Here is a 58,518-nt window from a genome sequence, read left to right on the forward strand (position 1 = left end):
GGAAATATGAAATTGAACGAAAGTGCCCCACCAAGCAACATTGAGGCATAACCTTGAACTTCAAAAACAGTGTACAAAGCAGTCCCAGGTACTGCAGGATTCTTTGTTGCGGTGGAAGTCCTGGGCGCAAAGTTGTAGTAGTCTTTTGAACAATCTGATATATAACACAAACTCACGAAGATACAACTTGAAAGAAAATGAATTTCTCACAAGACCCAAGTTCAAATCAAGAAATTCTTAAATCCATAAAGAAAACAGACGGAATGCCATATGGGCAAAGTAAGAATTTAAATTTGAACTGAATTAAATTACTCCTAAAGCATTCACAATTCACATAGCCAGTGAAACTTAAAGCTATCCCTGGATATTGAGAATAATAACTTTCAATGTACGAAGAACTACTTCTAGTGTTATATAGAATGTGGGTAATTGAGATTGGATGACAAAATGTTGCTTTGGTATGATGCTTTGGAACTATATTTCGTACTCTTCCGAACACACACAGATACACCCGGGATGGTGGGTGATAATAAAAGATAACGATTAACCATAAATCATATGAATTGGGTAATGGGCATTTCCCGAAAACGATTTACGGTTCAGGTTCTAACGAAACAACAACCAATTTCAGGAAATAAAGCTTACCTTTTTTATGTCTTTATCGATTGTCGGAGTAGCAGATGAAGTAGTAGTCGAGGTGGACTCAATACTACTTCTTTTGCTTGGATCTTGGTCTCCTCCGCGTTCTTCAACCGTCTCAAGGCCATCTGACATTGCCCCGATTTTGAGTTTTCTTCTGTAACACTTTATAGTGCCGGACTCTTTTATCGGAAAGATGGCGGGAATTTTGGTTGAGACTAACGCGTGCATTTTCAATCTAGTTTTTCCTTTCGTAAAATCCTTCAGAAATGATTTGCCATTGGAAGCCGGTGCCGGCGAGGCGGCCACACATCCACAGACAAAGTCACAGAGAGAGAAGCTGGGAGGATATGATAAAAGTGAGGTCGGATATAAGGAGATTTTTTGTTGAATTATTTGAAATTATAATTGATACATTACTCTAGCTAAATCTCACTACTGTTGCATCTTTCCAACCTACCTTGTCTTGTGATTGTGTTGAATCAGTCCCAGTCGAAGCCTCTCCATTCCTATCTATAAATGCTATTTTAGGTTTGAATCAACCCATTAGGTCCAGGTGATCCCATTGATTGATTTACAGACCATTCCGATTAGAAATTAGAGGGTTGCTATTGAAAGGAGAAGGATGGGGCGGGATTGCAGGGGAGGGGGATCAAGGGAGTGATTGGTTCGGTCGGGAGAAGAAGAAGAAGGAGAGAGAAGGATGTTGGGGCATGTTGGGTTATTCATTTAACTTTTTTTACTCATGTGGGGGGATTGGTAAATCTTTTTAAATCAAGTAACTTATGAATGTAAAACATAATTTACTACAACTGATTTTGTAAATTTTTTTTTAATCTAGTAGATCTAGGAAATTCTCCCGAAAAAAAATTGATTATTAGTAGACTAACTAAATGGTCTAGTGATAAAATAGGGCCAAGCCCAGCTTGCCCTGAGCTCGACAGGATTGGGCCTGAGCTAAAATATTTCAACTCAACTTAGGGTCAGGCCAGGCTTGGGCTGAGCTTTGGGGCCTTGGGTTTTCAAAAATCCGGTCCAACAGAAGTCACCACAATCCACTTGATGCATTCGGATGCCAATCTTGAAAGCGCCTTCAACAAATGCAATTTGCCTAACATGTCTTCTTTTTTTTTTTTTTTTGGTAGGATTTGCCTAACGTGTCGAACAGAATAATAATGGTGGATTTGGATCCTCTGCGGCCTGAGTTTGTGCGACCATCATGCTGCATGCATCTTCCAGGTAATCACCTCAGCACAGATGTTCATCCAATGGTTGAGCATCCAACTCCTCAAAAATGCTGCTTACAAGCCATGGGCTTAAACTCTTTGAGTCTTAGAAATTAGACCCCACAGGAAAATTATCCACCCAGGTTCCCTGCCCGGTAAAAAGAGGCAAGATAGACCCACCCGGGTAGTGTATTAGGGCAGGGGATAAGGTGGTCATTACCATCCTTTAGGAGAGGAACCGTATGAACTGTACCGGACAGGAACCAGTGAGGATAAAGATCCGGTAACCCACATGCTTTCATCTTTTTGTACCCTACCAATGATTTCCATTTCAACTTTCAAATTACAGGGATTTGAGCTTTGAATAGAGAATTAAACAATTGAGCCACTGGTTCTTTCCCATTGTACATTAATCAAAAGAAAGTATTCATGTCTATTGATTTTCCCTTTTCAGGTTTCACTTCTTTTCCGTGCGACTCTTTTTTCTTTCATCTCTCCTTCCCCCAAATTTAAAAAAAAAATAAAAAATGTTCTATTCTGTATCAAAATTCAAAGACTATATCAGATTCCCATTTCGAATCATCTTCTTAACTTCACGTTTCTCATGGATCTACTACCAATGGCTATATATTGAAGATCAATTAAGCTCTCCCATTGAATCTCAGGTTTAAAAAGAAAGGAAAATAGCAGGACTCTCTGTATTGAGTATTGACACTAATCTTTATAGCTCATAGAACGAAATCAAACCCGGCTGGTTGCTTAAAAGACAAATCAAACCTAAAAAGAATTCACAAGAGAAAAATAAAATTACAGAAAACAATAAATCATGTATTTGGATCTTCACCTCTTTGTTCTGCAACTTCGAGCAACCAGGACACCATATGGTGGACCAGACATCTCAACCTGGCATCTCCCATAAAGCCAATAAGATATATGGGTCAAACCCAGATTGAGTCTCACCCTAAATGTTCCCCTTATATTATACCGAATCCGATTATTCTGCAACTGATTTCTGAGCTCTAATGCCAGATTTGGGGGTAAATAAGCTTCACTTGTTAACATATGAACCGAATCCAACCTCACCTCTCCAGGTCTCAAAGAGAATGCTTGAAGGGCTTGAGTTGCAATAAGCCTGTCGAAGAAATAGAGTTCGATTTCCAAGTACTGAAACCTCACATCAATCTTTCGATTTGGGTTGGAGAAGTTAGCGAGAAATATGAAATCACCGTTAACATAATCTGGGGAATCCAAGTAAACACTATTGAGGGTCGCACTGGTAGTTTCAAGTAATGGGTACCTGGGTTTGTAAGCGAGGTAGATGATCAAGGTGGAAATTCCGGCAATGATGAGAAGAAGACTGAAGATGAGACAAATGATAGCGTAACACCAGACGAAGGGGTTAGTCCGGCGAGGTTTCCGGAGTAGGGTGGCATTCCTTGGTTTGACGGCGGTGAAGTCTGTCACCGGAGACTGTTGATTCAAGTTCAAGGATTGCTTTGATACGACAATTTGGTTGAGAGGTGAGGGATTGTAGCGCTTTTGAGGTGGTAGTGGAAGCGGTGGAAGTGGTGGTGGTGGAAGTAGTGCTAGAGGTTTTGAGGGAAGCATCTTTGGGTTTGGGGATTGGGGAGGGGTTTTGGTTTTCAGAGGAAACCCTTGAAAGCAAAGAAAATGGAAAATTTGACAGAGCAGTGAGCACTGAGAACTGAAGAGGGTTGCTTTGCTAAAATAAAACAAGCTTATTAAAGAACCAATTAGATTTATGGTGAGGAAAAAAGAAGCTTTTGGTGGGAAAAGTCATGAATCATGAAATGGGTTAGTCTCAGTGGATTTTATCAAAAAAAAGGTTAGTCTCAGTGGATGGGAGTATGGGACCAATGTGGAATTTTTATTTTTTGGGGATTCGACAAAAGGTGGTGGTGCCATGGTGGAGATTATGGAGAACAGTAGATCTGAAATTGGAGAACAAACTATGAAAGATGAGGTGAGCCAACGGGTCCGACTGGTCGGTTTTGGTCGGCTCTAATTACTCTTCACAATTTTGAGGTGATATTTTTCCGTTTTATATTTTATCTATTGTTTTTAGTTAATTAGATTTTGTAGGCTAAGCATGAACAAACGTTTTTATTTGATCGATTGATTACTGATTCATAATTGGGTTAATTGAGTTAATCAGCTTATAAACAAACTAATTGAGTTATTAATGGGCTATAAATGTCTAATTAACGTTCAAGCAATGATGTTAATCGGTCTGGATTAGATGCCCATCGTGTACAATTAAATACCTGTCAATTGCAATCAAGCTCTACCAATGTGGAATTTGGCTCTTCTCCAACTATGACGGGAGCTGGAGGATCCAATTCAGCCAAAAGAAAGGTGTTTGGGTCATTTCACAGACATACCTTTTCCTATGAAATATCCAAACCCCCCTATTTTGGCTGGGCTAGATCCTCCAGCTCCTGCCATGGTTGGAGTAAAGCCAGGTCCGCCGATATGGGCTAGCATTCTAACGTTGAAGAGGATCCGAATCCAAAAAGATACACGAGGGTTAAACACAAGAGGCCTAAGACCTGCTGGTAGGGTGGGCTTTTTACATTCCCCACTTCTAATAACTACGCCAGGTAGCCGTTTTCTTTAGGCATGGACTCCCAGTTTAATAATTGTTATCCACCACTAGTCCACAACCTTAAGAAGATAACTGCACTAAAAGTATAAAAAGAGCTCCTGGTCTTCGTACTCTCTTTAGTTTTTTTGGTAAAATGCTCTTCGTACTTCGAGAATGGTAGATGGATACTTTAATTCGAATCCTCAGATTCTACATTTTAATATGGTTTGCTTACAAAAGAGCATGATTATTATCGGAGGGGAATATGCAGTTATAGGAGAGGATCCGGTACCTATTGGTAGGCAAATAATGCAGAATCAGATCCCACCATAAATCTTCTGATCTGTTTTCATCCTCATCACAGTAACATGATAGAGGCAGTTTCCCTTCACCCACATGGAAAGAGGTTTTTTTTTTTTTGTGGTAAAGAAAGAGGTATCGTGAAGATATTTAGGCAGCATTTGGTATGCATTCTTGGAATGTATTTCAAATCAATTTTACATTATCAAATGATAAAAATAATTGTTTTTATTACCTGAGAATGTGAAATCAACCTATAATGCATTCCAAAAATGCATACCAATACAGCCTTAATGTATTGAGATGAAGGTATGGGTATTTTCAAAATTTTATCTTATTTTGTTCCTACATGACAAATTAAGTGATCTCTCCATCTGGTTTTGTGAAGGTGAATGATGGTGCTGCTCTTCCAATCGACAGTCAGATGGTAGTATCGGAATTATTATCCGTAATCATTTGGGGGACCAACTATATGCGTCCTCTGAGAGGGTAATCTTTTCTTCCATCAGCATTGGAGAAGCATTAGCAATTAGAGAGGGTTACTTCAAGTAGTGGTTGTGGGTCTCTCTCATCTTCTAGTTGAATCGGACAACTTGAAGGTTACATCTTCAAGTAGGGGTGTCAATCGGTCGGGTCTAGTCAGGCTTCACCAATTTTACAGGCTGCACCATGTCCGATTGTTTAGGCATTCAGGCTTGCCTTAGACGGACATGGTACGGTTTGATTTTGGTCGATCGGTGTTCGGTCTTTAATCAGGGCAGCCTTATTCGAGGTAAACGTGTTACACCCGCACCCCGGATCATAATTAATTATTATTTCTTCCCCGTGACGTGTGGTTATCACTGCCACGTATGCTGGTGAGCTGTTCTCGCTGGTGGTCAAACCCAGCTACAAAATTATTGACCACAGTGCGGGTTTACCTGTGGAGGAAACTATTCGGGGTCACGGGGGACAAACCATGACAAGGAAATAGTAAGTTCTAGCCCTTAAGGTTATTTATTTACCCTTTCTCTTGATGCCCTCGAAGTACGGGTCAAGATTTGGACAGCCCGGGCTATTTTAGTTGAGTTGGGAATATTCCATTTGTGGGTTCCACTTATTTAAGGGAGCGTGTGATGGGCTTATAATCCCATGGTGGATGGACCCATCCCCAAGTGGGTTCTTTTCTATTTGAAACCTGTGGGCAGGCCCATTTAGTTAAGAGGCCCATTTGACTCTATTTGACCCATTTAACTTAGAGTACCCATTTAACTTGGGTGACCCATTTAACTTAAACTACCCATTTAGCCTAATGACCTATTTATCTTGGATCCACCCATTTAACTCTTGACCCATTTAACTTAAACTATCCATTTAGCTATTTGACCCATTTAACTTAGAGGATCCAAGGTCCATTTTCTTTAAATAAGACAAAAGGGGGGGGAGAAGCATTCATTTCATTTCTTCTCCCATCTAACCTAAATCGTGGAGGAGAGAAAGAGGAGAGAAAGGAGAAAGAAGAAAGAAGAAAGAAGGAAGGAGAGAAGGAGAAAGAAGGGTGGAGAAACTTGGTTGGAGGTTGGAAGAGCACTTCTTGGAGCCTCAACATGGAGCCTTCTATATTGGGGGTAGGTAAGTCATTCAAACCCACATCTCTTCATCTATTTTGATTTTTGAGGTTTGGGAAATGGGAGAAATTCAACCTAGGGTTCTCTTGGAACCCAAGGAATCGATGGAACCTCTAAACCTAGACTATGGTGGAGTTATTTCACTCCATTACAAGCCCTAAGCCTAAGTAATCTCTTTCCATTTAAGAAATTTAAGGTTTCTACCATATTATGTCCTAATTTAGGTTCTCTTTGTTTTCTCTTAAATCCATGGGATTACATGGACCTAATGAGGTCTTAGAACCCTAATGGACCTAGGAGGAAGTTTTTTTGAAGCCTCCCTACCTTTAAACCCCTTGGAAAATGAATCCCTAGTGAGAAACCCTTCAATTTTCGGTTCTGCGGTATGTGGTTTTACACTCGGATTCGTTTTAAACCACATCTGCATCCGACCTTGACTAAAACTATCCTAAGCCCCTGGTTAGCTAGGATTTACATGTGGTTTCGCACTGCAAGAAACCACCCCGAAATTACCTCCCGAAAAGGCCCCTGTGAAGCTCGGATTTACACTCGGATTCGGCCAAACCACATCTCGCATCCGACCTTGACTAAAAGCGTCCCGGGCCCCTGGTTTTCTAGGATTTACACTCGGATTGTTTTCAAACCACATCTGCATCCGACCTTGACTAAAAGCGTCCGGGCCCCGGGTTTCCTAGGATTTACATGTGTTGCGGAATTTGGGCATGAAACCACTCCTGCAACCACTCTACTTCTGAAACCTTATACTTAAATGATTTATGGGAGACCTTTTGGGGATCCGTCCCTTTACTTAATTAACCATATTTTCACTCTTTATTTAGGTTTAAAGTTTTCATCTTGTGACGTGTTACTTGATTTCGGCGACAACTCATAACATCGGGGCATAACACATATTGTGAGTGGGTTTGGTTGTTTGGGCTTGATATTATTATTGCATTGTATATTATGTCATCATTATAAATTATTAAGCATGCTTGCGCATATTGCATATTTTTATATATGAATGTTATGATGTTGATTGGTAATGTTGTACCTTGATGGGTCTCGGTGCCGGTGGGTATCGTGTTGGAACCCCGAACACTATATACATTTATGAAAAAATTATGTTGAATGTCATGTTGAATGTATGCGCCGCCGTGCTGGTAACGGAGCACTAAACCGGATGAAAAGTTGATGCGCCCGGATTACCTCTCGGGACGATAGGACTTGCATGTAGTGTGGCTAGGATTTTACACCCTTATGCTACGACCCTTACCAACAAGGGGTTTAGGTGTTGGGTAATCGACATCGGATTCGTGGAGGTGGGAGAGGCCGATCATGGTAGTATTGGTTATCGGGGTCCGCCACTGAGTGGTCTTGGAGGCTTCGATCGGCGTAGGTCCCAGGTGACAATTGAGGTTTCATTGTGGCGATAAGTTAAGTGACCCACAATGTCTCCCGAGTTGTCACAGTAGCATATGCCATTGACTTAGTTGTGATGTTAGGTGGAAAATTTACTTAACATATGCATGCATCATTGGACTATGTGAATTGTGTGTTTGTGCATCCCCATCCCCTCACTGGCTCAGTGGAGAGCTAACCCCCTCGTGTACACAATTTTTAGATTATGATGCAGGTACGGAGGAGCCGGAAGCTGTGTTAGAGGAACATGGCAACGGGTGTCCTTGTGACGATTGCGCCTACGGGCCGTGAGAATTCTAGGGACTTGTTCCCCTTTTGTTTATTTTAGGGCGTAGGCCCATGTATAAACATTTACTGTTATACCCTTGTTGATCATTATTAGATGGTAATGAAAAATGGATTAACTACAGTATTTATCATCTAGGCTTTGATCATCTTGTAATTATTGATTTTATACGCTTCCGCAAAACTACTGATCATTTGGAATGTAATATTTCCCTTTCCGCACTCTGATATTATATTGTTTTAATATTAGTTATGACTGTGCGTTGGGACACTGTGTCAGTGATCCTGGCAGCTTAGTAGGATGACAAACGTCGTCCTAGTCACCCCTTATAATGTATTTTATCCCTTGTTGGGATGGGGGCGTGACAAAACGGGCCTAAATCGGGTCCAAAACGGGATAATGAGCCGTTTAACTCTAAACGATCTCTAAATGGTGTGGGTTTACTAATTGATATGCAACCAGAATTTTAAGTTCAAACCATCACACCGTTGGGCAGTCACGGTACACTTCAACTAAAAGTCAAATAAAGTTTATCCCAACTAAAATAGTAACACAATACTGAATAGAAGTATATCTAATAAAGTAAGTAGAGGGAAAAAAAATAGCAGCACAACACCGAATAGAAGGTACATCTAACTAAGTAAGTAAAGGAAAAAATTTGCAGCACAACACCGAAAGTAAGATCTAAAAATTAAAAAATAAGTCTCATTTCACCTATGTTAGTGTATCTAATCAATAAATGTCAAAGACCAACAAAGAGACAAACAAAAACAGAAAATTTGGAGGGAAGGGGAGGGGAAGTTTATAAGTTAAAAGGGTCGGGCTATAACCAGTCGGTCTAGGTTGAGCTTGGAATCGATCGGTCCAATCGGGCACCCAACAGGCTAGGACCCCACACCGAGACCTCCAGATTATTAAGCGTGTCGGGCTTAGTAATCGAGCTGGGCTGGGCTGGGCTTTAACCGTGCGGGCTCGGTCAGGCCTACCGGGCCGGGTCTGGAATTGACACCCCTATCTTCGAGTGTTCCTCAACCTCTTCAATTAGGCTCCATCATTCAAGACATTTCCTAGCTTTCAGCTTTTTTCTACAGTCGTACCTTTCATCCTTTGCTTGGAAGGCCCTGTCTTTGACATGTAAGAGAGTTTGGTCGACCTCTCTTTCTCTCAAAAAAAAAAGGTTGATTCAATCCAGAATATTAAACCATCTCAATTGCTTTAACCATTTATTATCAATACTTTTTTATTTTGGGTACAGGTCTTCCATATGGTCCATTTTGGAAGCTAAACTAAATGATCCTAAAATTTGCAACATGACATATTAGATTGGGCCCAAATTTATGGATCCGTAAATCATATATCTCTTGCTAACATGTCAAGTTTCAGTCAAATCCAAGTTTGGCATGTGATTAAAAAAAAAGTTTGAAAAACCTAAACTATGGGAGAATGCTTTCGGAGTACATACACATATATTACATGCATGCCAATTACAAGCGTATATTCGATTCAATTAGGCTCTGAAGAAACTTTGTTATGGAAACACTATGAAGGAACTTGACAAGTGGCAAATCCGGACTAGATTAATTTCTCTCTATCTAGTGATGCAAATTGCCACATTATCTGTCCATGTGGCTAAAAATGCTGGATCATTAAGGAAGCCCTTCCAAACTAGGGAGGTGACTTTCCTTTTTGTTAGTATGGAGACATCATGGTTTGAGGTATTGGTATCGGGTTGCCAGATACAACTGATACTATAGGGTTTTAAAGGTGATCAATACCACATCGATGAAATGGTATAAACAAGGGGTAAAATAGTCAAAAATATCGTTTTAAGTAAAATCAAAAGTAAACTTGTCCAATATTACTGATCTGTACCGATACTGTATCGATATCATATTGGTTTTGAAAGTCCTGAAACCTGATCTAATATTGTGCACTATAACCGCGGGAGACATTGAGCTTTCTCCATTATCGAAGGTCAATGTACTTACATAATTGTTACACTAACATATAACACAATATGAGTAGGTGTACATACCCACGGACCAGGGTATTGACTTGACTTTACTAGTTCCATACCCAACCCTAGGAATGCAACCAGACCGGGCTGAGCTGAGTTTCCCTACCCCTTACTTAGTAAATTAGCGTATTATACGCGTATTATTCGTGGTTACTAGTTTATGATAGATGTAAATTTAATCAGAGGCTACAATTGGTATTTACACGGGCTAATTAGCCTAATTACGCTATTAACATGCTTTAGCTAAATGGTTCCAAATTTGGGAACTATATATTCCTTTCAACAATATATAATAATAATAATATATTCTTAAGAATATAAATAATCAAATATCAATTTCCTTGAAGAAACAAATACTTAAAAAGGAAATATCAATTCCTAAGCATACAAATAAATACAAATTTCCTTATCAAAAAAATAAAAAAAAAATAAAAATTCTATCCTTCCATATCTTCTTTTTTTTTGTTGGTAGGATATCCTTCCGTATCACCAACACCAAATAAATGCCTTTAAACGGTATCTATCTGTTCTAGTTTCAATCGATTCCTAATTGGTCTTTCGATTTTAGAATCATTGGAAAACCCATCACAGAACCATCTCATCTTATTTATTAATCGGTTTGAAAATAAGAATCAGAACCGTTCCATAAATGAGATGGTCTAATTTCAAATTTTAAGTTAGCATTTCGGTTATAGTTAGTCATCAGGAACAACCGCCCTGTCGAACCGTATATGAGGCCCCGAAGGAGTGGACTTTAACAAAAAAAAAATGGAATAGGTTTATATCTATATTGCACAGCTGTCCATCTGAACTCAAGCGCTCACCCGTCCACTGAGAGTCTATAGTCTTTGTACCAATAGGTACGAGAGACACGCTCACAAATAACGGATTGGTTTTGATACGGTTCCCAGTTCCAATCCAAAATTGACACACTTATTAGGGGCATCAGCATGGATAAACCTTTTGTTTCATGGGAGTAGGATGGAAATTTTGTATGTTTTGTGCACAGGCAAATGTAAGGGTGTCAAAATCAAATTGAAACCGTTTACTGAAATCCGGTTGAACCGTTTTAATAAAAACTATGAAATAGTTTAAGAAATGGTTCGATTATGGTTTTAAAATTAAGATCTTTTAATTAAACGGTTTAAATCGGTCTAGACCATATAATCGTAATAGACCGTTTAATACTCTTAGATGTACATAAATTAAGGGTGTCAAAACCAAACCGAAATCGAACCAAACCGTTTAAACCAAAATCGGCAGTCCGTTTAGTTAAATGGTCTGGTATGGTTTTAGAAATGACATCATTTATTTAATCGGTTTGGTTCGATTTAGACCGATTAATTCAATGATTTCAAACCGTATAATTCAATTAAAACCGATTATAACCAAACCGTCTAACTGTTTAAAAACCTACCAACTTTTTTTTTATTTTATAAACAAAAAATCAAAACCTAGTGAGTAGCAACTACTAAGTAGTCACGTTTCTTCATTAATGATTTTCTTTCTCAAAAAATAAATAAATAATAACTTAGTAAGTAATAAGTAATAACTAGTATTAGTAAATAGAGTAGTAAATGTGTATAGAACCGTCTAACCGAAATCGTGTAAAATCATATAGAACCATTTAATCGAAACCATTTAAAAACCGTTTAACCAAAATCGTTTACTAAACGGTTCAGGTATTGATTATGAGCCCGTTTAATTAAATGGTCTGGTTACAGTTTCTACCCCCAAGCAATCAAAACGAATTGAACCGAACCGTTTAATCAAAACCGGACCGTTTAACCCCCTTAACATAAATATACCAAACTGAAACTGAACCAAATGGTTTAAACTGAAACCGTTTAGTAAATGATTCGATTATGATTTCAAAATTGAGACCATTTAATTAAACTGTTTAACTAAAATCAGACCGTTTAATACGCTTAGGCATTGTGGCTATGTTTGGATATAAAAAAATTTAAACCGGACCGTTTCCTTAGATTTTTTTTCCCTGATATTAAGAAAAAATAAAAAATAGACCTTGAGAAGGGAGAGAGATACATATAGCATTGAAATTTTTTTTTGGGTGAAAAATACACCATTGAATTTGACGGGCTACATAACGGTTTCCTATACATAGAGAGCAGAGATGTCATTTCAATGTGAAGTGAAGACGAGAACCTTTTCGGCTTTTCCCAAACCGATATATTTGAGAACTGGCCGAAACCTTTATTATGGTAGCGTGAATACAAACTATTATGTCGGGAAATATTAAACGTTATAGGGGAGAGTGGGAGACAGTAGGGAATGTTTCGAATGTTGGCGGGGAACATAGAATCTGTGACATTGCTTTTTTCAAAAACAGGAAATGGGCATTAATTCTTGTTTAATTAAGGAATAAATGATTTAAATTTAAAAAGCGCAATATTCCGTCATCAATTTCTCGGATAAATAGGGGAACCGAGCAGGAACTACCGAAGTTAAAAAGACTTAAAGCAGAAAGAACGAAAACGTTAGTGGCGAAGGTGGGAAAGAGGGCATCGATGGCTGAAGAAATAGGATGGTTAAAACACTATGCTTCCTGTCATCAAATCCTCTTAATCGGAGAAGGAGATTTCTCCTTTGCATTGTGCTTGGCTCAGTCATTTGGTTCTGCCTCTAACATCGTTGCCACCTCCCTTGATTCTTATGGTTTGTATTCTCTTCTCTTTTTGCTGGTTATTCCATCTTTGTCTTAGTATTTGTTCTTCTCTGTTTTTGAAAGTTAGAACTACTGTATTACTATTGTTTGTCAGTAGTCAATACTTTATTCCTAGGGTTTACTCATTGCCAATACTTATTGTGTGTTTTTTGTTTTTTTCTTCTTCTTCTTCCTTTCTATCTGAATCTGAATGTTTAACGTGTTTTTATTAATATTTGTTTTGAGGTGTGAAACGTTTATGGGTTCTTGGAAAAATAGAATATCTTAAAACAACATGTTTTTGGTCGTTTACTCTTTTCCTGAGTTTTCTCTTCAAACAGATTCTGTAATCAGAAAGTACAAGAAAGCAAAATCGAATTTGCAAAAGTTAGAGGAACTGGGAGCAGACCTTCTGCACAAAGTAGATGCAACCAAGATGAAACTTCACACAGACCTGAAAATGCGGAAATTTGATCGGATTATCTTTAACTTCCTCATGCAGGCTTTCATGGAAAAGAAGATCATCTCCATATAATCAAGTAAGGAAGCTTCATTTATAACTCTCATTTGTTCATTCCATAATTAATTTTAAACTTGATAATGAACTAAGTGATTTATACAGGATGCACAAGCGTTTGATCCTTGGATTTTTCAAGAATGCAAGGATTATGCTGCGGCCCTATGGTGAGATTCATGTCAATCACAAAACTACTGGTCCATTTTCCCGTTGGAATCTTAAAGAACTTGCTAGCTCGCATTTGTTAGAATTGATTGAGTGTGATGAGTTCAAGATAGATGATTATCCTGGTTATAACAGTAAGAGAGGAGATGGACCAAGATGTGATGAACCTTTCCCTTTAGGGAAATGCAGTACCTTCAAGTTCATCATCTCCCACAATAGGAAGAAAGAAACTTTGGGTGTGATGGATCTAGGTGGTTATAATAGGAGGAGAGAAACTTTGCCCCAAATTCAAGAGATGCCGCTTCAGAATCCTCATTGTGGGAGAAGAGAAACTTTGGGTGTGATGGACCTGGGTGATTATAATAGGAGGAGAGAAACTTTGCCCCCAATTCAAGGGATGCTGCTTCAGAATCCTCATTGTGGGAGAAGAGAAGCTTTGGGTGTGATGGACCTTCGTGGTTATAATAGGAGACAAACTTTGCCCCAAATTCAAGGGATGCCGCTTCAGAATCCTCATTGTGGGAGAAGAGAAACTTTGAGTGTGATGGACCTTCGTGGTTATAATAGGAGGAGAGAAACTTTGCCCCAACTTCAAGGGATGCCGCTTCAAAATCCTCATTGTGGGAGAAGAGAAACTTTGGGTGTGATGGACCTAGGTGGTTATAATAGGAGGAGAGAAACTTTGCCCCAAATTCAAGAGATTCCGCTTCACAATCCTCGTTATGCTTTGCATTTGCATCCGGTTAGCTATCCTCGAACATATTTCATTTCTAATATGCAAGAGATCCCGCATTGTATTGGTGGACCATTGACACGGTTTCAAGAATCGAGAATTGGATCGATAGATCGACTGATTCGGACTGGAATTGACTGTGACCGATCCCCATTCTGGCCGATTCGATATGACCGATTCATGGACCAAACTCCTAGAATCGTCGAGTTCAGATTTGAGGGCTGATTCTAAAGTTTTTCGGGACTGATTCCGGCGGACAGATCCGATCTCCGATGTTTTTTGGACCTTGACCATTGATGATCATGATGCAAAATGAATTCGAGAGAATATTTGATGGGTTTTTTGGGTAAGGCTAATGCCATGTTCCAGAATTAATTATGATTTTGCACAAGTGGGAAGGTTTTGAGAGTTAACATGTCTGGTCTGGATCACCAAGTAGGACTGTGAATGGTTTCTTACCATATCTTTTGAAGTATACTTCATTTGAGTAAGTTGGCCCTGACCTCTACGGGCCAAAATGTGATTTCTTGTTTCTTTTTGAGGCGTAGTAATTTATGTGATTAATGCTTTTTCTGATATATGTATATGGAAGCAGTTTAGCAGTCTTAACAATGGTGTATAGAATGTGTGATTGAGTTCTTTTCCTATACTGTATATTGCTCCCTCCAGCGTTCTCTTTTCAGCATTTTAATATTGTGATGAATCTCTGAAGAATTAACTGAGCAAAAATGAACTTAAAGAAGAAATGATGACTTCTCTGCAACATTGATCAAATTGTGGATATGGATTAAGGGTGTCAAAACCTAGCCCGCACCTGCAACAGTGATCAAAACTGATAGAAAAAAAATATAGTTAAACCAAAATGTCTATTATGTTGATCTAATATAGATTTTAGCCAAATAAGGGATTTATATCATTTCTGGGTCAAATAAATCCAAGTCATATTTGGATCCAGAAAAGGACTATTGTGAAGACTAAAATCATAAAACAGAGCATTTGAAGCTGGTGAAGTGGAAAATATCTGCCCCTGTGTGTGTTCATCATCTTCACTACGCCCATTCGCCCAATCTCCAAAGACCGATTCCTGAGAGGCGCAATGTCCAGCTCCGACACAGTAGCAGTAGCACTCGCTGCAGCGGGATAACTAGTTCTGCATTTTTCTGTGGTTTGCCTTTTGAGCAGAAAAGTGGGAGAGAGGAATTGTGAAAGCTGAATCCAACATTTTCAGCAACTCTCAAATATTCATTTTTTCTTTTTAACATTGTTGAATCAATTCTAAGACTTTAGGTGCCAGCCTTTTTTTTTTGGGGAATTATCAGTGGCAGTGTGACACCCCATGAGGTTTGCCAATATTTTAAGGTTCCTACACAAAGTATGGAACTTATCAGCAGCTCCTCAAAAAAAAAAAAAAAAAAAAATTACACAGACATCCCTTACCGTTAGTCAAGGGTTGTTAAATAGTGATGTCAGCAGGTTAAATTTTTAAAAGACAATTCTGCCCTTATAAGTGTATGAACTAACTATTCTACCCTTTCAAATAAAACAACCAAACACATTCCTTCTTCTTCCTCCCACCCCTCTCCCCCACGCCTGCCCCTCTTTTGTACCTTACCGTCCCCCAACTCCACCTCCACCATGTCCTCCCGCCCCTTTCTTCCCCAGCGGCCACACCCACCCCCTGTTTCAAGGTTTTCTTTTAAGGCTGCAGGTCTACTGAAGACCCGCAAATGGAGGAGAAAAGGGGCAGCGGCCACTTCTCATCTTCATCAACCTCCAGCCACAACCTGCAACTATTTGCAGGTTGCAAATTTTTTTTTGAAGTGTCAAAGATCCTCAGCCATGGCAGGCAGTCGCCAATGTAGTCTAGTAGCCACCAGCCAGAGGAGTCATGCGTGGGATCATGTGCAAGCTGCCACGGCCAAGGCTGGCCAGCAGTTGCAAGGACACAGGGGCAAGAGGTCCAGTGGAGTGCAGGGCGCTGCTGGTGCTGCATGGACAAGCTTAGCCAATCCACACACGAAAGGGGTTTCTATTTAGGGTCATGTTGCACAGGTCAGCGCAGGGTGTTGTCTCGGAGCATGGACATGAGAGGGCCACACAATGCATCGGACAGTGAAATCTCCCTCTGGTGGTCTTTAACACATTGGTTCATACCTTTGCTTTTTAAAATGTTATATGCATTATCTGGTGTTAATTCTGACTTTCTCCTAATTCTTAATGGCATTATCTGTTTGGGATCATCTGCTGAATTACTGGTATAAAACTGAAGTTGGGATCTCTTAAGGTTAGATCTTTGGAAATTGACCAAATCTACTTGGTAAGAATTCATCTTTGCTACTGATGGCCTATTGCCATGCATATCAATAATTTGTGTAGCTTATATATTGATCTTATCAAAGTAGCTAGAATCTGCTGATGGATGAAATGCCACAGAATTCAAGATCTCAAAGTGATAAACAAAATATCAGATGCTTTTGTTTTGAGTGGTTCTTTTTATCCAGTCAATGCCATGTGATAGGTTTTGACTCAGAATCCTTGGTTTGATGTCTATTTGGACATGCCAATGCCATTACAATTTTATTACTATTCTTTAGGCTTGGAAAGAATGTTATAGTTTTCAAGTCCATTTCTGATAGAAACAGTGTATTCAAGTATGTACAAATACATATATTGTTGCTACCTGGTAGACCAAGAACTGTGAGAGAGAGAGAGAGAGAAAAGAATTGCAGCGGTCAAAGAGGAGGTAGCAAGGAACACGTTAGGTGGGTCCCAACAAGAGTGAGAAGAGGTGAAGGTGATGAGCATGATCTTGAGGGAATTTCTACTGCCAGCCAAGCCTCGTAGGCTCCTCGTTCAGGTTGGGTGATCATACCTTCAAGATTTGAAGAACCATTTTAACATTTGAAATTAACCCTGGTAACTCCACCCAAAGACTCTAACCTGGGTAAGAGTCAAACCCTCACCCCTAACCAGAGTTACTGAATCGAGTCTGTTCGACTCCTCCACAACACTGAAGACAAGAGCTCTCAAGCTCTGGTTTAATGCAGCTCTCCTCCACTTATCTTCCTCCCTAACGCAGCTCTCATTAACGCAACTCAAAGCTGTCTTCCTCCCTGTATCGTGAAACTTTGTTTGGCGTTGGTCTAGGAACCCTAACTATAGAAGCTCTGTTCGGGCTGAAGAGGAATCCATTTCAGGATGTGTAATAGAAATTTATCTAATATGGAATAGAGCAACTTTTTTTTTTTTTGGTAGAATGGAATAGAGCAACTTGAGGGAGTAAAAGGAGAGTAAATTCTATGGTTTTTTCAAGACCATTTTTTTCCCACGATCTTCTACAGTGGGACATACAGACCTTAAGGGTGTCAATCAGTTTGGTTTCGGTCATTCAATTCGATTTTGGTTTGGTTCCATGCCTTATGGGTGTGACATGAAACCGAATTTTATACTACATTAAAGGGGGGAAATTATTGAAACCCCTATATTAGGGATCTGATCACACCCATAAGAGACTTGAATTAAGGAAGCACTAAAACCCAATTTGCCAGTAGCCGTAAACATTCAAGAATATTTCAAACACTATATCCAGTGAGTCAAACATATATGATGAGGCCAAATCATGTGTTATTTCTTATTTTTTTTATTATTTATTATTTTCTTTTTCTTTTTCGAAGTGAAGAGGGATTAAGGCAATTGTTGCTTCACATGTGAGAAAAAAACAAAAGGATTAATATTGAAGACACCAAACAAAAACTCTAAGATTTTGTAGTTGTAGACGAAACTTAGGGTTTTAAAATAGTATATGACAAAAATAAAATGAGACTAGATCGATAAGTTTCATTTAACTCTGGCAAAACACAAAATCAATAAAAAATGATCTGACTCGGTCTGGTCTGAATATGTCTTAAAACTCGGTGAATCTTTATGATTCCTGACCAAGTTTCACCAGTTTTTCCAACCATTTTTTGGCAAGAGATCCCACGTAAACATGATCTTACAGCAGTGCCTCCCTAGTCACTCCTCGTCTTATTGGGTAAAATAGGAATTACAGAAGTAAGAAGTAAGGAGCAAAAAGATGAAAATGTTAAAACATTACTCTTCCTATCATCAAATCCTCTTAGTTGGAGAAGGAGATTTCTCTTTCGCATTGTGTCTGGCTCAGACCTCTAACATCTTAGCCACCTCTCTGAAAGCAATGTGATTTCTTGTTTCAATTCTTTTTGAGGCATATATAGTAATTTTATGTAACAAATGTTAATTTTATGATAAATATATGGAAGAAATTTATCAGTCTTAACAATGGTGTATACAATGTGTGATGGAGCTCCCTCCTTAAAGCACTATAATGAATCTCTGAAGAATTTACTAAGTAAAATGAACTTTAAGGAAGAAATACAAACTTCTCTTCTCCAACATTAAATGCAGGTTTGTCTATGCTGAGTTATTTTGGTTACAAAAATCTAGACATAGTTACATCGAAGATGGATCATGCTATGATCACTAGGCAACATACTAGCTAGGTTTCATCGTATTGAATGAGTATATTTTTTCATGAAAATAGGTATAAATTAGAAAATACCCATGAGATTGCAATGGGAGTTTTGCTAACAATCTTAGGGAGGCCGGGAGGTTTATATATACTACTTCGATCCCACTTAGAGATGAGGAGAAGGTCATCTTGGCTTCACACCATCTTGGATTTACTCCAAGAATTGCATAGAACTCATTTTCCAATTGAAATGGTTTTATGATTTTTAAAAAAACGATTAAACTTGCTGATTTTGTCGTGACTCAGTAAAAATACTGAATCTTATTTGACTAGGACTATTTATGACCCAGTCTCGTTATTTCTTACCTTGGCCTAGTCTACATGACTCTTGACCAGATTTTTTCAAAATTTTGACTCGACTCAGGTGACTCGCCCCAATCAAAACCCGATTTTCCAACTATGCTCTAAACAGTTATTTCCTAAAATATTTACCCAATATAACTACAAAATGATAACAATATATACAACAACAAAATAAGATTGTTTGTTCCCCAAAAAACAGTACAACAAAATAATAAAAATGACCAACACATAATACCGGTCATCTAGCCGTAATGAAGTGAAATGTGGCTGCATATGTCTGTGTCTCCTCTGAGAAGTCCTAAATCTTCAGTGATCTTCTCATCAATGAGGCTCTGAAAAATTACCAAGAGCTTCCTGGTTTCAGATGTTATCCCAACTCGATATCCCTAATTTACGAAATGTATAAGGCATGCCCCTTGGAACGTCAAACATTGAATAAATCTGCATATCAACCAAAAGGTCTGATCGCTCTCTCTCGTCTCTAAAAGGAATATGGTTTTTTGATTTCCGGGGGGGGGAGGATCTTTTCATTTCTTCATCGATTAAGCATTTGTCCTTTTATTCTTTTCGGCACCAAGTGCAAATTGTTGCTGTGCTTGAGATCAAGTGTTGCTAAGGGTGTCAATTGGGTACGGAACCGGATATTTGGTTTGGATTCGGTTCAGTTCCAAGCAGTGGCAGTGGAATCCAGATCCGGACCAAGTCTGAGAATGGTTCTAGAATTGAATACTCTATCCGTTCCTGGACGGTTTCAGTTCAAATCTGGTTACAATCCGGTTCTTGTATTCGGTTCTTATCTGGTTATTACATCCGATTACTACATCCAATTTAAATTCGGTTATGCCATTCGGTTCTCGTTTGGTTCTCATATTCACAAGACAAATCAATGTATGTTTGTTTCTCCATAAGAAACTTGTAAGAAACCACTCAATTGACACTTTTAGTCTGCTGCAGATCCTTCGTTTGCAGTTTGCTTACCCCAGGGAATATGAATCGATAAAGACTAAAGAGAAAGAAGTGAGAATTGAAGGGTTAAGTTAACCACGTAACTGACAATTAGAGTCTTTTAAACCTAATAAAATATTAGGGTTTTATGTTAATTTTTAAGGCGGGTATTTGGTCCGGATTCGAATAAGTCCACTGAATACGTGGGTAGATCCAGATCCTATCCAAACCAAATTATAAAGACATTTTTAGATCCAAGACTTAACCATATTAAATTCTGTTCGGTACTTGGTTACTGGTTACTCATTGACACCCTTACTTGCTATATTTGTCTCCATCATGAGGTCAATGAAGCATTTTTTTTCATCCATGAGATCAATAGAACTTCCGAAAATATATATTCATTCTTTCTTTTGGGGGTTGTGGAAGAAGGAAGGAGTGATTCAATCTCTATAACTATTAAAAACAAAAACTCTAATTATTCATTATTTTTTATGTTAGTTCTTATCTCTTTACTTCGTAATTATTCAAAAACCGATTCTACCCAACCGAAGCTGGGCTGAACCAACCGTTTGACACCCCTACTAGGCCTTTAGAGCTTGCATGCGTGTGTTGACCAATGGGAGCACATACGCAAGCATCACCATGGGTGTGATTTCCGCCTTTCTATGAGGCCAAGAGCCACCTCCTTTTAATTGCCGTTGTTTTATTTCCAAAAGTTATTTAATGCAAGGGTAAGAAAGTATTTTTAAAAGCTGAAAATCATTTTAATGTATGGGAAAAGGTTCTCGGAGCCTAAGACGTAAAAAGAAGTATTAAAATAACTATGTGAGAAAGTATAGAGTATCCTATTTGCTCATTGTCTTTCTTAATGTATTTTTTTATATGAAATAATAGTAATTCTAGTCATTAGAGAAAAAAAAAAAGTATATTATACTAACTGACAAAAAGATTAGATTAAAATTTCTGCAACTTAAGAGGTGTTTATTTTTTTTTCGAATAAAAACTTAAGGATTTTTAAATTTTAGGAAAAAAAACTTTGTCGGGGAGTGTGGCCTATGCCAACACTCCCATGAGTTTACCTCTATGCTCCCATATGAAATGACAGCTTTTCTTCCTTATTGGGAGAAGAGAGGTAGACATGAAAGTGTTGGCGTAGGCCACACTACCAGATTAAAAACTCCTTCCCTAAATTTAAATAATAAACAAATAATAATAATGACCCTAGACCCAAGGTGTTACATTTTCGATCGTGAAAACTTTTGAGGGAGATATTTACCAAAAAAAAAAAAGAATTTTTTTGAGGTAGATCATTTTACGAGGGGCGAAATTTTGCTGCTATATTTGTAACAGGAACAAGGTTGGCGGCAGCCAAGGAAATGGGATCTTAAAGGGTATTGTAGAAAATATTAAAACCTAAGAGGATATTTATGAACCTGAAGGAAAATGAATTATTCCATTTCCTTGGCTGCTAGCCTTGTAGTAGAAACATTCCTACTACTCAAGTGTAACAGCAAAATTTTTTCCATGCTACAGATTACATCCAACGTCTGGAACACGTATCCCAAACGCTGCCCTGTCCAGATCCGGGTCGAAAATAGACGCACTGAGAAAGCTTTTTGTAAGAATCATGCACAGATTCCATCCCATAAATCACAGACGCGCTTTCTCCCCATTAAATGCCGCTAGGCCCGCTACACTACATACGAAGCGTTTCCTACTTTCCTCAGGTCAAGTGTACAAATCAATTTCACTTTTTTTTTTTTTTTTTTTTGGGTATTAAATTTCACTTTACTTTCTAAATTCCTTTTACTTGCAGCATACGTAACCATAATCGAACACTACTGTTGCCTCTCCTAGTACCCTCAATTGAGCTCCTCCATGCTCTGTAGTCTGTAACTCCGTTGTCTCTTTTTCTCGTTTATTGGATTCTTCACGGAAAAAGGAGGAACTACCGAAGTAAGTTCTAAGGAGCCAAAAAAGGTAGAAACATCAATGGCGGAGGTGGTCGAGGGAGCATCATCAGTGGCGGAAGAAATATGTAGCAGTAGTAGATGGTTGAAATACTACTCCTCCTTTCATCAAATCCTCTTAGTCGGAGACGGAGACTTCTCTTTCGCATTGTGTTTGGCTCAGTCATTCGGTTCTGCTTCTAACATCGTCGCTACGTCTCTCGACTCTTATGGTACTCTTCTCTCTCTCGATTGCTGATTCCTATTTCACGATCCGTCACTGTTTTTATAATCAAAATCAATTTGGATTAATGGGGTAAATGGGTTTTCTTTCTGGTTAATAAATTCGTCGTTGGTTTCTTAGATGACTTTGTACAGGTTTTGAAACTATGGATCGTATCTGCTCCTCCTCTGTTCAATACTAAGATCAAAACTATGAAACTTTTGCATCCTTATCTTGGAAAAATTCGAAAAAGCCCTCCAATTAAACTCCAAAGCTTTAAAAAGAAATATTCTTTTGCATTCTCTTTATTATTAATATTTCTCTGTAGTTCTTGATTTTGTTTTTCCTTGGAATAATCAAAATGACTTACTCAATTACCAGATTCTGTGATCCTCAAGTACAAGAAAGCAAAATTGAATTTGGAAAACTTAAAGAAACTGAGAGCAGCCCTTCTGCACAAAGTAGATGCTACCAAAATGAAACTTCACACTGACCTGAAAATTCGGAAATTTGATCGGATAATCTTTAACTTCCCTCACGCTGGCTTCCATGGGAAGGAAGATCAAGTCCGTATGATCAAGTAAGCATCATTCATAACTATAATTATCTCATTCAATAATTCACGAAATTCCAAATTTTTTGTTTGGTTGCTAGGAATTATTTACCATTCCCTTCAGTTTAACTATCCAATTTCCTTATTGTGGTCTCTTATTCTTATATTTCTGTACATTGCAAGGTACTAAAACTCGGGTCTCGGTATCAACTTGGCCCTTGGAAAAATCGAGTCTAGTCGAGATCTCGCCGAGTTGGTGCATTTTTTTTTTTCCGACTCGAAGCCTCAACTCGGTGGGTTTTAGACCTAATTTGGGTCTGAAACTTGATGTTCAACATATTTTAGGCCATTTAAACACAATGACACTATCAGATTTTGCAAAAACAAAGTCCAAATATGAGTTTCAATTCGGACCATAGGTTGGTAGGCGATGACGTACTAAAATACCCTACTCTACACATAATTTAGTAATAGAAAGCAAGCAAAACATTCAATTAATAGCTAAACAACTTAAATAAGAATTAGAAATGTTAAAGTGATACATCAAACTATTTAACAGTGTTACAACTATCATCACATAAAATGACTTTGGATCAATTATTCAGTCCCCGACTCCCCGCTAGTGTCACATGGTCTTCCCATGACATAGTGTTGCTGTAATATTGCATAGTACTCCACAGCAAGCATATAAGAATTCTGTCGAGTTAGGTAAGTAAATACATAGTAGATGGCTCATTTTCATTGGTCAACCCGAGATCTCGACCCGAGATCCGAGATCTCGTCGAGATATGTCGAGTTAGGTAAGTAAATACATAGTAAATGAGTCATTTCCATGGGCCAACCCGAGATCTCGACCCAAGATCCGAGATCTCGCCGAGATCTTGTATTATTTTGTATTGTATCCCATCTCGTCTCGGTTTCTCAAAAAATCGAGAAACTGGCCCAGATCTCGAACTATGGTACATTGTATTATGACCATGTGTTATTGCATTATTTTTCCATTTTCATGCCATGTCACAATAATATCATTTTTTGTTCATATGGTATATAAACTAATATGTTTCCATGTTTGGTATATTTCTGAACAAGCTCAACTGACTTGGATTCTTTAGAAAATATGCTTGTTTGTGCATAGAGGTTCATTCTTGCACTTTCATGCACTTTGCTCGAAATTTCTTTTATTCAGTTGTAAATGCTTTTCTTGAATTTTTGAGGCCTCAGTTTCATATATTGTTCATGGAATCATATTGTTAAAATGGGGACTAAATGTATGCGTGTATGCTTCATTGACATTCTGAAATTTTTTTTTTCACCAAGAGAAAAAAAAAAAAAAAACATTCTGAATTTTTTTTGATTACTTGAATGCTTACGTATAAGCAGGCGCAGGGGAAACATATTGATTCATGCGTAGAACAACTAGTAACATATTAATGTCAAACTGTAAGTCCTAACTAAGAAATAGTCACTAGTTTTCATGATAAAAAATGGATGAATTATAAATGAGATTCTTCTTAAAAGTTGTCGCTGAGGTTGAAAATTAGTGTTGTCAACGGGCTGGGCCGAGTTGGCCCTAAGCCCTAGCCTAACCCTAGGAGCTTTAACCTAAACCCAAGCTCAGCCCGATCCTCCCAAGGCCAAGCATACCTTCAACCCAGCCCGACCTTGGCAGGGTATTTCCAAGCCCGGCCTGGCCGTGATTGACCCTGATTGATACCCCTAGATTTGTTGTTAGGGTGCTTCTCCTTGTACTGCTTCCTGAACCCTTCCCTTGATTTCCAAACAGGGGAAAAAAGAAGACAAAATCGAAGCGGATAGGAGAAAAAGGAACCAAAACAATACTAAAATTAACTCTAATAATAAAAAGTATTGACAGCAATGTAAAAAAAATCAGATCTATTAAAGAACAAACAGAGACTTTTTACATGAACAAACAAATATATATTTATTGGCAGTTCTATTATTCTCATAAATAAATGGTTCATTGATCTCATGATAGAGACCAATGTAGCAACACTTGATCTCAACCACAGCAGCAGTTTGCAGTTGGTAACAGAAAGAATAAAAGGCAACTAGTGAATAGTTGGAAAAATGAAAAGTGCCCCCAGAAATAAAAAAGATGCCTTCGTATGAGTGATCACGACTTTTGGTTGATATGTAGCTTTATTCGATGTTTGAAGTTCCAGGGGGATTGTCTCTCTTTTGGTCAATAGATAAGTTTTTCTTCTTTCATTAACGGGATTTATTTTAATAGTTTGATTAGAGTCATATCTTGAGTTAGTTTATGTTACCTTATTGGTTAAGGATTGGGTTAGGTCATGCATTTTTAGTATTTGTTTCTGTTTTTGAGTCTTCTATGTAAGTTTGTAAGGGGCTACAGCCTTTTATACGAATTTGATTAATGAGATTTTGGCTTGAGCCTCTTAGACGACCCCATTAGGTTGGGATAAGGCTGATTTTGTTGTTGTTTGTTGGCTTGAACCTATTCTTTAATTCTATGAGACTCAGATATGGTGGGATACCATTAATGGCTGGTGGAATTCCAGTCAAGGCTAGCTGGGATGCTTAGTCATATCTTCTTCTTCTTCCTTTTTATACTTTGTTTTTCTGTCTATTTCAGCCTAGTTTGATTTTTTAATTAAATCTGATTTCGTAACCTGTTCAGCCCCAACTTTTGGGACATTAAAGAGCATCCCCTAGGTGACCATCAACGTTTGTTTGTTGGGTATCAGATCAATATCTTGTTTGCTATCTGAAATCACCCAAAACCTACGAATTTTCGATTCCAGAATTTTGGTTTTCAAACTTACTTTTAATCCATCTTTTGGATCGTTAGGGCTTTGCTTTAAATTACTAAGATTGAGGTCTGACCAAATTTCAGTTCAATCTGTTGGTTGGATTGAATTTAATTTGAGTTTTACAGTTCCTGAGGTCTCTGCCCGTGAGATCGTTGTTTCTCAAATTACTCCCAAACCACTCATCGGATTATCCTCATCTTTAAAGGGGTTCTTATCCTTCCTATCAACTATTGTTTCCTAGAGTTTGGTGTTATTTTGAAGGATTTGTGTTTTCAGTCAATTTTCAGGATTCTATCTGAGTGGTTTTTTTAACTTGGGATCCTATCTGTGAGGGTTTGAGTGTTCTTCCACCCCCACCCCCACCCCCCACTAAGAAGGCTTTATAATGGAATCTAAACAATTTCAAAAAGTATGAAACCTAAATACAACTTTTTATTAGTTTGATGTGAACTATAAAATCATGTCTTAACATTTATTATTTCTCTTAGCCATGTATGATCGATCTTTTGGTGTATCAATTGATTTACTGGCTACAAAAGGAAATTATTGAAAATGAAAAATTGAAGATTGAGGATGGTTTATTTGATAGTTGAGGATGGAGAAATTGTTTTTATGATTGTGAATAGATTAGAGAACATATTTAAACCATTAGGAACTAATTTACAAAAAAAAAGGTTTAAAATTTGGTAAAAGAGGCTGGTTGTTCATACTAATGAAATGAACTTAGTGCTTTATACAGGATGCACAGGAATTTGTTGCAAGGATTTTTCAGGAATGCAAAGGGTATGCTTCGGCCCTTTGGTGAGATTCATGTAAACCACAAGACTAGTGGCCCATTTTGCCATTGGAATCTTGAAGAACTTGCTAGCAAGAACTCGCTAGAATTGATTGAGTGTGCTGAGTTCAAGATAAATGATTACCCTGGTTATAACAATAAGAAAGGAGATGGACCAAGATGTGATGAACCCTTCCCTTTAGGGAAATGCAATACCTTTAAGTTCATCATCTCCCGCAGCAATAGGAGTAGAGAAACTATGGGTGTGATGGGGGGCTTAGGTGGTAATTATAATAGCAGTGGGGGATTGCCCCAAATTCAAGAAATGCCGCTTCAAATTCCTTATAATCGCAGTGGGTTGTCTCAAATTCAAGAGATGCCCCTTCAAATAGCTCATACTTTGCAATCACAGCCAGTTGGTTGTCCTCGAACAGAATTCATGTTTAATATGCAAGAGATCTCCGGTTGTGTTGGTGCACCATTGATGATCGGAATGCGAAATGAATTTGAGAGAATATTTGATGGCTATTTTGTAGAGGCTAATGCAATGTTCGGAAGAACTGATTATGATTATGCACAAGTAGCGCAGCAAAAGATAAGGGAAGGTTTTGTGAGATACATGTCTGGAGCACCAGGTAAGACTGTGAATGGTTTCATACCCTATATTGAAGCACTTCACCATTCGAGTAAGTGGAGATTGGACTGGCTGCAAAGATTGCTACTAAACAGTCATCCCTAACCCCTTTGGGCTAGAGATGGATCAAAACATGGTTTCTTGTTTCTTTTTGTGGCGTATTTATATATATATATAGGATGTATGGAGTTCTTTTACGGTACTGTATGTTTCTCCCAGTTCCATGCTCCTTGCAGACTTTTAATACTACAACGAATCTCTGGAATTTTATGGAGTAAATGAACTTAAAGAAGAAATGCCAATCCCTATTGTATATTTCTTTAGTCTCTCTCAAATAATGTTAAATAAAGTGGTATAACTCAATGGTATATGAAGACACATCTAAAGTTTCAGATAACCTATGTGAGGGACCTCTATAACTCCCAACATCTCAACGCTAAAACTAATCCTTCGTAGGAGGATTGACGGTATCTTAATTGTTTGCGTTATTTGTTATTATAATGAGATGGTTTCCTATTAATACTTGAGAATTGCAAGTCTTATCTGTTGAACACACAGTACAGATGGCAGTGTCTGTGTGTTGGTTGTCATTGTTGTCAACACAGTGCATGTGTTGTTGTTGTTGTTGTCAAGACAATACATTGTGGTGCAGACAGTGATTGGATAGAGTCACAACATCCCCAGTAGTTCTTATAGTGTTCATAGTGGTAGTGACATCATTACAGGGGTTTGGCAGTGTATACAAAAGTCTCATGGTGTTTTGGAGTCATCTAAGGGCATTTTTGTCATTTTTAAGCATAGACAACATTATATGGGTATTTTTATAATTTTATAGAGTACTGATGGCCTAAAGAGATGAAAGTCAGCACAGAAGAGTGTTTTGGTGATTATGTCAGTCACAGAGGTCAATGGAGTGTTGATTCAACTCAAAGGGGCATTTTTATCATTTAATGGTGATGTGACATGTCGACAGTGATGCAGTAGCATCTGTGTTTATGTGGCAACATATGACACTTTACCTCAGCTTTTAACAGTTCTTGTAAGCCTTAAACAGCTTTGGGTGAAGGTTAGATGCATTAAGAATGTTGATTTTATAGGTATCCACATTGATAGCATGTTTATTGGTATTTTTTTAGGTGTAACGGTAGAATTGGGCGGAACAATCTATATGAATATTTACAGAAATTTTAAAGAGCTTGAGTCTTGAATCTTAAGCTAATTTTACAACAATCGATAGCAAGAGGAAGAGAGAGAAGAAAGAGAGAAGGGAGACAACAAATAGAAAGAGTTTTCTACTCCTATTCTGAAGACATTTTTGAGTTTTTTTTTAGGCAGTGACGTTGGTGATTGAACCCTTGCTGCTTGCCACGCTATTGAAGAAATGCTCAAGAATTGAGGCAGAATTAAAAACTGAATTGAGAAAAAATGTTGGGCTTTACGCTGCTTAATTAGATGGGAATTGAAGGGACAAAATGAAGTCAAAACACAAACATTAATATTGGGTTTGGACGATTTTTTTTTGTTAAGTTTGGTGACAAAACAAAGACTATTTATACATTTTTCCCCTCATCTACAGTTGGGCCAGTGAGTCGATCAAGGGCTTGCTCTGTTGGTTCGCTGCTCCTTTGGAGAAACAGCGTCGGGAGCTTGATCAGTGGTTCAAGTCTCCTCAGCGACACCTAGTCCACATTTAATTGCTTTCCAAGAAGTGGAGCCTGTTGGTACCATATTTGACCCCGACCCCCTTGTGGGTCCCCTCTTTGCCTCCTTGTAGGGCCATGATGGCCATTCGGCCCTTGAATTGCACCAAAAAAAAAAAAAAAAAAGAGTTGGGCCACTGATACACCATTTAGATACTAAGCTAGGAATATTTTTCTGATCCGGATTGCCAACTTGACAAGTTGGAAAACGGAGTCAACCGACTTGGTTTTAAAACAATACAGATGGTGGGTTAGATGAAGCTAGAATTTTGTAGCCAGGCAGAGATCCCTGTCTACACGCCAAATTTCAGCTCAAGTGGATCTAGAGCTTTGAAAAATCTAAGACAACAAGAGGGTGCATGCCAATTCATGGACAATTGAAAAATACAAGGAAAGATGTCACCAATACATGGGAGTGTATATGATTCAAGTTGATCGAGTCTAAAATTTGACGTGTAACTAATTCTAATATTTCCTAGATATTCAGCTATCAGAATTGCCACATCACCCTCCAATATTACACACTTTGGTATAGCAGACCATAGATTACAATCTGGGTGGGTAAACCAGAAAACCTTTGTTCTCGACACCAAGTGTCACTTTCCTTCTACCACTTCGTATTATGTGGATTTCTAGTTATCACAATTGAACAATATAGAACCGAATATGATTCAAAGAACACATTTGTGGCACTCCATTTTAGCATTAGAAATAAAATAGAACTATGTTCCTTCTATAAAATAAGCACATAAATAATTGACAAAAATTACACTTCACTACGCCTAGTAGTACATGGGTGAATCCATGTGATGAAAGCCAAGTGTAGAGATACGGTCCCCAAAATCCAATGGGCGCATCCCTTAAGTCTAAGGAAATAGAATGGGATCGTACCACGTGGTCATACGCGTTGTAAAAGAGTTTTCTTATGAGATGGGTCACTCTGATGCTACAAGAGGGTCCATTAAGCTAAAGAAGGGAAAATCGTCACTTGGGTGAAGGGCTTAGGACCCAAAAATATCTCTCCTTTTTTAAGAGGAGAGAAAACTATGACTCGATGGCATCAAACAAATGGCAATATACACTCATAAATTGATAAATAATTACCTAAATTCCTACTTCCAAATTTCTAAAGAACTATAAACAAAACTAAAAATAAATGTAGCTAGTATTCATATTCCAGTCCAAATTCACAGAAAAAATAGTACTACTAGAAGGCGCTCTGGCAGGGGTAAGGTGAATATTGCGCATGGTGCTTTGTCTGGGCCGCATAGGCCGCTACGAGCAGGGCACCATAGAAGATCACAATCCAATTTTCATTAGACTTCAACGGTAATATATATATAAGGTACAAGAAGAAGAAATATAGAAAATAAAAAAGAAGAAGGAAATCCATCCATATCGCATGTGATATATGGTTTCCATATAGAGAGGAATGATATGAGTGGGAATTACAAAGATCTCCAAAGATATTTCAAACTGTTGCTCCCTTTTGGGGGGGGGGGGGGGGAGAGAGAGAGAGAGAGAGAGAGAGGTGTTTTTGTGGTCATAGTGAGGACGATTGGTGGATGTATTAAAGCCTATGCGGAGAGTAATAACTCTCTACGTATAGGAAGGTGTCGTGGACTACCAACTCACGCCGAGTGTCCCAGGAGCCAAATCAAGAAAAAAAAAAAAAGGGGGGCAAAAAATCACTAATTGATCATGTAGCTCCTACACTAGTGGGGGAGGGGGGGGGGGTTGACAATGAGAGCACATAGTGCATCAAACATAAATGGGAATTTATTTCATGGGGGTGTGTTGGTAGTTTTACCACTCTCCTATGTTTAGTCACAAAGACTACACGTCCAGGCAGTGAATCTGGAACCTAGCTAACCCCTTCATCCCCAAATGCCTCATCTAGGGTCATGACATTTTGTCTCCTCTTCGAAGCTATTCCTTTCTTGTACTTGTATGTCTTCTCTTTACTAGGAATGATTCTCTTCATAGAGTGGCATATTATTTTGAATAATCCATACTATTGAGAGACATAGTTTTGCATTGGCAGCCGTCTCACTAGCTTTTGCCCCTGTAGTATAACATTTTTTTCTTGCAACAAGGGAAAATCTTATTGATTCATACACTACTTGAAAAAAAGATTGGGTAAACTTTTTTTGTTTTTGGGTGGAGAAAATTGTGTAACTTTTAATAATTACAAAATGAAGAGTTAATTTTAAAAAACTTTAAAATTTATTTTGTACTCTACATTAAATTGCTTAAGAGAATAAGACCATGATTTTACCTATCGGTTTAGTAATAGCTGTATCGGCCAATCCATATCGATATTGGCCAACACCAATACTGATACTTGGTTAATACCGTTCATCGATACGATATTGACATGGTACAAATTGAGTGTATAATTGTCCAAATTTGGCTTAGATATCAGGTATCTTTGAGAGCAAAATAGATTGATACGATAAATACTAATACACCATATTTTACCTACCCAACCCATGCTTGACACGTGGAACGACTTGGATTACAAGTAAGTGGCCCACAGCCAGAAAAGGTGAGACCATAAACGAAACGGTTATACTGGTCTAGACACGTGGGTAAGATCAGTTGAGAACTACCAAGTGGGTGAAGGCTGATAACCGTAATTCACGTGCGAGAAAATCCAGGATCCCGATATCTGAGGAGAGGATCCCTCTTCTTGGAAGGGTTTCCTAATCCGAGCACAGTGGGACCACCTTACCAGGAAGGTAAACCTTCTGGCGAATCCAAGGGGGATCAGGAAGAGGGGGATGAGAAGAAACTTTTATTAATAAGGGTCTATGCACCCATGTAACTTAATTCTTTGATCAATAGAGAAATCAAGAAACACTAAAGAGTAGTCTTTGTTCTCCCTAATTCCTTCTAGCCCAGACTAGCTTGACAGTTGCAGTGTTTAAAGATCTTTCTTCAAGCATCATTTTTTGTGCAATAGATACCAATACCCATTGTATTCGATACGATACCGATATCAATGCTGAACCAACCAATATCTAATACCTAAAACCATGAATAGACAAGAGATAATCAAAAGAAGATTACAACTTTCTTTTTTTAGGTTGAGCTCGATATTTTTAGATATCTGAACTGCCAAGTGTTGAAATCTCCCCCCCGAACGACAGCTCTGCTCAGTTTTGGGAATTGGAGAGGATAAAATTCTCCATTGTAAAGTGAAATGGAAGTTACACTACCCATGCATCTACGTTGGTTAAGCTGCTCACCCAACACCTACACCTGTTCGTTGCGTTCATCTTTGATTAACACATTTCATTAATGGCGTTTAAGATTTGCAAACGTGTAAAGAAAGAAGAAGCTGTTCAAGTTGTAGAAAGAAAACACATATCGCCCGTTCCACCTGTCAAGAAGGTTCTCTGCCACGTACTGCTGCGACAACGGCAAAGCTTTCGCTGCTAGTCTCTACTCACTACTCCAAGACTGACCAGGTTCTTCTTTCTCCCAACCTCGTTCTTTCTTTAATCCTCTCTCCTCTGAATCTCTGATAAATCCTTCTTTCCATCAATCTTTCTATCCTCCTCACCTCACTCGCCATGACCGATTTCCATTCGAAAATCGCTCTTCCTAGTACCACCTCCGGCGATGGGTATCAGGAGAACTTGAACCAACTGCATATCCAAACCCTCTCTTTCCCACTGAATCCCCAACTTCAAAAGTTACCACATCTCTCCGATTACCTGCAAAACCTTCCAAATTTTACAAACCCTTTGGATCACAACCACTTCTATCACTCATTCAACGAATTCTATATTTCTCCCTCCGATGTTGTTCTCCGTCAAATTCTCTTCAATATCTCCAACACCTCCCCTGTATCCTCCGCCTCCTGCACTCTCCTTCCCCTCGCCTACCGCCACGCAGGCCCTCGTAAGCAAATCTTCTTCAATCCTTCCACAGTCCGAGCGGCAATCGTCACCTGCGGTGGACTTTGCCCTGGAATGAATACCGTCGTCAGGGAGCTGGTGATGGGATTGTGGGAACTTTACGGTGTGCGTCAGATCTTTGGTGTCATGGCCGGCTACAGAGGATTCTATTCCATGGAACCCATAAAACTTGATCCCAAGCTCGTGCACGGCTGGCATATGAAGGGTGGTACAGTTCTTGAGACCTTCAGAGGTGGTTTTGATCTCTACAAGATTGTTAATGCCATTGAATCTCACGGATTTAATCAGGTTCTTTTGTTGATCTTCAATTCTATAAAATTAGCTAACATCCTCTGTATTTGATTCTTTCCCCCTCCCCCACTCCCTTTCCCTTCCCTTGGTGGTTAACATGAAAAACCCCTATTTGACATTCACCAAATAGACCTTAGGTATACAGATTTTGAGGGTTTGGTGTTCTTGGATTTTTGCTGAACTCTTTTCAAGCCTCAATTGGTAAGCTGACCCCAGCTATTTTCAAGCTAAGGGAGAAATGAAAATTGGGAATGGAGGAGTCTTTCAACAAGATCTGAAAGTCTTCAACTTTTCACCTTTTTTCACCATTGCCCAACATGGATGGGTCAATAGAAAAAGGACTGTTAGTGGGCCTTCAATTGCTCAAGCCTAGCTAGTCTCCTTAAAGATACCATTTAGGTTGGGGTGATTGATGCCTCAAAGATGAGAAATCAACATCTGTAACATGTTTAGTCCTCATAAAGTACTAGAATAACATTAAGTGGATGGTCAATTTGGGTTGATAACTAGATGTGAGTAAGGGTGTCAAATGGGAAGGTTCCTTACTGTTCTGGACCCAATGGGATCAATCCCAGAACTGTCCTGTTTACTAAATGGTCTAAAATCTAGGATCCACTTCCGTTTAATAATGGGATTATCCGTTTCAATTTTTTAACGGTTCTAAGCACTCAAACAATCAAATATCTACAAAATTCTTAAGTAAACAAATAAATTTCCCAAGCATACAATTAATTAGATATATTCCTAATCAAACATCATATCTTAAGAATACAAACATTTAACTCTCCTTGGTTTATTTCCAAAAAAAAAAAAAAAAAACTCTCCTTAGTTTTTCTGTTTTTTTATTTTTTTAATTACAATCTTTTATATAATAAGTATAAACCATTCCTAAATAAGTAATTTAGGCACGTTAAACAGGTCCAAGTGGTTCTGGTTTTAGCTGGTTCCTTATTGGGTTTTCGGTTCTAGATCCATTGGGAAATCCGTTGCAGAACTTTCTTGTCCTTATTTAATAATCGGCTCCAAAACCAGCTCCCAGAACCATCCCATTTAGTAATGGGATGGGTCGGTTCTGTGTTTTAGCGGTATGATTCTGAGATGGTCCTTGGTTCGGACCAAATTGACACCCTTAGATATGAGTGTAAAACTGGAGTGCTATATTTTGAAGGTAACCCATCCATAGTGTCTTTGTTGATAGCTTTTTCAATTGTTCAGGGCTAAAAGAGGCAGAAAATTTCAGTTGTCTATTTTGTAAAAATGTAATGACTAGCTGTGATACGTGGAAGAAACTTCAACAGATCAGCTGTGGGATAATTTTGATGAGTTGATGGTCTCTACTTGGGGTGAAAGAGGTCTTGAAGGTTAGCATCCTCCCGTATAATTCTTTAATGGGAAAAAGTTCCCCACAATGCCAGAGTACCATGTCCTCTCACTTGGATTTTTTTTAATTGTTTTCTCTCTCCTACCTTGACGATGTTGCGTCTCATGTGGATAATACCATTCTCAACACTACCGTTGGTGTAGTATGGGAGATTCCCCCACAGCCCACGCTGGTGTAGGAACCCTCTCCCTTATGTAACAGTGTGAGAAGATACATTTTCTGTAGCATATGGTTGGAAGGTCATCAAAAGACAGGCATTGAATGTTGTATTGGTGGTGATAGAGTCTAAAGAAGAAGATTGACAGCCATGTAAACTGTTCAAGTCTACTGTTAAGAGTACTGAGCACTTCTTCCATCTGGTATTTCACCAAAAACAAAAACTGCTTCTGGTCATTGATGGTGGTTGTGAGACCAACATAATTGAGAGGGAGGTGGTAGACAATAAACTTTGATTGCCTAGGCTGACACCACCCCAAGCCCTTTCTTGTGAGTGGGCTCAACAGTCCAAGTTAGAAGTATGATAAATGCATTTTCCTTTCGTCAAGGTGAGCAAAGAAATTGGTGAAGTTGCAATCTACTTCTTGGAAATGATATACGGGACAATGGCAAAGTTGCTAGTTTTTTGTGGTTATGGCTTCTGAAACATTAGTTCCCAGCAGTTGTGTTAATAGAATCTTGTGCTTTGGTAACAACTAACCACTATTGCTTTTAACTGTTTTTCTCTGAACTTGAATGCTTATTGACCTAGTTAAACAATTTGGCACAGTAGTAGATAAAAGTAAGCTGTTGCTGATTTGCTACTCTGTTCAAAAACTTTTTATTATGACAGGTCTACATAATTGGTGGAGATGGCACGATGCGAGGTGCTGTGGCAATCTTCAATGAGATACGTCGCCGGAAATTAAATGTAGCAGTTGCCGGAATCCCCAAGACCGTCGACAATGATGTTGGAATCATAGACAGATCATTTGGGTTTCAAACAGCTGTGGAGAAGGCTCAACAAGCAATTCATGCAGCCAGCTCATGTGGAAGTAGAGAGTGCTGTTAATGGTATTGGCTTAGTGAAGTTAATGGGAAGAAGCACAGGTCACATTGTCCTCCATGCTACATTAAGTAGCCGTGATGTGGATTGTTGTTTAATTCCAGAAACTGATTTTTACTTAGAAGAGAAAGGAGGGCTTTTTGAATTCCTTGAACAGAGGATGAAAGAGAATGGGCATGCTGTGTTAGTAGTAGCTGAAGGAGCCGGGCAAGATTTGATACCAAGAACAGCTACACAGAGGGAAGAGAAAGATGAGTCTGGCAATCCAGTGTTCTTGGATGTTGGGGTGTGGTTGAAGTCTGAGTTGAAACAGTGGTGGGACAGAGACCATCCAGGGAAGCTATTTACAGTGAAGTACATAGACCCAACATATATGATACGTGCAGTCCCTGCAAATGCTACAGATAACTTATATTGCACACTTCTGGCGCACTCTGCAATCCATGGGGTTATGGCTGGTTACACTGGGTTTGTTGCTGGACCCATTAATGGTATTTATGCATATATTCCGGTAACAGAGGTGGCAAATGCAAAGAATGTTGTTGATGTAAATGACCATAAGTGGGCTTGGGTTAGATCAGTGACTAACCAACCAGTTTTTGTGAAGAGCTAGCAAGGATTGAATGAGGTCTCTCTCTGATCTTTTTTTGGTGGTGAAATACAGAATCACTCCATTTGATCCACAATTGTAATGTAGATTGGAACTAATTAAGTTTTTTGTGATGTTGGAATCTTCTAAGTCGTATCAATGGCTTGTTTAATGTTTTAATTGACGGTTTCCAATTGCTTTCAGGAGGCAAAGAAAAAGATGAAAACGGGAAGATATAAAGGGATTGTGGGTCTCCCATAGGAATGATTTTATGTGGGTTTTACGGGAATATTATGCTTTTAATCTTGTATGGTTTGGGAAAGAATAAGAGCCAATGATGATTGATGAGTGGGAACATCTTCTTTTATTTATTTTGTCTTTATGTACCGACTCTTAGTCTCTTACTGAAGTGTCACTCATTCACTAGTCCACTACCAAAATCTGCAATCTCTGGCTCACCACATAATATATTAGGTTATGTTAGGATGTCAACATTACCAAAAAAAATAAATGCTAGGATGTCCAGAAAATTTTAAAAAAGAAATTTGTTTTTATGTTTTTCGAATACAAGAAGAAGAGAGAAACATAAAGCAATCATTGCATTATTTTGTGGGATAGATAAGGTTGTTATGAAACTGATATGGTTGTTTTGAAACTGAAGGCGCACCAAACATAGAATAGAAAGTCATAAAAAGTTGTTGGTGTTAAGATAAGAAATATGATATCAGTGGCATCCTTTGCAAGTTCTTCTATCGAAATGGTTTCTTAATTAGGTGTATTTCACACCATGATATCCTTCATTACCTGATTGGCCGGTGATGGGCAAAAACAGATCCGGGTGGGGTGGACCCCCTAGCATAGGAGGATAATGTTCGTAACATTGCCACTAGCAACTTCCAGAATCCAGACTCAAAAGAAGTTAAGGCCAAAGCAAGTTAGGAGCATAGACACCGAAGAGCCATGTTCGTAGTTCTTCAGTTGTTGGATGTGCATTGGACACTGTAACATGTTGGAGAGGAGCCAAATCATGGTTGTTTTGAAACAAACAATTTGGTAGCCTCGGCCAATTCTTTTGTGGGAGAAGGTTTCTCATGTTCCTAGCGTGGAAAGGAATCTGCATGCTACCACCATCATGTAGATCTCATATTTTCATAATAGATAAAGTAAAAATAGGCAAGAGATCTCTACTTGGTTGCATGATTTCTACACAAGCGTCTAGGCTAATGGGTGAGCATGCTTGGGTATCTACCTAGAGGGTAGAGGCATCATCTCACGGTGCCCTGTGAAACACCATCAAGTGGAGATCTTTTTTCCAAAAAAATAAAACGAAAACATGTGTTACATGTAAGGCCCTCACTTTTTCGGTCGTGTGGTTAGTGTGGCTCCTACACCTAAACACAAACCCATGCCTTTATGTGTGAAAAGCCCGTTTAACCCGATTGAAATAAAAAATCGTATCCAAACCAATGCTTCTATGCACACTTTCATTGGGCTATCACGTTGGTGCATGTACTACATGGTCGGTTAATGTTCTGTTGCCCTTAATTAAATTATCGTTTGCTTTCCACGTGTTATATTACAACCCACCAAAATTTTTTTTTTTTGGTAGAACAACCTTGATTCTCTCAAATGCCTGATTTGCTCTCACCAACGGTTCCATGAGACCATGAGTGTTAGTCAAATAGAGACAGTAGGAGATGAATTAAAACCTTCAACAATTCCTTCATCTTGCGTTGCCTTTGTAGGTCGGGCTTGAGAGCTCGACACGTGAAAATGATGTGAGTTCGATTGACCCAATTTTTTTTAACTCTTTTCTTTTCAGAGCTCAGCAAACTCTCAAGCCAAACTGCACAGCGCTACAAGATTAAGACACTTCAGAGGATTTTTAGTCGTAAGAGACCTGAAGAAAATCATTTGATGCTAGCAAAAGAATGGAGGGATATTTACGTAATTAAATGTAAATGCATATGAAAATTGAAACACAAATGAGAGACTATTATCCCTTAATTTCTCAGAGCTGCTTCTTCACTTTACCATTTGTGAACCAGTTACCATAATATACTTCCAACGCTCAAACCCACACTTTTTTTAAAGGCCAATACTCCACTACCACAGGACCTACACACACCCAATCTCTTCGAATCTCCCAGGAGAAACTTCTATACAGAGATGTACAGTAAAGCCTTCCCACTTCCTCCCAAATCCCATTGCAAACCCTAAAGTAGTGTGCCTTTGTGTTATTTTAAACCACTACAAGCCAAGTAGTTTTATTTTTGTATCAAATTACTCCTGGAAATGGCGGAATCCAACTTTTGCGGAGCTCCTCTGATTTTTCTACTACTTTTGACCTCATCTCTAATGGTGGTGTTAGTGGAGTCCGCCATTGGTGTAAACTGGGGGACTGTCTCTACTCACAGGCTAGCTCCGTCCATTGTCGTCGATCTACTCAAGGAAAACAAGATACACAAAGTAAAACTTTTTGATGCAGACCCAGATGCTCTTTCTGCTCTCAAGGGAACTCAGATTGAGGTTATGGTGGGCATTCCGAACGAGTTCTTGTCCATCTTAAGTTCTTCACCGAATGTTGCAGATTTCTGGGTTCGTCAGAATATTTCCAAATACATAGTTAAAGGCGGTGTTAATATCAGGTATGTTTTATAATAAATTTCTATTTAAAAAAAAAAAAAAAAAATCTGTTTACCATGTTAGATGATCAAATGGAGAACATTCTTGAGTATTCATACCTAAACCAGAGGTTGTAGTCATTCTCCTGTGTCTAAACCATAAGAAATACTGAAAATGAACTGGTTATTCAATGCTTTCCCAAATTTCAGAATGAATTCAATACCCATCCCCAGAATGAATGCATATAATCCATTGTTGAATAACAGAGTATGAATTTAAAAGGGTCTATTAGCAATTAAAATGACCCATTGGTTGTGCTTCAGCTGTACCAGCCCTAAATTTGAAACCATAAGGCAGCAATCATATTTTATGTTTATCTTGGAAGTAAAAAATAATATGTTGTACTTTGTGTGCTAAGGGATCTGTTATTGCTTACTGTGATGACATTATATAAGTCAAATTCTAATGGAACCCTTGTGAAATACAACAAATCATTCTAGTATTTTCTGTTAATCCCCCCCCCCCCCCCCAAACAAAAACACACACCGCAAACAGAAAAAAAAAAAAAAAAGAAAACAGAATCATTTTGCAGGAAATATTCTTAATGGAAGAGAATTGAGTGTTGGAAGTACAGATTGGCTGAAAATTCTAACCTCACAGGAAAGTGTTGTTCTACACATAATATTGCTGAATGAACCTCAATTTCTAAGCTTAGTGGTTATGTTTCATATAGATTTCATGTTAGGTTTAATTAGTCCTGCCAAGTTTCAAAATTTACCTGTGGCAGTTAATGCCTACAATGTCAATGTCATCACAGGTACATCGCAGTTGGGAATGAACCATTCCTCACCAGCTATTCGGGTCAATTTCTATCCAATGTTGTTCCGGCTCTGCTCAATCTACAGCAGTCATTGGTGAAAGCAAATCTAGCAAACTTTGTAAAGCTAGTAGTCCCTTGCAATGCTGATGCATATGAATCTTCCCTTCCTTCTCAAGGAGCATTCCGCCCTGAACTGACCCAAATCATGATTGAACTTGTTTCCTTCCTCAACTCAAATGGCTCCCCCTTTGTTGTCAACATCTACCCCTTTCTAAGCCTCTATGGAAACTCGGATTTCCCACAAGACTACGCCTTTTTTGATGGCACATCTCACTCTGTCACAGATGGGCAAAATGTGTATTCTAATGCTTTTGATGGCAATTACGACACACTAGTAGCTGCACTTAACAGAATTGGATATGGTCAGATGCCCATAGTCATTGGTGAGATTGGCTGGCCGACAGATGGAGTTCTGAGTGCAAATCTCGCTGCTGCAAGGGCATTCAACCAGGGCCTCATAAATCATGTCCTGAGTAACAAAGGAACCCCTCTCAGACCAGGTGTTCCACCCATGGATGTTTATCTCTTCGGCCTTCTTGATGAAGGTGCAAAGAGCGTACTTCCTGGGAACTTTGAGAGGCACTGGGGCATATTCTCCTTTGATGGTCAGGCTAAGTATCGTCTGAAACTTGGCTTGGACGGTGGATTATTGAAGAATGCGAAGGATGTTCAGTACTTTCCATCTAGGTGGTGTGTTGCAAACCCGTCAAAGGATCTTTCAGGCATGGCCAACCATTTCAAACTTGCTTGCAGCGTTGCAGATTGCACCACACTCAATTATGGAGGATCATGCAATGGACTTGGAGCTAAAGGGAACATCTCATATGCTTTCAACAGTTATTATCAACTGCAAAAGCAGAATGCACGTAGTTGTGATTTTGATGGGCTTGGTATGGTTACTTTTCTTGATCCTTCAGTTGGTAACTGCAGGTTCCTTGTTGCGGTCAGTGACAAAAGTTCAGGTGTCGGTCTACATCTTAAATATTTCTCTGCCTGGGTAATGTTATTGTGGGTATCTATGTTTCTAAGACTTTTCGGTTCTCTGTGATGTGAAATGGTTTCACAAGTGGGTGTTCTCATGGCACCCTGTTATTAAACCAGTCTGAGTTACTACATTATACGTGTAATACAAATAGAGATGAAAAAGAACTATGTATAAATACAGTTATTAGATTAGGAAGTAGTTGAACTTCATTTTAGCAACTGTAATGAGAGAGGAACAAGAACTATGTATACATACAGTTATTAGATTAGAAAGTAGTTGAACTTCCTTTCAGCAACTGTAATGATTCGTTCTTATGATGAAACTTGCTGAAACTGCAAATTTCGAGAATCTCCTTCCTAACAGGAAAGCTTATTTTGGGATACAAATGGGTTTTTTGTTGAATGTTTGAACACACACTTGAATATGATGACCGTAGTGAGTATGGGAAATGCTATTACTGCTGATGGAAGAAGGTGTCAGCGAAATTAAAAGAATGAACCTAGGGAGATTAGTAGTGGACTAGCAAGTGCCATGCTACCTTGTTTGCCTTCTCTTTGGTTACTCCCGCTGCTCTCTTCCCAAAATGGCTTCATACGTTAAACTTTATTTCTTATCACCTCCTTATTAGAAGAGAAGCACTCCCTCCTTCTCTCTCTCTCTCTCTGCAGACCAGTCCAAGCTTTAGATTACCATAACGACCCATCACAGTTCAAGGCAGAAGCCATGGTGGATTATGTTGCTCTCTAGCAGTGGTAGAATATGACAAATTGTATATTTACTTCAGAAAGTATTTACAAAATATACAATGAGATATTGGATTCAGGCAAGTATAGAATTAAGATCACAAATAACAATTATGGAATTAAGATCACACAAACCACGTATCTGGAATGATAAAAAAACCAGCATCTTCTAAGATACTATTTACAGAAACATAAAGCTAAAATGTCAATTAAAAGAAAGGAATGCAAGAGAACATCGTGTGTTGGGACCCAAATCACTAATTAGTATAGCCTTATCCTTGTGGTTATATGGATGCTGCAAATGGGGCAGAAAGGCATTTCTTTGCCACATTCATAGCATGTCTGCAAAAAAAGAAAAGATTGTTTAGTTAAAAATAGAAGGAAAAGAAACATAACACTTGAAATATTAGAACTTTCCATAATCCTACCTGATGGCCACATCCAAATGCAAGATCTTTGGCAGCCCAGAAACACACAGGACAAGTCTGTAAGCAACAAAGGGGCATCATCCTCGGAGTCTAATTAAATCTCATATAATCTCAACTTCACATGCATCCTTGCTTAATAAACACATCCAAGAATATGTTTATAAGTGTTACCAAATTATGTAATGCGTGCATCACCCCTGGGAAAAAGAGGGGGGGGGGGGGGTGCAGATTCTATCCTCCCAGACATGGTAAACATTGCATCCTCCCCAAAAATTGTTAGAATAAACTATCCAGTCATGATTTTATCTCATATAATCTACACTTCACATGCATCCTTGCTTAATAAACACATCCAAGAATATGTTTAAAAGTGTTCCCAAATTATGTAATGCATGCATCACCCTGGGAAAAGAGGGGGGGGGGGGGGTTGCAGATTCTATCCTCCCAGACATGGTAAAGATTGCATCCTCCCCAAAAATTGTTAGATTAAACTATCCAGTTATGATTTTAAATTTAAATGTTGAATGAGACTCATAACAGTACATTTTCCTTTAGATATCTCTATCAAACTTTCTGCTATATGTCATTACAAATCTGAATTTACAGTTGCACCAAAATGATTCACTTGATCAAGCATCCATTGCACTAGGTTTTCTGATTGAGCAGGGTATGAGATGCACAAAAGTCTAAGATTTCAGGGTTCATACAATAAAATTTTTGAGTGAAATCTTTAGTGCTGCTCCTTGTAACCTTAACTTGGACCATTCCCAACACACCAACTATTTTTCTGCTACGTAGATTAATGATTTAGCATTCTGACCAAATGGATGGAGGGGGAACCCCTGGATAGGCCACATATCAAATCTGGCTGCCGATCTGGATTGAAATTGGCAGAGGCTGATATTGATTCTGGCCAATCCGGATCAGACAGATCCTTGTACTGTAGTACAGGAACTGCCCTAAAGAATCTACAGACCGATCCAAGCCAATTCCTATCAGGATTTGATCGGAATCGGTCAAGACCATTCCGGATCCCAATTCCGGAGTATTAAACCATCAGCAAATCTCAACTTTATGGCCCAACAGATAAAGGCCACCTCTTATTTTTCAATGGTGCCTGTTCTTCAGACATTTCCAAACTGATTTCTTCTTGAAACAATTTTCAAAGAATTATACCAACAAGTGGAGAAAACAGATTGGTCTAAATACTGATTCATGAAAAGATGAAAACATAGACAACATATCCACTGAATTTGGTAGCTGACCAAACTACTGTGGTGATTCTAGCTAGCATGCTAGAAAGCCTTCTAAGGTGGGTCTGCTGGATCCTACCTCAGTCGAAAAATATAAAAATTTAATCTGTATTTCCTAAGACTGTTCTCCCTTTTATTAGGTTCTCAAGGACTACATCAACTAAATCTAGTGCCTCCATCACCATGAATCAAAACCCCGACAAACTTCTTTTAAGTGTTCTTTGTTTCCATACATTTCCCTCTTTATTTTGCAGGTTTTGTGGGTATAAAGTAATCTGTAGCATGTTTTGAGTGGAGGGTTCAAGGCTCATTGCACCAAAAAGAGAGAGGAACAAAAATAATCCTTGCTTGGGGGCTTGGATTAGTCTCAAGACAAGGATGGTCGGTTTTCATTGGTACAACTTCTTTTATATTTCCTCTTCCCTGACACAGTAACTTTTTGAGACACTATAGGCTGTGAGAAGTAACTTCCTATAAAGAAAAAGAAAAAAAAAATTAAATTTTTGTAATACACAGTTCAACACCCTAAAGGGCAGCAACTCAGTGCACATCCTGCTTTTGCAGGATCCCCGGAGAGACAACCAGAAATGGTCCAACTTGTGCATTGATGCTGGCAGCCCAGCTTTATACCATCACACCAAGCTACAGCCCTATTACATAGTTCAACACCCTTTAACAAACAACTGGAAATCATACCCTGTGAACTACCTCCAACCCAGCAAATTACAGGAAAAAGAGAAAGGTAAAAAAAAAAAGAAAAAAGAAGCAAAACACTGCTATCTCCCTTCCATGGAGTAGACCAAATACTGAGAACCCCTACATAATGTGTCCTAGTGTATCCAGACTCTGTCCTGGTCATAAGAAGGGGGAAAAGTAAAGTTTCTTCTCTACATGGTAAGGGGGTATTGTAGTAAACATTTATCAGAGAGGAAAGCATATGGACCAATTTGACCTGCCAAAAATCAGATTTGAACAGCAAGTGGATTCCAAACCTGTCTGGTCACAAGACCAAGTCTGGCCTATAGATCTACTGGCGGCCTAAATGCATCAATAGGCCTGTCAGGTTGTGACTTGCCACTTTGGAGGAGGATAATTCAACTCAACTCAACTGAACTAAGCCTTATCCTATCTATTTGGGGTTGGAAGCTCTTAAGGATCAATGAATCTTTCTAATCTGGATCGGGATTGGTTAGGATCATCATACAAAAAGAGAAGATCGCTGTCAGGTATTGTATGGATGATACATGATAAGGTACAGGGATGGTGTACATGTGGCTAAACCAGTATATCCCTATTATTGGACTTGATATGAAAGCTAATATAAATTAGGAACCAATACAGCCCAAATTTGAAACCTTTTTCTCATGGCTATACGGACCTGGTTGTTGCGTGGAGGATATTCAGGTGGAGAAGCAGAGGTCCCGTGGTGATATCCAGCACCCTGCTCAAAGCTGTTTGATCTTGAATACTTCGAACTGGAATTTACTGAACCATAATTAGGGGGAGGGAGAGGAATCCTCCCTTGGGTTCCCTTCCGACAGCTGCAAGAAATAAACAAAAAAGGGAATTTTATTGTTGACTAGAATATAAGTTCAGGGTAGAGGCATGAGACCCAAAACAGGTAGGTATTAATACCCCAGGAGATGGAGCTCCAATGTTGCTTTGTACTGTGACGGTATTTCCATCAGAGCTGCCAGAGCAAATTCAGCCTCCTTCTTAAAGTTGGGAATGTTTTTTGACATGAGTTCTGTAAAATTTACAAACTGCACATGACAGAGGTAAGATAGAATGACTTCAGAAAATTATCACCAGCACAATTTATATCGCAAATTATTTTCAGATTAGCTTTAAAACCTGAAAATTATCAAATGCCCGAGAGGGAATATTGTCATCAAACTGCCGCATCAGGTCCCAAGGGCCGTCACCGACACCAACCAAGACAATTGACAATGGGTATTTACTGTAAATAGGAACACGCACTGGAAGGTATTGGAAGATATCCTAGACAATTCTACACAGCAAAAATCACAAATTGATGGTACATGAGTTTACTACCTTGCGTTCACTATTGCATTAATTGTATCCTGCTCTTGTCGACTTAACTGGCCATTTTCTGTGTCAGCACTTCGTGTTACCTACGGACACCATATTGTGTCACGATAATCAGATTGAAAATTTACTACCCAGCAAATACTATAGGCCAGTTCCATCAGGAACAAAGAAAATCAAACATTCTTAAGTTCTCCAATATAAATCAAATTAGCCAGCAAAGAGGAAGAAACTATTTGAACCTTTCTACTTTGTCCTGCAAATTTGAAGATAATACAAAAATGAAATAATGTGGTGAAAGGCACATCAAGAACAAAAACTGACCTGCCCATCAGCAATTATCATAAGAACATGATATTGACCGCCACTATTCTCCACGATTCCAACAGCAGTTTCTATTATTGGAGCAAAGGAAGTTGGTCCTGGCAGATGGGAGAAGAAGCGAACTCTTTACTTGAACACTGACAAAAATTCAAGAAATTTTTTTCTTTTTAAAAAACCCGTTAACACAAACCAGCTAGTCGAAGATGTGGAACTAATTCCCTATATCGTAGAAGGGCTTCCTCAAAGCCATTACATGGCCTCTCATCTGGATAAAAGCTAAACACCTCCTGATCATGCGTTGATGCTGCAACGAAGTAAAAACAATAATACCATATGTCAGCTCCCATAGATGCAAATAATTTTCCGGCAAAAGAGTCTGTGTTATGTAGGAATGGATCATGCATGTTTCACTAACCATCTCCAAATCCAAAACAGGGTATGAGGTTATCCTCATCAAAAGCTGAAAGTGTCCTTCCTATGATGTTTATTGCCTGTTCATAGGGGTTTGGAGACTCTCCCAGATGATGTAGGCTTCTACGGTTGAAAGCTCTCGCACCTGTCCATTCGTTGCTCTTTGTGAAGTCAATGCCAACAATGAGATTGGAAGATTCCAGACCAGCTTGAGCAAGAGCCTCTGTCACCTAGCATGGAAGGAAAAAGAGTAGCATTTACAAATATTATTTCACAGTAAAGATAAACTGTTAGATAAGCTCAACCATCAGAACTACAGCTCTATAGGAATTAATTAGAAATTTATGAGAAACTAGAACTTGCTAAATCAAGCTTACAAACATTATCACCAACTAAAATATGTATCCTATTCAATCTTTTATTCCTCTCTTCTATCAATTCTGCAAGCTGATGATAAAATACAGTTGAAGACAAAATTAAGCATTCAAGAACAATCAGAACCCAGGATTCTTTCCTCCTTTTTTAGTGTACCCCTTCACCCTGAGTTGTAAGGGGCCACTATATATTAGGAATAGGCCTCTGATTCCATAGGAAAAATTATATACATAAATATATATTTCCTCACTGGTTCTTGAGATATGTAGAACAACCTACAACATGCTCCAACCACAAGAAATAAAATGGAGATACAGCAAGTTATTTTGAGAAATATTTTGATGTTTAAAACTGTTTTGAGCTCGACATTTAAGGTGAAAATATGGACCAAACTACATATGTACAATGAATTGGAAACATTTATGCAGAATACCCACTTACCTGCTCAAGGGAGTTGTAGTTGTCAGCAATCTTCGTGTACCTACTCTGATGTCTACTTCTTATATCTGGTTCCATGTGGGATGCATAGGAGGGGTAGGATGAAGAAGTCTGAATTGATGGTGGTTCATAATTAAATGAAGCATCAGGTTTCCAATGTGCTGTTGACTGTCTCCCTCCCATAATTGCAGGAAATCTTTTACAAATTTAACTGGTTTATGTGGATAAGCAGCTGTCCAGTAGTAAAGCTGCAGGTTGATCCATTAGGTGAGACTCACAATATGTAAGACTCAACAAAGTTATAAGGATCAAAATTTCTTGAAACCAATTGAAGCAGCAGAAAACTCAATTTTATCTTTAAATGATAAAAACATGTTCATCAATTATGTACAGTACACAGAAATTAGTTTCACGCATAATTTGGCATGTTCAATTAATGGATAACCAAACAGAGGTTGTTCAAAGATCAAGAACAGGTATAAAATGAGACATTTCTTTTTTTCAAATTCCTCTCTTTCATCACTAACAATTTTAACATAAAATCCACACTGAAAGACAAAGGAAGATCAAATAAAAGCTAAAGAAACTAATTTTATCTGCTAAAATTGTAATAGGAGACAGTAGATAAGAGAAGGATTAACTCACAATAAACTCCAACACCGTCAGAAAACAAACAACAATCACCTAAAAGGAGCACTTGGAATATCCAGAATTCATCTCGCTTTTACTGAAACTGTTCTTAAATATCTGACCTGGATTTCAAGAAAAGAGAACCAAAGAGTATCTAGATTAAGATACTGAAGAAGATTGAAAACTGAAGTGAAAGACGAAAATCATACTTCATAGATTGAGGGAAGATAATCAATTTATTCAGACCTAAAGACGCGCATTGAAGCAATTGCTACGAAACTACTCGGAAAGCATTTATCAAGTCAAGCGAGGTTGAAGCTGAACTACCCCAAAAGATCAAAACTATGAAAGGGAAATTCCATTATACTATTATATTAAATTTAATGTTAATGTAATAGGAAAAGAACCAGAAGATGAATTTTGACATTCTGGTTTTTGGGTTTTCAGTTAAAATTACTTAACAAGTAAGTAAGACTGGAGAGTAATTTGACCAGGATTGAGCATTCACCATTCCGAAACGTGAGGAACTGTATCAGTCGAAAGCGAAATTGAGGCTGTTTTTGTATTCATGCTTTGAATAGATTCTAAAAACTCATTCTAAAGCAGTTTCTGAGCCATGTTTCTATTTTTAGAAATAACTTTTTGTATTTATACTACGGGCCAGAAAAGAAACATAAATGTGTTTGTTATACGTAATAATTTCTGTTATTGAAATTTTGAGGTGAATCACTTGAGCCCTGAGATGAGCTAAGCTAGGTGTGGGGCGGAAGGCCTTACTAACAGAGTCCCTATCACATGTTGTGCATTGTCATACGTTGAGCCGAGTTTAATAGTTTTTATCCCTCCCAATTTTGATAAATTTTTTAAAATGTCATTTAATACATAAAAAATTGGTGGTGGTGGAGGAGGTGGTGATGGTGGTGTTAGTAATAGCAGCAGTAGTGGTAGCGTCGGTGGTGGTGGAGTCTTACGGAGATGAGAGTAGTGGAAACTGGAGATAGGTCGAACACCCCAACCCCTTATTTTCCTGTTTTATTTTTGAAATAAAGAAGTTCCAATTTGGAGCTTCTTTTGTTTTCTATTTCGTAGTTACATTTTTGTCCCAATTCATTCTCAAAAACAAAAACATGAATCGATGTTAATAAACAGATTTCTACTATTTCTTTGTTCATATGAACAAAAAACACAGAGAAATAAAGAAACGTATTAGTACTATCATGCGGGCCCATAAAGACCCAGAATCCACCTTTACTGAGAATGCATTCTAAATACAAAAAAACCAAAATCTATCTATTCTGATAATGCATTTCAACCAAAGCATAGTAAATAATCAGGGAACGGGTCAGGCATATAAAGAATTTTTATAGAACATATGGAAGTTTATTAGTTGAAAGCGAAATTCAGATTGTTTTTGCTATGCGTTCTCATAATAAATGCATTATAAAATGATGAAGAAAAAAATAAGTTTCAAGATGTCTTCTAGAGTCCAGACCTAAAATCTATTTGGAGACGGACTCATAAGTAATCGGAGGTCAAATCAAACTCAAGCTGATAGAAAATCTTCATAGAAATGATGGATTGGATTATATTTAAGGAATGATTGTTTCAAGGGAGGATTACTTTCAAACTGTTTATCAATTATCATATTTACAGATTCACCGATTTCGGCTGATTCCAATCTGTACATTTCGATTACCATATTTAAAAACCCAGAATCGGTATTTGGATCGCTGGAATCGGTCTAAATTCAATGGAAATTGACTAAAAACAACCCTTGCACTAGTTTCCTACGGTATCAGTCCAATCCGATTATGCAGAATCGGATTGTTTAACCGATCTGGATCGGACTGAATCAGCCAATCAAATACTATTTTTCAAACCCGGAAATGTGAATGGTCGGTCAATCGATCCGCGTCGTATTCCTTTTTTGTTTTTTCTTTATCCGTGCCGTATTCAATACGCCATTACACAACCATCGCTGTTGTTAATTCCTAATCACCATTTACTAAAATAAAATTAATTTAATCACTAATCTGGGAACCAAAGAGAGAAAGTTCTCTTTCTCTTCCCGGAGACGAGCTAAATTTGGAGATGATTCCCGGGGAATTTAGCTCGCCTTCAGGGAGCCCAGCATGCCATTACACAATTTTATCATCAAGATGTGTGCGATACAGTTCAACCACTGGATGCCCCCTAGGCGCGCCCAGACGCTGGGCTCCCCCAGAGACGATCCTGATCCATCGTCTCCCGAGCCTCCGTCATCTCATTGGCTGGCTCCTCACCGTCGGTTCAGTGATCATTATTCAATAGTGATAAAGCAAAAAGCATATTCTTTTGACGACCTTTCTTCCTAAGTAATGCAAAGCAATCTTTTCCGAATACTAATTTTTTCTTTTTCAATCTGTTGCATAGTTCACAGTTTTGAAAAAGGGCTTCACACCCATGGAGACAGTGACCACCATGGAAGAGGAAGAGGACGAAGAAGTGGAAGAGGAAGAGGAAGAGGAAGAAGAAGAAGAAGAAGAAGAAGAAGAGGGGGTTATACCCATAGTAAAATGGATAAAACATTACTCAAGCTACCACAGAATCTTGTTGGTAGGAGAAGGAGACTTCTCCTTCTCTCTTTCTCTGGCTAGGGTTTTCAGTTCTGCAACAAACATGGTTGCTACATCCCTTGACACCCAAGGTAAAGTGCCACACCAAAAAGGATATTCTGAAAAATATTGTAGATCTCCATCTTCCATCTCTGATGATGTTTGAAATTCTTAGTGATTTGATTTATTTCCTTTACAATCTTGTTTATTTAACTGAGTAAATGATGATTGTGAGAACGAAGATGATCTGGCCAGAAAGTATAGCTATGGAATTGGGAATGTGAGAGAGCTAGAAGAGAGGGGTTGTTTGGTCTTGCATGGAATCGATGCAACCAAGATGAGCCAACACTATTTTCTCAGGACTCAGAGGTTCGATCGCATCGTTTTCAACTTCCCTCATGTGGGTTTCCTCTATCGTGAAGATAGTTACTGCCAGATCCAGTTAATTATCTTTTCTCCCCCTTCTCCCTTTCTTCTTTCTGTTTAGTGAAATGGTAAAGAAGGCTTCAAAATATTTGATCATGGTGGTTGAACAGGTTGAACAAAAATTTGGTGAAGGGGTTTCTGGAGAATGCTCAGGTGCTATTGAAGGAGAAAGGAGAAATTCACGTGTCTCACAAAATAGGAGAACCCTACAACAAATGGGATTTGGTCAAGAAAGCAGAGAAGAGGGGTCTCTTTCTACAGGAAGCCGTTCCCTTCTGCAAAGAAGACTACCCTGATTATGGGAATAAGAGGGCGCATGGTAACCTCCCTGATCTCCCCTTCCGTCTAGGTGAGTGCACCACTTTCAAGTTCATTCTCAACACACAAATCCAAAAGAAACAGAGAAAAAACAACGCAAATGCAGAGGGAGAGAGAGAGAGAGTGTGTGTGATGCACTGTAACCTGGCATGAAAGAGTGACTCAAAATTTATGAATGTGAATGTTTTATTTATTAACCTTGTCATGATTCATGTGGAAAACATCAAACATCTTTGGTGGTGCATTAGCCAGGAATCTCTGCAATTGCTTTACCCTCCTCTGCATTTTTATATACTTCGTTTGCAAAATTCCCATTAAAACGATTTTGATATTGGGAACGCCCCTAACTATTATTTGGACGGAGGAGTTCCAGTTCTGAACATCAAAGAAAGGGTTAACTTTGGCAATGACAAAACTTACTCTTCTTCAACATTTCTTAAGTGTAAGATAACCCCATCTAGCACAGAGGATCGTGTAGACCTGCACGTAATCCGTTTTTGTCCATCCATTGCTCTTGAAGCAATAAACCTTGTGTTTGGTTGTCAAGACATGGATAGAAAAGAACAGAATTTTTTCCAACTGTTTTGTTAGGACGGAAAAGAAATGAAAAATAGAAGAAATACTTCTCAGAAGAATAAAAATGGGTTGGGTTAATTTTTTGGGATTGGTGTGTGGTTTGTGTGATCATCAAAAAAAGAAAAAAAAAAGAAAAAAAAAAGAAAAAAAAAGAAAAGAAAAGAAGAAAAAAGAAAAAAGAAGAAGAAGAAGAAGAAAGGGTTGGGTTTCATGAGTTATTCAGAACACCCCAAAAAAGAGGGAATTTTCTAGATCTACTAGATTGTAAAATGAATTACAAAAATAGTAGGTATAAATTATGTTTTACCAATCTTGAAAAGATTTACAAAATCCCCATATGAGTAAAAATAGCTAAATGAATAACCTAAAATACCCACAACTTCCTTCTCTCCTTCATTATTCTCTTTCTTTTCTTCCTCCACCAACAAAGGTACACCTCTTTGCTCCCTCCACCCCCTTCCTGGAACACCGCCCACCTTCCTCACTACAAATCTGCCCGGCACCATCACTGCCACCCACCCCCTCCTTCGCCTATAACCCCACAGTCTTTAATGAACCGTTTCCCTTCTCATTTTGCCCATATTAATGAAATTTTGATGCTTAATGTTCATAGGTCTTCCTCTTTATCTGTAATGGGGGTTGTCTCTTATTGATGATTTGAATGATGACTTTGAAGTTGTGATTGTGAAATCCATAATTTTCGACAACTTAATCACAACATTGCGATCCGTTAGTTTCGAAGGTTGAAATTTTGAACTCAAAAAAACAGAAATCCCTTGACTCCGGAAAGATGCTCTTAGAAGGGTCGGTTGACTTTAAAATTTGACAAATGGAAACTAGGATTTCAATAAAGGCACCTTCTTCAGAGAGGGATTGTGGTTTCTTAAATTGTTCTATTCCAAGTTGTTTGGTTTTTTTTCTTTTTTTTGGCTTAGTTTGTTTCGGTGTAGAATTTTGTCTGAAAAATTTTACTTGAAAATTTTCACTTCAAAAAATTTTAGATGTAATATTTTAAATGTTGAAAAGTATTCCAATATTAGTTTTTTTATGAAAACAAACATTAGAAAATTTTCAACATGTAAAATTCTACATTTACGAAGTAAAATTTGCCACGTAAGAAAAATTTTACGCTGAAACAAACGGATTAAATGGTTATTAAGTAATGGGTGTATGTTGGGGCGGGTTTGCAGTGGAGGAGAGAGGGAGAGGGAGGGAGAGGTAGATGGCAACTGTGGTGGTGGTGGTTCCAGGCAAATTTGCAAGGAGGAAGGCGAGGCAATGTTGCAAGGAGGGGGAGGGGGAGGAGGGAGTGCGAAGAAGGAAGAAGAGAGCAAGAAGTTGGGGTACTTTAGGTTATTCATTTAGCAATTTTTACTCATATGGAGATTTGGTAAATCTTTTCAATGTTGTAACTTGCGATGATAAAACATAATTTGTACCTACTATTTTTGTAATTCTTTTTACAATCTAAGGTAGAAAGGGTTTTGTTAATTTAATAACTGAGACATTACAGATATTTATATACAAGGCTGGGTAATACCCAAGTACAACAAACTAACAGAGTGTAATCACTACGTGACAGTTGTACAAAAGGCCTTGGTTGTATGTTTGACTGAGTAGGTAGGAATCCCTATAACAAGATCTAGACAATTCCCCCAATAGTTTATTTAATTGTCTAACTAATTTCATATAGTGAACAAGGAGATCAATAGACATATCGTTACTGTAAATAGAACACGGGCCAGGCCCGGTCCAAGCTGACCACAAGGGGCAGGTCGGACCCTAAAATCAGATCATCTGAGAAACCAAATTCTCCCTCTCTCTTCAGTGTTTTGTGTTCTCTTTGGGATTCCATCTCTTCCCAGGGATTTGTGGTGTGGAGTTCTTCTTTATAGATAGCCATTTCGAGATATTCGAAGATCGTGAAAGAAATCGTTCGAGTTCGTGCAGTTTGTAACCAAACCTGTACGAGATCCTCTTCTGCTGCGTTCCCATCTCCGTTCAAGTAACAACCTAACAAGTGATGATTTATTTACAACTACAAATTAATTTATCTATTCAAAACCAGTTCAATAAGGATCAATTCAATTCGATCTGGATTTTTTCGATCAATTTTATTGGTTCGCATTAGGTTTGGATACCCGTACTCATATCTAAAGTAGATTGCTCACAATCTAATATGAACACCTCGCATGAGATGCATCAAGAACCAATGAAAACCAAAACTTTCTTTTTTTATTTTTGGTTGGGGGGGAGGAGTAGTGATTGGATCTAAGGCGCATGAGGCTTACATAATTTATGAGGTAAGCATATTCGATTCTAACCTCAAAACGAGTTGTAAGATTGAGATTTTAGAGTGTCATAAAAATATAGATGAAGTTTTTCTCAACGCTGCACAAAGGAAAGTTAAGCCTATATACCTCCCTATAAGTCATGCCACCTTACCATATGTTCTCATCATGTATTTTTGCCTTCGCTCCGCTTGACAGTACTTAGGGAAAATTAGGCTTGTCAACCGGTACGGTTTTGGTATGGTACCAAAAATAGATACCCAATATTGATATCGTATCATACCGTTTAAGAATACAATTTTCAATTCCGATACCATACCGTTTCGGTATGGTTTTGGTATGGTATAAAAATAATATGGAAAATGGTATGGATTCGGTACAACATATAAGAATTGGATCAAGGACAAGTGGACCAATAATGGATCTGGACCGGTGATGGGTAAGACCGTAAAAATGGCTTCCTTTCCATCTGACCGGGTGGTGTGGATTCCACGCATCTTCCATCTTCTTCATTTGACTGGGGAGATGGTAACCCTAATAGAGGATGCGGTGGCGGCGGTACCAAGCCGATAGCAGCAGGGTGGTGGACTGGTGGTAGTTTACTGGCCTTAGAAGAGGATGGTCAGTCCCATCTTCCAAGTCATTGACGCTACCAAGAGCAAGCCACTGGATGCCCTCCTTGAATGCATAGATCTGTTTTGCTGAGGTTCATGGGGCTGTCCATGGTATCCCCGCGCAGAAACACAAGGTCGCATACCACTCCTAGAAGCACGAAGATGACTGGAAAAGGGACGGATGTCGCGCTCCACGCAAGATCGATTCCCCCCACATTCATGGATTTGGTTATGCCTCTGAAATCAGGTCTCTCGATCTCTGAAGCTTTGCTCTTCTACAAATGGGGGTTTTTCACATCAATCCATAGAAGGATGCGCACATAGTTCTGAGATGGGTGAGAGCCGGAGCACACACTTCCTTCAATAGGGTTTTTAGGTTTTAGTTTTTTAGGAGTTAGTCTTGGCCATTTAGACTTTAGGTATTTTTTTTTTTAATATTTTACAGGTATACCCCCAAAACGGTACGGTTTTGGTACCATTTTGGTATAATGGTACGGTTTCTGTACATACCGATGGTATTGTACCCAATACCAATACCATACCATACCGTGGTCAATATCATTTGACCATATCGTACTGTACCGTTTTTGCAACGGTACGATTTGGTACGGTTTTACGCAGGTGGTTTCAGTTTCGGTATACGATTTCGATTTCAAATTGACACCCTTAGGGAAAATGAAGCATACGTCGGCCTTGTACATAGGAATGTATAAAATTACCAACCCACGCCCATTAATTAAAAAATCTCATCCATGTTGATATCTGATGAACCATGTTATGTCCAACCAATCCTTAAACAACACATGGCAAGTCAAGAAGATGGTCGAACCAGATATCCGACCCATACCGAACTATATAAGTCTTGGGCGAGTCATCTTACTCCATATTCGATCACTCGGGTCGGATATCAAACACTAACCCAAAAAGATCACTCCAAACTAATTACTGAGTCGACCAGGATACTGAGTTCAAGAGTCGGCCTAGCTTGCTTGGACAGCTCACACATTTACCATTTAGCATACGACTCCATGTCATACACGATCGACAAACGTGTCAGATAAACCCTAAAACTTGAGTAACAAGTAAGTTAACTCGTATGGTAAGTTAACCTGACCAGAGTACAGAACCAGTTAAGGTCACACATACATCCTTGTGACTCTCGGATCAATATGTGTCTCTCCCTAGAGACGGCACCTACCACTATATGGAACGCTGCCAATCTCTCACTTTCTATTCTTTGGATTTGAGTTTTTATCTGTTGCAAATATTTGACTTAGGCATCGGAGCGTCCTAATCGGTTCAAGCCAGCACTTCTTTGTCGTGTGAATGTTCTCTTGTACAGGATAGGTCAACCAAGAGAGCATCAGCTCGGATTTCGCCGCAACAATGTCCATCTACTCTCATTGGCTCTTGCATTGGTGCAGGGTCTACGCATCCAGGCAGAGCTCTCTTACCCCTTTGGGCACTTAGGATTGGGAGTCTAGAACCTCTCCCTGTATGTGGAGAGTTATTACTCTCCACATATGCTTTAATAAAGCCACTAGTCCCACTCATGTGACCGAAAAAACTTTCTATCAGTCACCTCTCTCTTTTTTTTTTAGGGAAATTTACGAAACACCCCCTAAAAATGGGTCGAAACTCGGATCACCCCTTGAAATTTAAAAATACTCAGATCACCCCCTCTATACTAAAGGTGTTAGTCTGCTGTTAGTTATTGGTGTAAAAAGACTATTTTACCCTTGTACTAAATCATTAGAATTAAATTTACAATACTACCCTTTCCTTCATCTTCAACCTAAGATACCCCACCCCTTCCCTGCAACTCCGCTGGCAGCACCGCCACCACCACTGCCACCACCACCGCCGCCGCCGCCGCTGCTTCTCTTTACTTAGGGTTTCAATAACCCTGGGAAGAAAAGCTGAAAAGAAACCTTTAATTGGCTAACCTCATACTTTTTCGTCTTTCTTCTGGTTTTCTAATTTTTTTTTCTTCTTTCAACACAGATCTCCTCTTCTTCCTCTCTACGTTTCTTCTTCTTCTAGGCCTAAAAGACTGGAAAGGTAAAGGCTAGGAGAGTCACTGTTCATCTCCACCCCAAGTCCCTTGGTTAGATTTTTTCAGGAATTTGGGTGACAGAGAGAGCAGAGGAGGGAGAGACAAATAAGCACTCACCCACTGACCCACCTCTTCCTTGTACGAGCGCCCTGTCCACTGCATCTTCTCCGACTTTACTAAGAACCTGGGACGAGCCCTAACGTTGGTCTGCAAGTGCAAGCACAGTGGCCTCCTGCGCTGCATCGTCACAATCACCAAGCCCTTCAACCTGCGTCGTCCCTGGAATTTTGGCAGAACCCGTTTGATTTTGGAGTTCATTTCTTCGTTCTTTTTTATTGAACAAATCAAACACCAACATGCACTTGTGCTTGGAAAGATGAACAATAAAGCCTGATTTTTCTACTTTCGTTTTTGTCCTTCAAGATTCCATATTATGAGTAATCTGGATTGGGTTTTGTTGGTTCGATTGTTTTTTCACTTTTGGATTCTTTGACTAGCGATTAAATTCATGGCTCTTGTTTCTATTGCAAACTCTGTATGCATCTCATCATTATGGTTTCCACCAATTTTGAAAATGGTTTTGTGGGTTATTTTTACATTTATCAGAGAAACTAGTGGTACGTAGGTTGCCGTTTCAGATGGGTTTGAGGGATTTCGTTTCTGCTTCGCCACAGATTTACAATGCACATGGGATGCATAGGGACGGGGTAGAGCTGGGCTTGTTGCGGTGGTGTACAGCGGTGAGATGTTTGGCAGTGGGTGATTGAGGTGGATGATGGCGGGACTGTGGTGATGTACAATAGCTGGGGTGAGGGGTTGGATGGCAGATCAAAAAAACCTCTTATGTTGCTGCTGCGAAGAGGGTTTGATTGGTGGCAGCCATGGCGGTGGAAGAGGATCGACGGCTGCAATGGTGGTGATGATGGTGGTGCTGGCGGAAGAAGAAGAAGAAAAGCAAATAGGAAGAAGAGGAAATTCATTGTCTTTCTTCAGTCCGGCGAAGTTCACTTTTGGAGTTGCAGGTTTTGGGAAGAGAGTGAAGAACGAAGAAGATAACATTAGACTTTGGGGGGGTTTTCTCAACAAGGGTAATATTGTAACTTTACATTGCACAAGGGTAGTTTAGGGTTTTAAAAATTATTTAAATGGCTGACTTCATCGTTTAGCGGTGGACCACTAATAGTAGGGTTGAATCTGAGTATTGGGCTCTATTCCAGGGGGTGATCTGAGTATTTTCAAATTTCTAGGGGTGATCCGAGTTTCGACCCATTTTCAAGGGGTGTTTCATAAATTTCCCTTTTTTTTTTTTTTATCTCAATCTTTGTGGAAAAGTGAACTAAAAGGAAGCAGCAGTTGCAAGGACAATAGACAAGTGAGTTTGCAGAAAAACTCAGTTCTTCGATATATGAATACCGATCTCCTTGGATCACTTTGATTTTCTATGGAATACAAAGTTTGTTCTTTGTGAATCGAAACTAGATTCAAATTTCTTTAGGAGTTCACGCTTGTTTCCCGCATATTCCAACAGGTTCAATCCAGTCCTATGTAGCCTTGAAATGTAAAAAATACGGTTATCAAAGTCAATCAAGGCCGACCCGACCAGCCTGACCAACCAAGGTCGATCAACGTCAAGTTAGGCTAAGCCTGACAAGGTTAGGCCTGGACTGAGATATTCCAACCCGACCTTGAATTACGCTGAGCGTGGACTAAGTTAAAGGGGGTCTAAGGTTGGGCTGGGGTTTTAGAAAACCCGGTCTGAGATAGTTCAATTGCACCCCTAGTGGAAATTCAAGCTCTTGAGAGTAGAGGAAAGAAATAATTGATAGAAGTTTTTAAGTTATGAACATTAAGACAGGTGGCAATATTTGAGCATATGTGGTGAGTAATTATTCTCCATGTATGTGGAGAGGATCAGAATCTGGTGTTGGTTATCAAGATAAGGGAGGGAAAAGCTTTGTCACTTTAATTGTTGGACTCGGTCTTCACTTTCACCCACTATTTTTGGTAATTGAATGGACCTGTCAAGAGCTTTTTGGACTTTTGTACAACCTGAGAGAGAGGAATCACAATTCTGAACCGAAACATAGTGAAATAAATATAACAATCCTATACGTCTTCCTACCAAAATTGGGAAAATCCTAACCATGTGATAGGAATCTTTATTGTCTCAAGTACAGTGCACTGTCCAGTTCACCTACGTGATCCATCGGGCAGTGCACAATACTTGAGAGGATAAAAATTCATCACTCTCCTTCTATAAAACAAAACTTTAAATAAAAAGACATAACCGTGCAGTGCACAAAAATTTAAGGGGTGCTGTTCTTTGTGCCGCAGTGCAGGCTACGCCCAGGCACATAGGGATGGGCACAATGACCACCTTGCCCCCCTGAGTGGTAGGCCTATGAGTCTGGGCGCATCCTGCGCTACGGCACAGAAAACATTCACCCTTAATAATAATAATAATAATAAGAAGAACAACAACAAACCGTTCCATAAAACAAAAATTTAAATAAAAAGACATAACCGTTGACGACGTGTCTTGGGTGGCTTAAAGAAAACTCAAGGGGTCGGTCCATCCACTTTTACGTGGCCTCCAAAGTAGGTCTTGTAATTAAATTTCGTCCCCTTCTTCGCTCCTTAGTCTCAAAGACTTTTCTTCATGACT

The 58,518-nt window shown here is 38.8% G+C and overlaps 5 protein-coding genes and 1 pseudogene across 5 annotated transcripts; 4 read left to right on the forward strand and 2 right to left on the reverse strand.

The window, feature by feature from the left end:
- Window positions 1-2,642: 2,642 nt before the first annotated feature.
- On the reverse strand, window positions 2,643-3,473 carry LOC122643686 (NDR1/HIN1-like protein 13). The gene has a single exon (XM_043837283.1). The coding sequence runs from the start codon at window positions 3,471-3,473 to the stop codon at window positions 2,706-2,708; it is 768 nt and encodes a 255-aa protein (XP_043693218.1). The 3' UTR covers window positions 2,643-2,705.
- A 9,149-nt stretch (window positions 3,474-12,622) lies between these two features.
- LOC122643687 lies at window positions 12,623-28,259 on the forward strand (annotated as a pseudogene).
- Window positions 28,260-32,160: 3,901 nt separating this feature from the next.
- On the forward strand, window positions 32,161-35,941 carry LOC122644131 (ATP-dependent 6-phosphofructokinase 2-like). Its single transcript, XM_043837740.1, is given in 3 exon segments — window positions 32,161-32,822; window positions 35,036-35,221; window positions 35,223-35,941. Coding segments are annotated over 3 exon segments (1,461 nt in total). The 5' UTR covers window positions 32,161-32,186; the 3' UTR covers window positions 35,862-35,941.
- A 2,186-nt stretch (window positions 35,942-38,127) lies between these two features.
- Window positions 38,128-40,542, forward strand: LOC122644130 (glucan endo-1,3-beta-glucosidase 6-like). Its single transcript, XM_043837739.1, has 2 exons — window positions 38,128-38,485; window positions 39,280-40,542. Exons 1-2 carry the CDS (start codon window positions 38,133-38,135, stop codon window positions 40,388-40,390), a joined length of 1,464 nt encoding a protein of 487 aa, XP_043693674.1. The 5' UTR covers window positions 38,128-38,132; the 3' UTR covers window positions 40,391-40,542.
- A 575-nt stretch (window positions 40,543-41,117) lies between these two features.
- Window positions 41,118-46,588, reverse strand: LOC122642176 (E3 ubiquitin-protein ligase RGLG2-like). Its single transcript, XM_043835605.1, has 10 exons — window positions 46,352-46,588; window positions 45,540-45,765; window positions 45,315-45,428; window positions 45,125-45,222; window positions 44,807-44,886; window positions 44,606-44,711; window positions 44,387-44,514; window positions 44,130-44,292; window positions 41,499-41,555; window positions 41,118-41,412 (listed from the first exon to the last, which is right to left on the reverse strand). The coding sequence occupies exons 1-10, from the start codon at window positions 46,529-46,531 to the stop codon at window positions 41,332-41,334; spliced, it is 1,233 nt and encodes a 410-aa protein (XP_043691540.1). The 5' UTR covers window positions 46,532-46,588; the 3' UTR covers window positions 41,118-41,331.
- A 2,834-nt stretch (window positions 46,589-49,422) lies between these two features.
- Window positions 49,423-50,469, forward strand: LOC122643688 (heavy metal-associated isoprenylated plant protein 41-like). Its single transcript, XM_043837284.1, has 3 exons — window positions 49,423-49,664; window positions 49,815-50,013; window positions 50,109-50,469. The coding sequence occupies exons 1-3, from the start codon at window positions 49,439-49,441 to the stop codon at window positions 50,467-50,469; spliced, it is 786 nt and encodes a 261-aa protein (XP_043693219.1). The 5' UTR covers window positions 49,423-49,438.
- The last annotated feature ends 8,049 nt before the right edge of the window (window positions 50,470-58,518 follow it).

Source organism: Telopea speciosissima, chromosome 10 (assembly GCF_018873765.1).
Source record: "Telopea speciosissima isolate NSW1024214 ecotype Mountain lineage chromosome 10, Tspe_v1, whole genome shotgun sequence".
NCBI classification, from domain to species: domain Eukaryota; kingdom Viridiplantae; phylum Streptophyta; class Magnoliopsida; order Proteales; family Proteaceae; genus Telopea; species Telopea speciosissima.

Bases quoted from the DNA above. Each gene is read 5' to 3' on its own strand.
- LOC122642176 (XM_043835605.1), bottom strand. From the start codon at position 46,531: ATGGGAGGGAGACAGTCAACAGCACATTGGAAACCTGATGCTTCATTT. The intron at 44,887-45,124 runs GTCAGTTTTTGT...TGGTGTCCGTAG, and splicing joins TGATAATTGCTGATGGGCAG to GTAACACGAAGTGCTGACAC. The intron at 44,293-44,386 runs GTATTAATACCT...TATTTCTTGCAG, and splicing joins TTGGAGCTCCATCTCCTGGG to CTGTCGGAAGGGAACCCAAG.
- LOC122643686 (XM_043837283.1), bottom strand. From the start codon at position 3,473: ATGCTTCCCTCAAAACCTCTAGCACTACTTCCACCACCACCACTTCCA.
- LOC122644130 (XM_043837739.1), top strand. From the start codon at position 38,133: ATGGCGGAATCCAACTTTTGCGGAGCTCCTCTGATTTTTCTACTACTT. The intron at 38,486-39,279 runs GTATGTTTTATA...ATGTCATCACAG, and splicing joins AAAGGCGGTGTTAATATCAG to GTACATCGCAGTTGGGAATG.
- LOC122643688 (XM_043837284.1), top strand. From the start codon at position 49,439: ATGGAAGAGGAAGAGGACGAAGAAGTGGAAGAGGAAGAGGAAGAGGAA. The intron at 49,665-49,814 runs GTAAAGTGCCAC...GTGAGAACGAAG, and splicing joins TACATCCCTTGACACCCAAG to ATGATCTGGCCAGAAAGTAT. The intron at 50,014-50,108 runs GTTAATTATCTT...GTGGTTGAACAG, and splicing joins GATAGTTACTGCCAGATCCA to GTTGAACAAAAATTTGGTGA.